Source organism: Astatotilapia calliptera, chromosome 3 (assembly GCF_964374335.1).
Source record: "Astatotilapia calliptera chromosome 3, fAstCal68.1, whole genome shotgun sequence".
Classification (NCBI taxonomy): domain Eukaryota; kingdom Metazoa; phylum Chordata; class Actinopteri; order Cichliformes; family Cichlidae; genus Astatotilapia; species Astatotilapia calliptera.
The window spans coordinates 1,129,170-1,182,538 of NC_137424.1; the positions used below are offsets into that span (position 1 = coordinate 1,129,170).

At 42.8% G+C, this 53,369-nt stretch overlaps 1 protein-coding gene and 2 long non-coding RNA genes across 3 annotated transcripts in view; all 3 read left to right on the forward strand.

Moving 5' to 3' along the window:
• LOC145423595 (uncharacterized) overlaps positions 1-2,523 on the forward strand; it is a 4,183-nt gene extending 1,660 nt beyond the window's left edge. The window contains exons 1-2 of the long non-coding RNA XR_013904645.1: positions 1-1,648; positions 2,383-2,523. The exon at positions 1-1,648 is cut by the window's left edge and continues 1,660 nt beyond it. This is a non-coding gene — a long non-coding RNA (uncharacterized LOC145423595). The remainder of the gene's footprint in view (positions 1,649-2,382) is intronic.
• Positions 2,524-8,364: 5,841 nt separating this feature from the next.
• On the forward strand, positions 8,365-14,227 carry LOC145423596 (uncharacterized). The gene is made up of 2 exons (XR_013904651.1): positions 8,365-9,723; positions 11,720-14,227. It is a non-coding gene; the product is annotated as an uncharacterized LOC145423596 (long non-coding RNA).
• Positions 14,228-18,806: 4,579 nt separating this feature from the next.
• Positions 18,807-44,583, forward strand: LOC145419262 (rab3 GTPase-activating protein catalytic subunit-like). The gene is made up of 15 exons (XM_080294157.1): positions 18,807-18,846; positions 20,891-20,961; positions 21,789-21,856; positions 22,615-22,688; positions 23,534-23,622; positions 23,800-23,972; positions 28,909-28,963; positions 29,264-29,592; positions 30,791-30,821; positions 31,124-31,351; positions 32,096-32,186; positions 34,952-35,055; positions 35,854-35,969; positions 36,267-36,369; positions 43,269-44,583. The coding sequence occupies exons 1-15, from the start codon at positions 18,807-18,809 to the stop codon at positions 43,500-43,502; spliced, it is 1,806 nt and encodes a 601-aa protein (XP_080150283.1). The 3' UTR covers positions 43,503-44,583.
• Positions 44,584-53,369: the final 8,786 nt, after the last annotated feature.

The following is a 53,369-nucleotide window of genomic DNA, read 5'->3' on the forward strand; positions in this document are numbered from 1 at the left end:
GCTTCCTCAATGAAAATATGTTTTCAGTTCTTTTCAGTTTTTGATTTTGGAAATGTGTATTTCAGCAGGGAAGAATCAGAATTGAAATAAAGTGGTGTAAAGCACATGAATTATATTTTGTGTGTGTGTGTGTGTGTGTGTATCCATCCATCCAACTTTTTTGGAACCCTCCAGTCTCTTACAGTATGTTACTGTTAACTGAAATTACGGTAAATTACGACCTTTTAAAAGAGTAAATGACCGCCTGTTGGGACACGGTGTCCTCTAGCAGAGATGAATATTTTTGGTACTGATGATGCGTACCAACGGTAAGTTACTGGTTAATATATTGCAGTTTATTACCTTGCAGCGGGCTTACAGTGACATACCGTGAATAAACGGTAGTATACCAATTTATTAATCACAGTATGATGTTACTTTGTTGACGTAATTTACGACATAACGACATAACGGTATCTCACTGACATAACTGTCGCCAGTGAGATACCGTAAAAAAGGCTACGGTGCGTTACCATAATTTGTCCAAGAGTATTATACCACACCAGCAAAAAACGGTATCATCCTGCAGAAAGGTAAGCTACCGTAACACGGCGTCACGATATGACGCTGGCAGCAGTGACGCCAGTATGTTACCGTAAAGTGGCGATGAAAAGTCTAACGGTGCAGATACACGGAGTAATCAGAAAAGTTTAGCATGAATCTGGACATTAGATTTAAGATTTAAGTTTTAAGCTTATCAGATATCACTTGTTAGAAGCTCCTTACCGTTTGAATAAATCTCTTCTCAATCTGCTGTCCTCTTCTGCTTGCATCTTTTTTTTTTCATCTAACACTGACGTTATTTTTTCTCCGTGAAAAACACAGCAACTCATCTTATCCCGGGGTGCCAGGAAGTCGAGCTGCGGATCTCAGCAGACAACTTTTCAAACTGATTGCAGGTTGATCCAGGTATACATTTGAAACAGGTTCTCCTCGGTGACGTGACAGTCGGAATGCATCTGCGTAACCATGGTTACAGGGGGACGCTTTGGAACTCTGCTGCTCAGCAGCAAAATATTTCAGATCAATATGTAAATACTCCAACTCTAAAACCAAGTAATATAAATATGCTGCATATGTGTATAGTGCGTTCATGTGTGTGTGCGCTGCGTGGTGACGTAGGCGCGTGCATGTGTGCCCCGGTCACAGCTCCTTTCAGCATGGCCGGAGGTAAGTCACTGCCACGTTGCTCTCAGCTAATTAAAGTTTGTTCAGATCCCAAGCTGCAATGTGAATACAGCCAAACCGCCGCGTTTTTGTTTGTCATTAAGAGACTCATTCGGGATAAGTTTTGTGGAGGGCGGAGTTCACTAATATACGCTTATGAGTTTTAGCCGAGAACGCAGCTAAAATGCTAGCATGCTAAGTTAGCCTGATTGCTAGCGGCTACTCGCGGCAGTCTTTTTTTAACAGCATGCACTCTTTTTTCCTTCGTCAGGAGAGGTGTACTGGCAGTCGCGTGACACACACAGATCAGACACATATTTCTGTGTTGCAGATGTGCAGTAAAGAGCCAAAGACCCAGTACTGTCTCCTGCCTCTTACTTTCACGCCAGAACACAACGCAAGAACAACAGGCGTAACACATGAACGAGTTACACATACTGAGGTGAGTTGTTGAGGATATGTCGAGCTGTTGATGGGCACGGCTGTTTTTGTGCTCTTATATACTGTTAGCCTGTTTTGCTGGCGTTAGTGAAGCTGTTTTCAACTGGATGTAACATTGTTGAACTCTGATGATTAATGAATAAACTCTCGATGTGACGATGTGAGCATGTAATTGTAACCCTGTGTTCATTTAGTCGTTTGATACCGTTTAATATCCAGTACATCTATTGGGTGTTTTATAACATGCCCTGGAATCATTTTAAGTTTTACAATGCCGGTGATTTACGACTCTTTCGCGACAGTCAACTGTGGCGTAAACTCTGGCGGGTCTCAGAGCTAGCTTATGTGAGCAAGCAGTGACATCTATACATGCAGTAGCCTTAAAATACTGATTATTTATTCTCCTGCTAGGTAAGAATTTGTGTTTTATACGTTTATTGTCACATTGTGCGCCATGTTATTGTTTCGGTGAAATGAATTTCTACAATGGCGGACTTAGACAAAATAGTGTTACTGTTAATTTGACTCTCTGCAGTGTTTAAATGCTTACATATACACACACAGTTACTGTCCCGCCACACGTATCAGTTCTGCTTCTATGCCCCATCTTTGTTTACTCTTTCCCACCCAACAAGTGCATAAATAAGATGTTAAAAACGTCATCATCATATCAAACATGATCGATTTGGGGGGAGTTTGTTTGGCACATGCTGACTGCATCCTAATTATAACCAGAAGAGGAGGCGAGAGCAGAGAACGAGAGTGCAGCAGTTTGGTGAAAGGAACAGGTGAAGAAGAGGTGAGCATCCAAGAGACGAGCAAGAGGACAGTTTCAAAGCAGACATTATGGCACAATAAAAGCTGTAAGAGCAGAGATTCATTCATATCTTTACTATTTTTCTTTAGCTTCTACTCCCGCTGCTTACAATAAATCCGAGATAAAGAACAAACAAGAACAACTCACATGGCATTGATTGTTTAGTTCAGTGTCACTCTGTGATTGTTTGACATTTCATATAAATGTGACTCTAAAATATAGTCAATAATATTAAAAAGCTGCTGTTACTGAATGAAACTTGAAGGATTATGATAAACTTCAGTTCTTACTGAATCTGTAACATTGCTTTTTTTAAAATTGTTAAATGACTTTTGTGTCACTGTGCACAGTGAAAAGCTCACCTGATGTAGTGGTGAGGCCATGTTCACCACTAGATGGAGACAACCTGGCACAGGTATTTTCTATACACTAAATTTCACACTGAAAAGCCTTGGTGGGAATTGTTGTTTCATAGAAAGTAAAGGAAAACGCTCATACTCTCTCCCGCACTCGATATATGATCCATTGTTGATCTGCACGCAGCTGTTGTCACAAATGTGGCACTCGCTTACGTCACTGTCATGAGACATTCTCGCAAAAAAAAAATCACGGTTTTAGTAACGCAGTAACGCAGCGTTCCTACGGGAAAGTAACAGTAATCTAATTACCGTTTTTGCAATAGTAATCCCTTACTTTACTCGTTATTTGAAAAAAAGTAATCGGATTACAGTAACGCGTTACTGCCCATCTCTGGACGTCATCATCCCGTAAGCCAATTAGGTTGTCACTAGGGATGGGTATCGTTTAGGTTAGGTTAGCAGTGCTTAAACAATGGAAAAAACACAAACTTTGTCCAAAAACCTCTCATGTTTAGCTGTTTTCCACTTTTTCTTTTGTCATTTTAGCTTTTTTGGCCAGGATGAAGGGAGCATCTGCCATCAAACAAGAAGACAGCTGCATGTAACTACGACGGTGTTTGCTACTTCACCTTACATGCATTAATGTAATAACGTGGTTAGCCTACTCAACGTAAATTACACACGAACAACATTAAGCTCCTCGCCCAGAGAAGAACGGCTGCTGCTGTATCATCATCCGTCATCATTTCCGCTACACTGGCAGGGCTATGGGCCAGGACTCTCGTCTTCGGGTTCTTGGGGGATGTTGCTAACTCCGGGTCTGATAACAGGCACCACAGCCGCAGTAGATGTGCTTGGTGTGAGGTCTTGCAGCAAGCTATCAAATATGGTGCATTTCTCGGCTTTTAAAAAAACGCTATGCGTCGCCAGGTTCGTCGTCAGATTCGAGATGTTACCTCCTTTGCACAGTATCACCTTAAAGCACTTGTTGCTGCTGAGTTTGCATCTTTTGCTGTGAAATACAGCCAGACTTTGACCGCTTCGCCTTGGGCATTTTTAATCTGTAGCTCTGCTCTAAAAGAACGTACGTACCTGGGCCCGCCTACTATCCTCGGAAAGGTAAAATGATTGGCTAGAATCCAAAGTGTATGATATCTCAGGGGAAAAAAAGCACCGAAATAAAGCACCGAAATGTGCGCTGCTTTTCGGTCTGTTTACTACAGTTTATGTCAGAACCGGTACCCATCCCTAGTTGTTTTTATTTGTTTGCTTCTTTTTTCTTGCTTTGTTTGTTGGGTTTTTTCCTTCCTGGTCTGAGGGATAGGGGTTCTAAGTGTTGTGGGTAGGGGATAAACTGCTGGAAGCAACTATAAGACATGTGAGTGTGTCATTAATCTGTATTCTGATATTTCAGTTTTAACAGTCACTGTGAAACTTGCTTGTTTGGCGTTTGACAATTCTGCGTGTATTTGCTTTTCTTTGTTGCTTCAACTCAATAAAAATATCTTTGAGAAAAAAAAATCCTCATTCAACTCTATATAAAACGTCAAACAAAGATAAACCACAAACAACAAACATGAGTCTATTAGTCCTTGCTCTGATTGCCCTGTACCGTCTGTCTTAGGGCAACAGTTCGAACAGGGAGTGGCCAGGATGTGAGGTGTCTTTCATGATGTTTTGGGCCTTTCTAAAACAGTGGGCGTTGTTTGACTCTTTACTAACTTTAAACCCCACCATAACAATTTCTCCCTGACAAACTTCTGTGCATCCATTTAATCATGCGAAGCCAGCACAAAATCACACACATACCCCTACAGCAAAGCTTTAACATAACCACAATGCAACTCCTCCCTTAAACGGGAGAAACCACCCTAATTCAACCAACTCTATATAAAACGTCAAACAAAGATAAACCACAAACATTTCTACACTTCTGTGTCTTCCACGCAGCACAATAGGCAGAAAAACACCGATTACTCACAGTCTACAACAAAAGAAAAACCTGCTCTTTTCACAACTCTCACAGCTAAAGTCAAAACTCTTACCCAGTGCCTCTGAAATAATAAAAAATCACCAAACACTCGGTTACTCTTTTCACTCGCGCCCTCTCACTCCCTTCTTCCTCATACAGCATACACGCTCGCTCCCGCGGACCCGCTCGGCCCCGCGGGCTCACTCGGCCCCCACCTTTTTTCTCTCACAGAGACAGAGAGAGGGACCCTTTTCCTTTTTTTTTTATTTCTCCAGCACACATACACACACAGAATCTCAACTGAGAGAAAGAGGGAGAGAAGAGAAAAGAGTTGTAGAGAGGAAGTTTTTTAGCAGGAGTTTCAAATCTAACAGATTTATACAACTTATTTACACACACCGGTAATTTATAATCTATATACACACGGGCCCGCATAGACGTCATACCAGAAGAGGTTACTCCTATCTTTTTTGACTAATTTAAAAGCACCTATAGCCCAGGCCTCGCCTTGCTGGTCAATACACGCCTCGGGAACGCCCTCCCGATAGCGCTCGAATTCCTAAGAAAACACCATATGCCAGAACAACTTTATCTCAGTTCACTATTTCTCTGCTGGTGTTGCCAAATTTTTGACTAATTTAAAAGCATCTTTCAGCCCAGAGCCTCGCTCTTGCTGATCAATTACCCGTCTCAAGTACGCCGCCTCGAAAAACGGTCAAATTACTAAGTTCTAGTACTTTAAAACTGCTTCCCCGCCCGGACACCCGGATCTCCACCAGCGGCGTGAATATCCCAGATCACGCTTTTGGCTTTACTTAAAGTTCACAAGCTCCTGACGTTTAAATAGGAGGCAGCCGGTCCGCGACTCTACCTGCCAATTAATGCAGTAGAAGGCAATCACTCATAGATTACCTGGCCATTAAGGGCGTCCCAAGTGCCCCCGGTAGACCAAACCGAGCTTAACCATAACAACGCGTCCGTTGCATGTGGCGTCTGCCAAAACGCTGAACAACTGCATTCCTAGGGGCCGCGCCCCAGTCCTAAATTAAATTTACTTATTTTAAAAGCCTCACTGTGGGTACCCTGCCCTCCAGTTTAATTACCTGAGACCCAAAACCGCGTTTTTGCTACTCAATCAAAATCTCTCTCTCTTAAGTAGTTGTTGCCTAACCACGTCCTAACCTAGCAGTCATATACAGCTATTAATTAATCCTGCATTTTTTTGTCAAAGACATTTCTCACCATGAAATTACCCGATTACAGTTAGCCTTTGCAGTAATTTCCATATCTTAGTACTGCAAAATCAACAGTAAAAAACTCTAAAGGATGTTAGCAGTTTAGTACTGTAATTTGCATGTAATTGTGGGAAAATTCCATGAGATTACACTATTTTTACGGTAACTCACCGTACTCATGGAAACAGCTGTAAAATACAGCAAATGTAACAATTGGTGATGTTACTGAGATTATACTATTACACCATCCGGATTTCTGTTGTTTTCTACTGTAGATCTAAGAGTAATTACTTAAATCCTCATTCAGTGTGTATTACTATAAAATGTGATTCACTGTGAAAGCAGTATAACATATAAACTACAATATACAGCATAATTTTTAACTTAAGGAGTAAGTTGCAGCCACACTAAAATTTAATTCCTTGAACTGAATGGAACCTCATATATTAATAAATGCATTTGTTTAGTCAAACAATGTGAAACATTAGTAATACTATTAATTAATAGTATACTTGTAAGGTTAGTATTGTGATAGAGTCGAGTATATTTTAATTATACTCTTGTAGACATTATGACATTATGCTAGTACAATTATGGTGAACAAAAAGTACATCTAAAAGTTAATTTCAAGAATACTGTTATGTACTAAAACGGGGGCCAATATAGTCCCAAGAAGCATTATTAGTATACGTACTAGGTAAGGTATACTTGGGAAATATAATTGAAGTATACTTATTTTTGTATGGCCAGCAACAAAAACTAATGGCTACATTTAGAGTAATGTTTAAAAATGACTTCATTTAGCAGGATGTTGCTTTTTTCTCTTCTTATTCTTTCTTATACTGGACCTTCATTTGTTTTGTATAAGGTGGTACTTTTTAAGACACCTCTGCCTAACTACAGTGAACTGATTTAATAATATGCTCTGGTCGTCATTTTACACAAGGTGTCACATCCATGAAACCTACACCACTAACCAGCATCAGTCCTACAACTTCACTCTCAAAATTAATAAATTCTGGGACAAGCAGAAACTGTATTTTTAGCGGTGCATTTTGTTGCAGGCCAGACTGCTATTAAATGCTCTCCTAAAGAAATAATTCCTTTGTAGCACCACTTCGTCTTGGTTCAGAAGAGATGTCCTGATATACGTGATTGTTAGGTATTTTAGTACCATGGGAGCATTTACTGGATATTGTTTTATAGTGACATTATGCAGGAAAACTCTGTCATTCAATAAGGCCCCTTTGTTTTAGTTATTGTTCTCTTTGACCCAAGAATTGATGTGTGAGAATCACAGGCTGGTACAAGGTTGAAATACCACAGAGATCACTCCCTCAGCTACATTAGTTTCTTAATCTTTTAGGACACGCCTGTTGAAGGCCAGATGGTTTGTTTCAGAATTCACTAATGAAAGAACTCTTTATTTCGTGCCTTGAAAATATGTCGCTGAGATAATCACAATTGTAGCTGAACTGATACACTACACAAAGGATGCTTCTTCACCCAAGGGCAGAAAGACGCTCCCTTATCTTGGTCTGTACTGGTTTAAACTGAGAATCTGCTGACTCATGAATTTGTCCCTCTATATAAACTGTTGTACTTGTGAATAAAGTTGAGTCAATTTGGGAAGACAACCTGAAGCAGTCTCTGTTTTCTTGTTCTCCCAAGCTGCTCCCGAGCTCGTACTAACACGCTGAATGGCATGCTTGAATATTACTTGAGAATATATTTGACTGTGTTACAGACTAAGGTACATTCTCTGCTGATAGACGTCCACGCCTCGGAGGAAGCCGATCCACGGATTAGGCCCTGGAAGCCGTTTCTTTCAATTTTGGTGTCAGAAGTGGGATCCTGACGAAGGTAGGCACTCGTCTTTTATTTTATAAGACTGTGTTATGCCTTTCTCAGTGATCCACATAGAAACGGGATACGCTGACGAGGCCTTCTTTAGTGGCCCACATAGAAACACAGGAAGTTGCCTGTTGTTTTGTAAATTAAAGCAGAAAGGACACAGGAAGTTGCCTGTTGTCATAAACTAAGAAGTTGCTCACCAGCAGAAAGGACACAGGAAGTTGCCTGGGGTCATAAAACGAGAAGTTGCTCGTTAAAAAGTGAGAAGTTGCTCACTAAAAAGATAAAATTGCTAGCAAAAAATCAAGTAACCTCAGGTGTGCCACAGCAAAATAAAAACTAACTTAAATCCTTCAAGCGTCTAAACCCCTCTGGAAATCACTGACCATGGGTCAGAATAATTCAAAGACCTTAGACGGGTCCGATAAAAAATCAAAATTAACTGTAAAACCAGATACCACCACTTGGGTGGGCCTGATTATAGATATATATTATGTCAACGAATTCCAGGTGTGACTGAATCTCAGCTTATTGAAGAAGTAGAGGAACTAGACCCTAAAGATGACCAAGCAGCCAACACCACCTCGTTTTTGTGGATAAACGATGACAAAATCACAGCCTTTTTTCAAAATCTAAAGAAATTTCTGCTCACAATGTCTAGAGATAAAATCAAACGTTTCACACACTGCTGGACTAATGAGGCATGCACGCCTGAAGGAGGAAATGATCAGATTTTCATAACAACATTCTTAAACAATATTCATCCAGAATGTTCACAACTATTGAAGCTGACTGCCACTGATAATCTCTATGACATGAAGATAAAGAACTTTATCACACTTGTCAAAACAAAAGCTGGTGCAGATCTTTTCCCCAACAGCACGAAGGCTAAAAGTGTTAAGATGATGTTGAATTTTGATGTTGAAGGCTCAGAGGAAAGTGAAAAAATGATGTATGCAGGGGCCCCGCCCCCTCAACAAGCGCAGCAGGGAGATTTCAGAAGGAGAGATAGGAGTGGAGACGCATGTTTTTATTGTGGAAAAATAGGACACTGGAGGAGGGAATGCAAATCAGCAGCACGTAGGTCTCAACCACAAAACACAGGACCAGCTCCTGCCACTAGGCGTCAGCAGAGCTCTTCCAGACAAGGTAACTGGCAACGCAGACAGGAATCACATCAAAATAATGGCCCTTTTGCACTTAGGCAGCAACCTTATAATCCACATTTTAATCCCCACCCATATGATAACGAAAGACTGGACCGACAATAGGGAGGCCCAGGTGAAGACGAGGGACAGTGTGAAGCACTACACACGATGCTGCATTTGCAATTGTCCCGTAACACAGAAAGCTTGCCCACGTTAGATATAGAAATAGGTGAAAAGATTTATTCCTTTTTAGTTGACAGTGGAGCCACTAAAAGTTCACTGTCTGGAAAATTCTATAGTGGGCCTGTTTCCTCTGTGTGCATCAACACCATGGGAATAAACGGAACTCTAGTGCAATGCCCCAAAACGCATTCTCTAAAAACACGCTGGGGCCCAAAACCAGACGAAATTACATATCATCCATTCATAATTATTCCAAACTCGCCTGTGAATCTATTAGGCAGAGATTTAATGGCAAAAATGAACTTGTGTATTTCATTTAACACAAAGGGTGAAATGTTTGCAGACACTGATAACAGCTATGTTTTCTCTGCCCTATGCACCGACACCATGGAGAAGGAACAGCCTCTGTGTCAGCTGGACGCCTCAGCAGAGAATGAACTCAATATCCATCTGACTGGTACCCCACGTCACACACTGTGCCAAACACGTGTACAGACACCACTACCAGGTAACCCCATGCCTGGAAGCCACATATTTGTTTCTCTCACACTGTTCAACAACATGATAACTGCTCACACCAGTGAAGGCCAAACAGTGGTTTTGTCGCATAACTCAGACATAGGCTATGACATTACTGCACCATGTCGACACATAGATCTAACCTACCCCATACACTGTACTATCTTTGCTGTCACATTGCCAGCTGAATATCAAAACATGACATTATGGTCAAGAGGTGAGAATGATGTAGGATTTATCGACTGTACACCTTATCATGCTCAGCTGAAAAACAACAAGCCGGTATATGTCAAGCAATATCCCATTTCCGCTGAAAAAGCCGCAGCCTTAGACATCATCATAGGAGATTTATTGACAGCTGGAGTAATAAAGCCCACAGTATCTCCATATAACACTCCTGTCAATCCTGTGCCAAAGCCTAACAAACCTGGCGTATGGCGTTTCACACAAGACTTAAGGCAAATTAATGCAGTCATTATGCCTCTGCCACCTCTTGTCCCAGATGTTCCCAGCATACTGACATCTATTCCAGCAACAGCCACACATTTTACTGTGGTGGATTTGTGCTCCGCCTTTTTCTCAGTACCTGTGCATGAGGACACACAGCCGATATTTGCTTTTACACATAGAGATAAGCAGTACACATGGACTCGCTTACCCCAAGGCATGGTAGACAGCCCTGCGGCTTTCTCAATGGTGGTACGTGCTACCCTGGACGGCTTCATTCCTCCAGAGGGCTGTACTCTGATCCAGTATGTAGATGATCTCCTCCTCTGTGCTGAAAGTGAAAAACTATGTCAAACTGCCACACACATGCTACTCCAGCACCTCCAACAGACTGGCCACAAAGCATCAGCAAAGAAAATGCAGTACTGTCAGACTTCTGTTCAATATTTGGGATTTACACTGTCTCACGGACAACGTTCCATGACTACAGACAGGGTCAAAGCTGTGACCTCTGTCCCTAAGCCCACTACACAGAAGGAAATGCTGTCTTTCCTAGGCATGGTGAACTATTGCAGACAGTGGATACCAGACTGTTCTTTTCATGACCACATTCTGCGTGAATGCTGCAAAAAAGACAAGCCTCCTCGAATACTGTGGTCAACAGAAATGACTGCCTCTTTCAATGCATTACAGGGAGCGCTAACCTCTGCCCCTTGTTTGGGTCTGCCTGACTACCACTTACCGTTCCACCTGTACGTCACAGAGAACGGCACAACCTGTGCAGGCGTATTGGCCCAAGAGCATGGCTGTGGCTACTGTCCAGTAGCCTTCTACTCAAAGGTGCTGCCAGCAGTAGTTCAGGGGATGCCGGCCTGCCTGAGAGCAGTAGCAGCTTGCTCTATCATGATAAGGGACTGCGAGAAGCTCACACTCTCACATGACACTATTCTACACACCAATCACCAGGTCACGACCATTCTAGCAAACATAACTACACAACATATGACCGCACAACGTCGCTCAGGTTATGAAGCTACACTGACTTCAACAGCAAATCTCACTATAAAAGCAAACAGCGCACCCAATTCGCCAGCACACTTACTCATTCGTATGCTGTGTTCCTCTGACCGACAGGATGGTTCAGACGACCCTGACGATCATGATTGTATGACACGTATACAGGAATCCACAGCACCACGCCCAGACTTAGAGCAGACACCAATCCCAGACTCAGTCATTGTTTATGTGGACGGGTCCTGTTCAAAACCAAATGACAACTCATTTCTTTGTGGCTATTCGGTGGTGACATTGCCTGACATCATACTAGAGGCTCACTCATTACCATTTCACTCAGCACAAAAAGCAGAGCTCATGGCTTTAATACGCGCCTGTGAGTTACATGTGGATAAGCGGGTAACAATTTACACTGATAGCCGTTATGCATTCGGTGTGGTGCATGACTTTGGCACATTGTGGAGACAAAGAGGCTTCACATCTGCTGATGGAAAATCGATCGCTAATTCTGATTTTGTTCAAAGACTTTTGCAGGCTATACAGCTGCCATCGGCAATTGCAGTTGTTAAAACGAAGGGGCACAGCACGGCTGACACAGACGAAGCAGTGGGAAATGCTCTTGCAGACGTAACCGCGAAAGCAGCTGCTGCCTCACAGCAACCACCCAGAAAGGAAGTATTATCTTTGCCTTTACAGCTGCCACTTGTCGCACTCCCAGACTATTTAGAAACAAATGTTGACCTAAAATTCATACAAGAGCAAGCCTCTGCCTTAGATTACACTTACTGGGAAAGTAATGATTGTACCTTAGATAACAGAGACGGCTTATACAAAAACCTTGAGGGTTTGATTGCCCTCCCATCTTCACTACTGCCAATCCTTGTCCGCCATTTTCACGGTGTGAGTCATGTCGGACAAAGAGGGGTAATAGGAGCAATAAAATCAAGATTTGTAATCGAGAAAACATCACACGCAGTAAAACGCATATTAGCAACCTGTCTAACATGTGCACGAACTAATGTAGGTAGCTCAAAAGCAAAACATCAGCATTTACCACAACCAGATTTCCCATTTCATACATTACAAATTGATTTTACACACATGCCAGCACAAGGAAACATCAAGTACTTACTGGTAATAGTGGACCAATTTAGTAAATGGGTAGAAGCTTATCCAACATCAAAAGAAACTGCAGAAGTAGTCTGTCAAAAGTTGTGCAATGAAATAATACCCAGATTTGGAATACCTCACCAAATTAACAGTGATAGAGGACCTTCATTCACATCAGAAGTAATTCAAAAGTGTGCTAAAACTCTAGGAATAGACTGGAAATATCATGTGCCATACCATCCTCAGAGTTCAGGAGTTGTAGAAAGAATGAATAGGACCATAAAAAATCGCCTGACTAAAGCAATGATAGAAACAGGAATGACCTGGGTCAAATTACTTCCTCAAATCCTCTGCGAGATTAGAATGACTCCATCCGCAGCAACCAAATTATCTCCATTTGAAATAATCATGGGAAGACCGTTTCCAACACCATGGTCAGCCTCCAGAGGGGCACCGCTATTGGAAGGGGACATAGACACTGCATTGTCTGACTATGTTCATAACCTGGTAGAAACACTGAATAATAACTATCAGAAAGTTTGTCTCTCTCAGCCTCTCCCTTCCACAGATCCAACCCATCCGTGGAAACCAGGAGATGCGGTGTTGGTGAAGTCGCTAAAACCAAGGGCACTCAGGGAGGCCGCGTGTTCCAGCCCCCAGACTGTACTTGCAGTGACGAGAACCAGCATCCTAACAGACGGACAACCTCAGTGGATTCATGCCAGCAGGGTTAAGACCAGCCCCACCAAACCACCTAAGGCGTCGGATCAAGTAGATGACGACTCAGGCGAGCCAGCGCCCGGATTCAATACACCTACACACGCACAATCACTGATTAACACACAACGCCTGAAAGAGCCAAGACTCAGAAAGCCCTTTGATCCCCCACCTGAACAACAACAAGGTACTCGAACATCCAGCAGGAACAGAAAGCCTAGAGTACCACACAATGTCTAACCTGATAAAGATAGACTCGTTTCATCCTGATAATGGAAAAAATGAAATGCCCATTGTCATCACACGACGCTTAGGTCTCTCGAACCTGGGACCAGGCCAGGAGACGACTGAAGAACTGTGTTTTTTTATATATTTAGATTATTAATCATATCTACTGCATTAACCTTAGGATTTTTATTTACTATTTTGTATTGTAAACTGCAACCCTGTTCACATTTCTACAAGCCACATTTTGCTGACAATACCTCATGCTCCACTTGGCAAGACACCCACCTAGTACAGCTACTTCAATGTATTTGCAATTAGCACAAATTGATCCTGAGGATGTGCCAGATGTTACCAATGATGATCCTGGTGTGTATATTGAACATTAGGCTGTGAACTATTACATTTTATGATTTGCTTTTTATATTATGTTATTACATTTGTGATTTTTCCTTTCTATTTGAGTTATTATTTTAAAAAAATAATAAAAGAGGGGAACTGTTAGGTATTTTAGTACCATGGGAGCATTTACTGGATATTGTTTTATAGTGACATTATGCAGGAAAACTCTGTCATTCAATAAGGCCCCTTTGTTTTAGTTATTGTTCTCTTTGACCCAAGAATTGATGTGTGAGAATCACAGGCTGGTACAAGGTTGAAATACCACAGAGATCACTCCCTCAGCTACATTAGTTTCTTAATCTTTTAGGAGACGCCTGTTGAAGGCCAGATGGTTTGTTTCAGAATTCACTAATGAAAGAACTCTTTATTTCGTGCCTTGAAAATATGTCGCTGAGATAATCACAATTGTAGCTGAACTGATACACTATACAAAGGATGCTTCTTCACCCAAGGGCAGAAAGACGCTCCCTTATCTTGGTCTGTACTGGTTTAAACTGAGAATCTGCTGACTCATGAATTTGTCCCTCTATATAAACTGTTGTACTTGTGAATAAAGTTGAGTCAATTTGGGAAGACAACCTGAAGCAGTCTCTGTTTTCTTGTTCTCCCAAGCTGCTCCCGAGCTCGTACTAACACGCTGAATGGCATGCTTGAATATTACTTGAGAATATATTTGACTGTGTTACAGACTAAGGTACATTCTCTGCTGATAGACGTCCACGCCTCGGAGGAAGCCGATCCACGGATTAGGCCCTGGAAGCCGTTTCCTTCAGTGATAATGTAACACATTATCACAGTTTAGCGTGTTGTGTTGTGTTGGATTGTTACGTTTTTAAAGCTTTGTAATGCGACAGGTGCGATAGCCGACACCACACCTTCACCTGACGTACAACGTGACGTATGACGCACACGTCGGGTATTCACTTTCAAAACAACACTGGGGATAGAAAATAGTGCTCGAGGTGGTTAATGCTCCTTTCGCTGGTTGCCAACCACCATTAAATAACAACAAGAAGAAAATATTGATCTGCTTCTCTTAGTTTTGCACGTTTAAGCCGCAATTCAGACTCAAAAAAAGCTGCAAAGCAGGAGAACGACATGGCCATCAAATATTCTGTGCCACAGATACAGTTCGCTGCAGCACAGAGTGATGATGAGACCGTTAACATGTGCAACTTAGAAGTAGTCAGAGGTAACTGGATGTTCAATCGGGTTAAATGCAAGGTTGATTGGATTATATCTGAAGATCGTATGCTATTCGTGGTAACTCTGCTAGACTCCAAATTGCTGCTCGTCCATGCGGGAGTATCTCAAAATTAAATGAAACCACTTAACACTTTTTCCCTAAAACGGACTGACATGGGACACATTAAAGTTGGATCGGAACCTGCTAATCAGTCTGAAGGTAAGTGTTTTTTTCACTTATTCGAGAGAAGTCCGAAATGCGTTCTTAGTACTGTTTGTTTTGACTTTTAAGCTACCCTACCAGGATATTTTCATTTAAAGACAAATTGTCAATATCTCTGAATGTGGAGACTCAAAAGACTAGTTAGGTAATTTGCCGATGGATTTATGAGACTTGATAGAAACTTGGACGTTTGCAACAGGTGAATCGGTGAACTACCGAGGTTGCGCCCAAATGCTTAAAGCTGTTAGCTGGTCAGTGTTTTCAGGTGTGCTTGTACTACCTGTACGGTGCGGAGTGCTGACTAAGTCATGTTAAACCCATTAAAGCGTCGAGCTCAAATATCTTTTCATTTTTGTGCACTGTTCTCTTGTTGGCACACATTTTCTGTTTATTGAAGCCTTTTGTGAATAATTTTGATCATGTAAAAACTGGGAATTGGTCCCTATTGACAATACTCTTATTTTTTGCATTGAATATGTCATTCAGGAAAGGTAATTGGTCACTGAAGTTTTTGCAACTGTGTATTTCTAAATTTTGTGGCTTCAGTGCACACAAATTTATATTGTTCAGTTTGCATGTTAAAAGCCTGCCAAGCACCCCAAGGCTGATTATGCTTGGTAAGAAGTCATTTATGACATAGAGCTGATTAGACCATATTAAAATTTCTGTTTGGCACAGGAGCTTTTTGTGGACACAGGTATCCAGTCTCTGTTTTGTTAGCTCAAATTTCTGTAATTTCCTTTATAAACCAAGGTTGTTGGACATGTGTCTCAGTGAATCCAGCAAAGTAACAATATCAAATTTCACATTACATATTACTGATCAACAGTAGTCTAGCTACACCAACAGCAGAAATACTGAAGTCAATACTGTAAAGTTTAACAGCAGCACAAACTATAAACTCCAAAATAACCATACAGTTGATTCACCTCCGGTACTTTAACTGGGCTGACTCTTTGTTAGGTGTGTTTAATGTGCAGAATAATTCCCAATTATGTACAATTATAATATGTTAAAATGGACTTATGTACATAAGGCCATTAATAATTAACTGTACGTAGCTATTTGCTTTATGACTATCTAGACAGTGTGAAGAAGTGAAGTATTGAAATTATTTTATGTTGCATAATGACAACATGTTGCCCCTATACATTTAAGGACAAAGTTCAATGACCGCCACCTGCTGGATGGTGAGTGCAGAGGGGCGTGTAATTGTTGAGCTGGACAAAGAGAACACCTGTGCTGATGCAATGTCAGTCTTCTTTGGTTCATTCTATGTATTGAACCTGGAATACCAGGAGTCAGCGTGTGCAAGGTTTTTTGTAAGGATAAACCCTGAAGAGGGAACAAAATGTACCTCCAAGGTTGGGACAAGCAGGAAGACTGGGACCACTGTGAAGCGAAAGGTTGTTCACATTAACCCTCATGTCACAACTTTCCTCCAGTGGCTTACTGAATTTGAGTGGAGAACTTCAAATTAGGGAAATTAGTAAATTTCTTGTATAATTTAAGTGACCAATGTGTTGTTACCCATGTCTCCACAGATGATCCATGGCCCATGCTTTCTGGACATTTACACAAGACGAGCAACAATGAAGACAAGCTCTCTCGCCATCTTGCAAGACGCTGTCTCTGTCCAATAGGTTTTTTTGAGTGCAACAGTTTTGATTTTTTTCCCTTCTTTTACCCATCCATCCATCCATTCACTTCCGCTTATCCTTTTTCAGGGTCGCGGGGGGCGCTGGAGCCTATCCCAGCTGTCATAGGGCGAAAGGCGGGGTACACCCTGGACAGGTCGCCAGTCTGTCGCAGGGCCAACACACAGGGACAGACAACCATTCACACTCACATTCACTCGCACATTCACACCTAGTGGCAATTTGTATTATCCAATTAACCTATCCCCACAAGCTGCATGTCTTTGGACGGTGGGAGGAAGCTGGAGTACCCGGAGAGAACCCACGCAAACACGGGGAGAACATGCAAACTCCACACAGAAAGACCTGATGGTGGAATTGAACTCAGGACCTTCTTGCTGTGTGGCAACAGTGCTAACCTTCTTTTACCCGTTTGTTAAAAATTATTTCAGCTACTTACACTTTAATTGTCACATGTATTGGCTCACCCTACAAATCAATGAACTCAGTCCACAAAGCAAGATCAGGGTTCAGTGCAGGTCAGTCAAGTTCCTTCACACCACACACGCTCATCCATGTCCTTGTGGACCCTGTTTTGTGCAATGATTTGGTCGTGTGAGCCAGTATTTTGGACAAAGTGTATATAAAGGCAGACGTGTGGGGCTTGATATTATATCCATTACAATTCAGTTTGTTTGTATGGTGCCAACAAAATGAATGCCAAGGCACTTCACATTGTAGGTTTGAGACCCTACAAAATATAAGTAAGGAAACCCAACACTTGAGCATGTGTTGTCTGCCATGATATGGATATGACATAATATCGTTATTGTTTGTACAACCATCTGAGAAAATAATGGATTACATGGTTTAGTAAAAACAAGTGCTTCCTCAATGAAAATATGTTTTCAGTTCTTTTCAGTTTTTGATTTTGGAAATGTGTATTTCAGCAGGGAAGAATCAGAATTGAAATAAAGTGGTGTAAAGCACATGAATTATATTTTGTGTGTGTGTGTGTGTGTGTGTGTGTGTGTGTGTGTGTGTGTGTGTGTGTGTGTGTGTGTGTGTGTGTGTGTGTGTGTGTATCCATCCATCCAACTTTTTTGGAACCCTCCAGTCTCTTACAGTATGTTACTGTTAACTGAAATTACGGTAAATTACGACCTTTTAAAAGAGTAAATGACCGCCTGTTGGGACACGGTGTCCTCTAGCAGAGATGAATATTTTTGGTACTGATGATGCGTACCAACGGTAAGTTACTGGTTAATATATTGCAGTTTATTACCTTGCAGCGGGCTTACAGTGACATACCGTGAATAAACGGTAGTATACCAATTTCTTAATCACAGTATGATGTTACTTTGTTGACGTAATTTACGACATAACGACATAACGGTATCTCACTGACATAACTGTCGCCAGTGAGATACCGTAAAAAAGGCTACGGTGCGTTACCATAATTTGTCCAAGAGTATTATACCACACCAGCAAAAAACGGTATCATCCTGCAGAAAGGTAAGCTACCGTAACACGGCGTCACGATATGACGCTGGCAGCAGTGACGCCAGTATGTTACCGTAAAGTGGCGATGAAAAGTCTAACGGTGCAGATACACGGAGTAATCAGAAAAGTTTAGCATGAATCTGGACATTAGATTTAAGATTTAAGTTTTAAGCTTATCAGATATCACTTGTTAGAAGCTCCTTACCGTTTGAATAAATCTCTTCTCAATCTGCTGTCCTCTTCTGCTTGCATCTTTGTTTTTTCATCTAACACTGACGTTATTTTTTCTCCGTGAAAAACACAGCAACTCATCTTATCCCGGGGTGCCAGGAAGTCGAGCTGCGGATCTCAGCAGAAAACTTTTCAAACTGATTGCAGGTTGATCCAGGTATACATTTGAAACAGGTTCTCCTCGGTGACGTGACAGTCGGAATGCATCTGCGTAACCATGGTTACAGGGGGACGCTTTGGAGCTCTGCTGTTCAGCAGCAAAATATTTCAGATCAATATGTAAATACTCCAACTCTAAAACCAAGTAAAATAAATATGCTGCATATGTGTATAGTGCGTTCATGTGTGTGTGCGCTGCGTGGTGACGTAGGCGCGTGCATGTGTGCCCCGGTCACAGCTCCTTTCAGCATGGCCGGAGGTAAGTCACTGCCACGTTGCTCTCAGCTAATTAAAGTTTGTTCAGATCCCAAGCTGCAATGTGAATACAGCCAAACCGCCGCGTTTTTGTTTGTCATTAAGAGACTCATTCGGGATAAGTTTTGTGGAGGGCGGAGTTCACTAATATACACTTATAATGAGTTTTAGCCGAGAACGCAGCTAAAATGCTAGCATGCTAAGTTAGCCTGATTGCTAGCGGCTACTCGCGGCAGTCTTTTTTTAACAGCATGCACTCTTTTTTCCTTCGTCAGGAGAGGTGTACTGGCAGTCGCGTGACACACACAGATCAGACACATATTTCTGTGTTGCAGGTATGGAGATGTTCTTATGTTTTGGAGATGCAGTCTTTCAGTCATTGTTTTTATAAGTACAGTGTTGTACTGCCTGTTAGATGGCGGTTATTAATATAATTGTACTGAAGTATAATGTTTGAACTATAAGTACCAGAATATTGGGTCCTGGTTATTGAATTGTATTTATCTGACTGTTTATTTGTTTTTGAATTATTTTGTTTATTGTTCTTATAAGTTGTTTTTGATGTTTTTTCAGTGACATATTATTTATTTTGTGCTTTTTGTTTTTGAGAGCTTAAGTTAATGTTTTAAAACAATTTGTTGTATTTGATTCATTATATTATTGTAGTGTTAATGAAGCTGCAGACACAGCTGCTTTCAACATGGCCGGAGGAGAGGTGTACTGGCAGTCGCGTGACACACACAGATCAGACACATGTTTCTGTGTTGCAGATGTGCAGTAAAGAGCCAAAGACCCAGTACTGTCTCCTGCCTCTTACTTTCACGCCAGAACACAACGCAAGAACAACAGGCGTAACACATGAACGGGTTACACATACTGAGGTGAGTTGTTGAGGATATGTCGAGCTGTCGATAAGCACGGCTGTTTTTGTGCTCTTATATACTGTTAGCCTGTTTTGCTGGCGTTAGTGAAGCTGTTTTCAACTGGATGTAACATTGTTGAACTCTGATGATTAATGAATAAACTCTCGATGTGACGACGTGAGCATGTAATTGTAACCCTGTGTTCATTTAGTCGTTTGATACCGTTTAATATCCAGTACATCTATTGGGTGTTTTATAACATGCCCTGGAATCATTTTAAGTTTTACAATGCCGGTGATTTACGACTCTTTCGCGACAGTCAACTGTGGCGTAAACTCTGGCGGGTCTCAGAGCTAGCTTATGTGAGCCAGCAGTGACATCTATACATGCAGTAGCCTTAAAATACTGATTATTTATTCTCCTGCTAGGTAAGAATTTGTGTTTTATACGTTTATTGTCACATTGTGCGCCATGTTATTGTTTCGGTGAAATGAATTTCTACAATGGCGGACTTAGACAAAATAGTGTTACTGTTAATTTGACTCTCTGCAGTGTTTAAATGCTTACATATACACACACAGTTACTGTCCCGCCACACGTAGGACTCAGTTCTGCTTCTATGCCCCATCTTTGTTTACTCTTTCCCACCCAACAAGTGCATAAATAAGATGTTAAAAACGTCATCATCATATCAAACATGATCGATTTGGGGGGAGTTTGTTTGGCACATGCTGACTGCATCTAATTATAATCAGAAGAGGAGGCGAGAGCAGAGAACGAGAGTGCAGCAGTTTGGTGAAAGGAACAGGTGAAGAAGAGGTGAGCATCCAAGAGACGAGCAAGAGGACAGTTTCAAAGCAGACATTATGGCACAATAAAAGCTGTAAGAGCAGAGATTCATTCATATCTTTACTATTTTTCTTTAGCTTCTACTCCCGCTGCTTACAATAAATCCGAGATAAAGAACAAACAAGAACAACTCACATGGCATTGATTGTTTAGTTCAGTGTCACTCTGTGATTGTTTGACATTTCATATAAATGTGACTCTAAAATATAGTCAATAATATTAAAAAGCTGCTGTTACTGAATGAAACTTGAAGGATTATGATAAACTTCAGTTCTTACTGAATCTGTAACATTGCTTTTTTTAAAATTGTTAAATGACTTTTGTGTCACTGCACAGTGAAAAGCTCACCTGATGGTGGTGTAGTGGTGAGGCCATGTTCACCACTAGATGGAGACAACCTGGCACAGGTATTTTCTATACACTAAATTTCACACTGAAAAGCCTTGGTGGGAATTGTTGTTTCATAGAAAGTAAAGGAAAACGTGTCTTGAGGTCTTTTTCCAGTGTTTTCAAAATTGTGTTTTTCACATACACATCAAAACTTCACACAGACAAACACACACACAAAACAACAAAATATGTCAAATTAGGGAGGGCAGAGAGGGCAGCCTTTACATTGTTTTATTGTAGAGTGACAGGAACTGCCTATGAGCTTCTAATCAAGCAGAAGTGTTGACGGAAAATCTATCAAAGGAAATACATTGATGAAAATCAAAGAAGAGAAATATTTATATGATGTTCCATTTTCCTGAGAGCTGATTGGCTTTGATGACCCCTTCAAGTACTACATGCTACTTTGTCCTGCTAGTTAAGCCTGCTGTCTGTTCTCAGGCCTCCTCCTGTTTCACTGCCATATATCCACCACCAGAGGGCTCCACTGACCTGCCTGCCGACATCAGAGCACACCCCTGTGTCATGTGACCTGGCAGGAGTAGCAAAGCTGGACTCAGACCTGGCCAGGCAAGTTCAAAGGCAGCTGTGGTAGAGAGAGTATATGGGCTCAAATTGTGCTCATAAATATTTTGTACTTGTAAATCAATTTGTGTGTGTATGGGATCAGAACGATGCCACCTTGAAATGAAACCGAAAAAAATATTGAAACTGAAAAAAATATTGAAACTGAAATAAATGTACAGCGCGGCTGCAGTCACGGACAAACTTGCATGTGTCTGTTCGGGAATGGCAGATGCTGAGAGGTCCAGCGTTTACATTACCGGCTATTTCAAAGTGACAGCCTGAGGTGTTCTTCAGTAAATTGGACTACCAGACAGGAGGACCTGAGGCCCCAGCGTATTATTTTCGGTAAGTTAAATGTGTGTGTAAGCTAATCCGTAACTTAGGTCCTTAGGTGAGCACTTGGCTGTCGGGGAAACTTGTTTTGTAAAGTTCGTTTAGCTAACCCGTGCAGGTGAATGAATTTACCCTGACTAAAGAAATCAAGAGAAACGCACCGGGCTGCTCAGTGACTAACCACGGTTACTGTACTTTTATTATGAGTATTATACTGTAAGAGCAACAGGCTGGACTCTGCTTCTGCTCCTGTGCAGAGCTGATTATTAATAAGAAGCTCGGTATACAGACAAGGATAACACAGTACCCGGGCTAGAAAGACAACTCCAGTTTGAGGCGCATGTCCTCCTGACATTTGGTGTTTGTGTTAACGATCCAATGGAAAAGCTTTGATGGGAGTGAGCTGTTCACTTGCACTATAGCACACAAAACGCTGCGCTGAGCACTGAGTGTTGCATCCGTGTACACACTGCATTGCTTCATATTTCACTCGTAAAGTAGGAAATGGGTGGAGCAGTTTATTAAAAGGGTAAACGTACATGGGTTTGATTGTAAGGCCCAAACAGAGCTGGCACAGGTCTAACAAGCTTGTGCATGAAGGGACAAACTGAGTGTGACATAAGGAAATGCTTACATGTGTAATTATCTTGATTACTGGTGAAGGACTACGTCACATGTAATCAAACATGACTCATTACTTATAAAAACCCTTTAACTAAAAGTGTATCAGAAACTCTCCTCTACTGTTTACTCTGTTTATCACCCAACAGTGACCTCGACCCTCTTCAAGCTCCTCACTGGTCAGTTCGAGTCAGGACGGCTGAAAATCCTCAGTGTTTACTGGGTAAGTTAAACTGATCAGTGGGACACTCAGGAACGGAGACCATGATGCTTTGGGGCTGACCACAGAGGTTTTACTAGTCAGTACAGATTTCAAACACACCGCTACATACTACATTAAGGTCAGTGCATTAAGTGCACTGACCTTAATGTTGTATTTTTCTGGTTGCTAATACACTTGGATCCATTACAAACATACACATTGTTGTGTGATGTGTGAAGACTTTTTATGGCTTTGTTTTTTGTCCGAACAGCACAGAGGAAACTATTTCTAAGCCAAGAGGCTAAAATTCATGCACCAAATGATACGCAGCAGATAAGATGGATGTAATCAAGCTACCGATAGAAAGAACATAATCAAGGACAAATAAAGTGTCTTTTTTTCCTCATTGTTCTCTGTGTGGGCCTCCTACTTCCTCCGTCTGGTAGTTTGACTCGTACTGATGTGGCTCCTCTGCTTCTTTTCACAAACAGTTTTTCCTTCCTGGTTACTGTTGAGCCCGTCACACTCAGCAGCTCGAGCTCGAGCTAAGACAACCTTGAATCTTAAAACTACAGCCGTAATTGCATTTATGTCTTAGAGTGCTGGCCACAGATATTGATCCCATCTGACAGCAGCTCAGTAAAGCACAAGAGCGTCATCTTAAACAGGATATCAGGCAGCGTTCTTATTTTTATTGTCTACTTCTGGTCACATCCTGCTTTTGCCACTGAGCGATCAGCATCCTGTGTTTTATCATGAAGTGATGACTACGTGAGCTCCACTTGTTTAATTCTTCTAACATCTATAAAACAACAGAGTTTCTAAATGACAGACTTATTTATTTGTGTTTGTGTCTCTGTTTCCAGATGCTGCTGTGGAGAAGTCTGACTTTAAGAATAACACTCAGCTGTCCAACTCCAGTGGGACATCGGAGCAAGGGAAAACCTCTGATTATGTATGTTTGCCTCTTCACCACTCGCACACTCAAGGTTACACTCAGGTCAGGTCCAATATAAGTTTCAGAGTGAAGACAGGCTCAGTGCTGTCAGTACTTTGTCAGGATTTTTATTAGAATGTATTAAATTTAGTGTCCTGCTGTTTGATTTCATGCTGGTCTTTTCCCTCGTTGTAGAACCTTTTCCACCAGCTGAAGTCAGCCCCCAGTGACAGTCTGACCTACCGTCTGGCTCTGTGTGTGTGTCTGGTCAACTATTACTACGGTGGGCTGCGGGCTGTTGGACACCTCTGGCAGGAGTTTGTCCTTGAGTTGCGTTACCGGTGGGAAAATAACCATGTTATTTGTGGGTGGGTACCTCACAGGCTCGTGCTGCTTTGATTTTAAAGATGTCACACATATTAACATTTTCATTTTATAGCAGGTAAAATAAGTATTGAACACGTCAGCAGTTCTCTAAGCAAATATATTTCTAAAGGTGCTTTGATGTGAAATTATCACCAGATGTCGGTAACACAGGGACATTAAACACACAGACATTTATTTATTACTTTATACAAATGTTGGTGATGACAGTTCATGGCAGCTTCTGTATGGAGAAACCAGTCCCATCATTGCTCATGACTTTGACCCACTCACCACACAAACAGTCTATAAATCCCGAATGCTCCGTGGATCCTTCCCACAGATTCAGCTCAGGTGATTGGCTGGGCCGTTCCAGCAGCTTTACTTGATTCCTCTGAAACCAACAGTTTCCATTGGCTGTGTTTGTGATCATGGTCTTGCTGAAACATCCATCCTTGTTTCATCTTCATCATCCTGGTAGATGGCAGCAGATTTTAATCAACAATGTCTCCATTCATCCTTCCTGGAGTTAGATTTAATGGCTCAGTCCCTTTTGCAGCTTGTTATAAAGTTTTTATGCATAACTTTTCTAAGCAATCACACATTTTTTTGGGAACATCAAAATCATAATGCTCCCACCTCCAGACTTCAGTGTTGCTGTGGTGTTTTTGGGATGCAGCCACCCAAACACGGTGTGTTTACAGCATTCAAAGAGTTTTGCTCTTAACAAAGGCAGTCGCACTTTTCTCCTCTCCCTTAGCTTCCCTGCTTAGCCTCTTGTGTCCTTGTTTACTCTCGTGTTTTTTGTATTACTTTTTCCCTGGAACACTCTCTCACAGTCTGTTCTCTAAAACCTAAAAGAGGAATTATGGATTTGATCAACTGGTCCCTGAATGCAATTGACACCCCTTTCTCAACGAGAAGTCTGGGCTCGGGTGAGCCTGAGTGCTGAAGAGATCTACCTGTTCGGAACCATGGTAACAGGGTTCTGGCTGATCGGAGCTGGCTTGGCCCTGACTTATCGAAGAATTAAGAAAGCGGAACCAGCTGTTCAAACCCCCACAAGGCTGCCCGCTGGGATTCAAACGATGGGAAGAGGCGTGAGTTTCTCAAAATGAGCTCATTGAGTGCAGCATGGATAAGATCTAGGAGAGGCTTACGGCTGCTGTGAATACTCAGAATAAGACTTCTGAGTGCAAATTGGATCACATCTTGGAGAAGCTCACTGCGGTCGTTGTTAACTTGTTATTTTCTGTTATACTGCGAGAGTACTGTTGCCCGCGAAGGGTTGTTGTTGGTGTGGAGAAAAATGGCGTAACAAATAAAGCGCTTGGAGTGAGACTACGACGTCGTGTCTTTGAGTTCTCAGAATCGGCTCTCTGAGCACAAGAATGACAACATCACGGAGCGCAAGTTTGATAACATCATGGAGAAGCTCACGGCTCTCCAACGGGAGATTGAGAGACCAGTGTCGGAGTGTTAGAACAGCTTTGAAATTCATATGAGCTGTTCGCACTAAAGTAAAAACCTCCATCACTTATGCGGATACCCCTTCGGCCCCAGCCGTGGGCTCAAGGCTGGAGCCGAACAACAACTCCCTGATAACGACTGTGTTTAGACTGTTCTTCCCACTCCATGCAAGGCCACCTGGGTTGGCTGGAAGACTGTTTACTTAGCCTGGCAGGGAGGAGGACACTGTCTCAGCTGAACTCTGGACACGCACACGCTTACACAGACATATATACACATGCAGATGTACACTCCTCCCCCCTCCAAACGCCTTCGACGCTTATTCCCCTCCGATGCTGACGGTGGATCAAGGAGACCAGCGCACGCAGGCCTGGATGTACTGTCTACACTGGCTGTCTCTCACCCTTTACCCATCCCTGTTGCTTGTCATGTGTTTCTTTCGTGTATTAAGAGTTTTTTCATGTGCAGAGGTGTTTTTTTTCTGTTCTCAAACTGATCTCCCTGTTGGAGCTCAGTCTGGGGGGAGTTATTTTTTTCTCCTTATCTTTCCTCATGTGGTGCATTTTCCATTGTTATGCCTCTCTGACCTGTCTTCCCCATGTGATGTTTGTGTCATGTATGTATGGTCAGAAGGGTAAGATGGCGCTGGCAAAGGTCGGCAGCCTTAACCCAATTTCCATTGGGGTCAGCCTTCAGGATCAATAAAGTTTTATTGAATTGAATTAAGTGACCAAACTATAAAGTTAAAGCGTATTGTTGTACCTATGCATTACACTGGAGCAGAGCTTACATACATTCTTACCTGCTTACACTCATCATTCATTCGTCAAACTGAATAAAATAGCAATAAAATAGGGTGGCTGCAGCTCAGGCGGTAGAGCGGTTCGTCTACTGATCGGAAGGTTGGTGGTTCAATTCCTGGCTTCCCCCAGGCTGCATGCCAAATATCCTTGGGCAAGATACTAACCCCAAATTGCTCTCCGATGCGTTCATCGGAGTGTGCGCGTGTGTGTGTGTGAGAGAGAGAATGTTACTTAGAAAGCACCTAGAAAAATGTGCTTGTGTGAATGGGTGAATGCACAAGTTGTGTAAAGCACTTTGAGTGCTCAGAAGAGTAGAAAAGCGCTATATAAGAACCAGTCCATTTACCATTTAACCAGAGGAGTATTGCACTGGTTGGATGGCAGCAGCCATGGAGGGAGGGTGTAATTGTCCCGTGTTATGCTGGTGTTTTGTATTAGATGTAAGCTTACATTTGGCAGCATTAGTGAACATTATACTGAATGTTACACAGGACTGTCTCAGGTAGGAGGGAGGCTCACTCGGTCCGTTCACTGAGCTTAGTGTTCAGTGATCGATGGTCCAGGGGAAAAGCTGTTTTCTTAGCCTGGCTGTCCTGTTTCTTGAACAGGTGCTGTCCAGGATGAGATGAGATTTGATTGGCTCTCCTGAGACAGCGAGTGCTGACCATGTCCTCCAGGGAAGGAAAGGGACAGGCACTATTCTTCTGTGCTGTCTTAATGACCCACCGAGCAGTTAGCATACCAAGCTGTTAGCAGTAGGTGGGGACACACTATGGTGCTGTGGTAAAAAAGCCACCAAGACTTTCTTCTCCAGATGGTTCCTCCTCCTCCTCAGCATCCTGAGGTGGAGTCTTTGACTTTGGACCATGAGAGGTCCTCAGCTACGTGAGTCCCCAGGAACGAGGACACTCGCTGAACACAGTCTGCTTGATGTGGAGAGGAACGTGTTTCCCTCTGCTGAGGTCACATCTCCTTAGTTTTGATGGCGCTGAGCAGACGCTTGTGTTCATTGCAGCAGCCTGTCAGGTTTTTAACCTCCTGCCTGTTCGCCGTCTTCTCCGCTGATGATTGTCGCATCATCAGCAAATGTAACGATGGTGTTAGAGGGGCAGGTAGGTGTGAACTCATGAGTGTACAGGAGAGCAGGCAAAGACGCCTGTGGATACTTTATGAATGCAGATGATAATATTCTGCCAGCGTTTCACAGACTTGTTCAGCAAACTTTAAACACACTTCACGCTTCTCTTTTTTTCTGTGGCTCTTGCGCACATATTGTTTTCTTTGAAACAGTCGTACCTGCTGATTCCAGGCCTTTCTGTGGCTCTTCATAACTGGGCCTTGACTCTTCTGATAATTCTTTTCACTGGTCTGTGTGAAATCTTGTGGGAAGCACCTGGTCGTGGCCCATTTATGGTGAAATAATATTCTTTCCACTTTACCAAAAGTGCGCTGGAACCTTCAGTAGTTCTACTGTGACCACTGCCACCAGCATGTTTTGCAAAAGTCTTGAGAGAGCTCGTTGTTTTTACCCGTCATGAGACATTTCTTGTGTGAAACCTGAATAATGAGACCATCAGTTGGGACTGAACCAGCTGATATTTGATTTGATATTAATTGACGAGGTCTGTGACGAGTTACATGACTCTTTGGTGGCAGGACTCCTGGGCTGGAGGTGCGAGTCCCACTGAGTCTGTGGATGTTGTTGGACTGTCCTGGTTTCCCACCTCGGGATAAGCAGACTACAGTAGCGGTTTCCCTTTCTAAGAAGTGGGACTAGGGGCTGAGCTTGAACTTGGGAATGATACTCCAAAGCCTCCCTGGAAGTCTGTGACTGGGTCAGTTCGTTAGTTGAACCTGAGGTTGAGGATATATTTTCAGCCCTGGAGCTCCTCTGTCAGATGGTGACGGCATACAAAGTATCTGGTACCACTGTCCTCTGTGTGCTGCTGTTGGTCCATCAGCTGTGGAGAGAGTGAAGAATAACTGATAATGAAAAGTTGTTGTTCTCGTTGAACTCTGTTATTGCTGCTTTATTCGTGGCCAACACTCAGCAGATATTGGCACCAGCCGATTTCAGTCGGGATCTCAAAGGACTTCGTGGAAGAGCAGAACCTATTTGCAGACATTTGTGGGACCTCGTTAGACTGTTGACTTGGACACAGACAGAAGACAGAAACACATTTTGAGACCAGAGGAGATGGATCTGTCAGAGTGGGGGCCCCCAGGCTGTGGAGTGCTTTGCCTCCATCATTATGTTGCTTTGATTGCATTTATTTTTATAAACAGCAGCTTGAGACTCATTTATTTAGCCTGGCTTTGAACTAGATTTGTGCTGTTTCATATTATTGTGAAGCACTCTGTGGTTCTTATCCTGTGCCATATAAATAAAGTCAAATGCTGGATGTCTGTACTTTGTCCAGCTGAGCCGACACTTTAGAATCAGGCTTTGGTCTTGTTGTCAGTCATGTTGGATCTCCGTCCGTCTCTAATAACAGACAAATGACCAAAATGTAAAAATCCAAGTACATAATACCAGGCACAAAAGCCCCTGCAGTGTTTGTGCCGTGCTCTAACTAAAACTTTGCTTGAAATTGTTTAAGCAGTATTTGTTTCTCTGTTAACACACTGGTGTTCACTCATATCCATCTCTGTGCTTCCTAATCTGCAGGCTGGCAGGTGGAGCTCCTGATCTTCGCTGTTGTCTTTTGCATCAGAAGTTCCAGGTAGCCACACAGTGCACAAAGTGCAAGGACTAATCGAACGATTTAAAAGACAAAAAACAACATCATGCACATTTGTAGACTTGCAACTTTAATTCCAGTGGTTTATCAAAAGTGTTGTGTTAACTTTGATAATTGGAATGATGTTTAGGTGATAAAGAGAAAAATGAATTCTGAGAGCTGATGCTCAGTGTGATACAGCATCTTCAAACTCCCAAACACCTGTTTATGTCGTGTTGTCTGTTGAACACAAGTAGCAGTGTTATGTTTCCATGTGTGAAAAGAGTTTTTGTTCCTGGACAGATGCTGAATTGTTGTATCGAAAGGAAGAAGGCCAGAGATGAATCTCACAAGGTACCCGAGGGGAAAGAAAAGGAACACAGGGTCTCAGGTGCCTGCCAGAAGAGCCGCCAAGGACCAGAGTGTGCAACCAGTGCTTCCAGTTCAACAAGAGAGATGTCTCAAGGAAAATCCTGGGACTCGTGGAGTGACAGCGAGGAGGAATTCTTCGAGTGCCTGAGTGACCAGGGCGAGACTGAGGCGACACAAGCTGAGGGCAGAGCTGAGGGCAGGCTGCACCCCCACAACAACATGACTCTGCTCAACTCTGCAGAGCCTCTCTATGTTCACAGGTCAGAGTCACTGCCTCACTGTGCAAACACATCATATGCTGTTATTTATTCCAAATACAGCATGTTGAAAATAATAGTCGGGGTCACACGGGGTGGAGCCTATCCCATACCATAGGGCGAGAGGCGGGGTTCACCCTGGACAGGTCGCCAGTTGCAGGGCGAACACAGAGAGACAGACAAACATTTAACCCAGGGGTGGGCAACTCCAGGCCTCGAGGGCCGGCGTCCTGCAGATCTCACCCTGTGTCAACACACCTGAATCAGATGGTTAGTTCAGCCTCTGGAGAACTTCCACGATAAGGATAAGCTTTATTTGTTGGTTGCCTGCAACTGAGATGACCTAATCGACCATACATACCATGTACAAACTTAACATTGGGGATACAGGTCAGGCTAACTAGCAACAAAGGATAGCCCTAACCCAAGACACTTTGAGGAGGTCATTTAGCCATTTAAATCAGCTGTGTTGGATCAAGGACGCATCTAAAACCTGCAGGACACTGGCCCTCGAGGCCTGGAGTTGGACACCTCTGATTTATGCTCTCATTCACACCTGTGGGCAGTTTAGAGTCAGAGTTAACCCAACCCCACTCGCTCCATGTTCAAAGACCTGCAGTTAATAATTAGAACTAAAAGAAAGCGGTTGTAACAGTACAGAGGTGGCCTTTGTGTGACAAAACCATGAAAGCAGATCTCATATAAGTGGTTCACAGAAATGTCATTAACCTCAGCTGAAGCTGACTGAGTCTGATATCTGTGCATCAGGTTTCATTTTCAGGAACCGTCTTCTCTGTGCAGTTAATGAATGGGATATTAATGAATTAATAATAAATGTCATGTAGGCTTTTACAAGTAAACTAGTGTGGAATAAGAGGACTGTTGATCAGCCTACGCTGTGGAAAGCTGTGACTCTGTCACTGACACGTGTGGCATGATGGATGCAGTCATGCTGGGAGAAGCTACGTGAGTGCAGAAACCTCTGATCACCAGACGATCACGTGGTCGTCAGTTTTCAAACAGCTCATTGCAGTTTTATAAATCATCTTCAGAGGTTATTTGAACCTTGTCTTTGCAGAGACCTGCAGACCTGAGGCAGTAATGCAGTGATAATGACCAGCACACAGTGTAAGTCATGCTGCAGCTGCCCTGAATCTACAGTGTTGGTTATTCCCACCATGTCTCTATGTTTCTGATCCAGTGTGGACGAGCTCTTTATTCAGTCTGAACTGGTTTTAATACTAAAATACAATTGATTTGTTATTCATAGATTTTCAGATTTACTCTTACACAAAAAAGTAAAACATTTTTGTTGCCAGATCACACGTATTTACTTCCAGTCCTGAACAGAAGGAAATCGTTTTGATGCCTAAATGACATTTTATGTTCAGTGACAGCCTGGTGTGCTTGGGTCCATGAATGCAGTGGTGTCGTGAGTGGGCCCTGTTCGAGTCGTCAGTGCCAGTATGAGGTGTCAGTGAATATATTTACACATTACTTCATTTAAAGTACGAGTTTGTGTCTCTGTCCACAGGCAGCCAACCCCGGCTGTGTCCTGGAGGATTTTGTGCGCTGGTATTCACCTCGGGATTACGTAGAAGAGGAAGTGGTTGATGAGAAGGTCAACACAATGGTGATGGGGACACTCAGTCCCAGGATGAAGATCCCAGGCAACATGTGGGTGGAGGCTTGGGAGACTGCCAGGGTCACACCTGCACGACGCCAAAAAAGACTTTTTGATGACACCAAGGAGGCCGAGAAGGTCTGAAGCAGGTCGTTCGTTTTGCCACATGCATGTTTTAAGCCAAACGTGTTTACTAAGTGGATCACAAAGTGTTTTCATGAATGTTTCTGCTGATTTTCAGGATCAGCTTCTGCCATGGGACCGTTTTGGCTCATGTATGTTGAAGAAGTCAGTTTAACACAGATCTGTGCTCACAGACATGTTGAAGCATTTTCACATGTTGATGAAAAAGGATCTGATGCTGTCACACACGATGTTTAACTGACACACAGCAGCTTTCTGTGGTGTGATGGTGTTAAATGAAGAACAACTTTAAACCAGCTTCTATTAATGATCCGGTCGGCTTTATGGGAAAGGGACAAACAGTAACTGGGGTTAGTTGTTTCCTCACCCAAAGAGGGTCCTGGATTTGGACCCGGGCAGGTCCCTGCCAAGCGTTTGCATGTTCTTCCTGCACATATGAAAGCAGAGCTCGGAGCTCCAGTTTGCACCGTCACTGAAAATGTTGCCTGTCTTTTAAAGACATTGTTTATCCAAAAAGAGAAAGTTAAAAATAATGCTCACTGATAGTCTTATGACAGATTTAAAGATCTGGGTATGACTGGTCCCTCTGTGAATAACCATCATAGAGAAAGGTCACCGTTTATCTGGAGTCTTCTTCAGAGGCAGCCTGTTGGCTGTGCAAAAATATTCTGTTGATCTGAAAGAGCAAAAGGAAAACAGAAGCCAGGCAAACTAAACTTTTTGGGGGTTTGTCTTTAGGTTCTGCACTACATGGCGATGCAGAAACCTGCAGACCTGGCCCGTCACCTCCTGCCCTGTATACTTCATGCAACTATTCTGAAGGAAGAAGGTAAGTCCTCACCGTTTGGTTGAAAAACACGTTTATATGAAATAAAATCAGGGAAAATAACTCTAAGCCCACAGCAGGTAAATTACAGTAAGACCGAAATACAAAAAACTAAAGATATTAAAATAAGTACTAAGAAAATGAAATGCAACCTGAGATGTTAATGGAGAAAAAAAAACAGAAGCTGCATGAATAAAAAAGTAGAAATCTTGGACGCTGCCAGCATAATGCACAGCCTTTTGACGGGGCTCGCACACAAACACAAAGCAGAGGATGAAGCATCACCAAATATGTTTCCAAGCCAAAGAAGATAAGATGAAGCATACCTGCGCAGCGGTGGGTGATGAGGAGAGGCCGCAGCGTGTCTGTCTTAAAGTGCAAGTTTGTGACAGTTTAAAGCTTAACAAGCTAAGACGCCAAACATCCAGAGCACAAAGACAAGTCAGAGGGCTTTTTCAGACACACACTTCTAAACCGTCGTGCTCAACAGTGTCTCTGCTAAAACTGCGTCTATGCTCTGCTCCTGTAAAGTTGCCTATCGAGTGCTTAATGATAAGGTGCATGGTAGCTGCTTTCCTCTGCAGGTGGACAAAGGAATGACTTCTCTGCAGACAGGCTCCTGGCAGAGCCACTGCAGAGGAACTCTTTACAATCACTGACTGTGAAACGTGAGGACTGTGTGGGGACGTGCAGACGGGGGCGCGACGGCTGGGAAACGAGGAGGGCTGCAAGTGGATGCACTGTATGATACACGCTGGCGTCTACACAGCTCAGTCCTGAGCTGAGTGATGTAATGACTGATTGCATCGACACAGTCATTACATCAAAATACAACCCCTTTTTTTCGGCACTGAAGCGAAACAGGCTCCGCCCACACAGCCGTTCTGTATCACAGCTGTGATGCAAAAAGATTTGGGCACCACTGGTATAGAGTGAATGGAACCCAGAACCTGGAAGTGTCCAGTGATGTGAGGGTAAAGGACGTCTCACTGTGTACTTTGGTGCACAGATGAGTTTGTGGTCGGTTCAGTGAATGCAGCCCATGAGCTGCAGAAAAAGCCCAAATCCTGAGCCCCCCAAGATTTGGGCTCAAGATGTGTTCTGCACTGCAGGCCCTTGGACTCCATCAGGGTTTGGGCCAGTTTTGAGCTCTTATAAGTATCAGAGATGGACACGTGATGTTTTCAGGGCTGCGTAGGCATGATGGGTAGAACATGACCCTGGTGTTAAAATGCAGGTAAATGTGATTTAGTTTGTTTACTCTAACTAGCTACCCAACCCTCACTGTGAAAGGAGCCTGGAAAGTTTCCCCAGCATGAATTTCTTTCAGTCAAGTTTTCTCCAGTAATGATCAGAAATCAGATAAAACCCACTCTTTATTTTATTCTACACACAATAAATTGATAATTATTCCAGGATACAGAAAAGTCTAGATTTCGTCTTCAGACTGTCACATCTGGAGCAGGGCATAATTTGATTTGGTTTTTAGAAGAAGCTAAAGATCTTTCAGTCGTGTTGCTATTGTTCCCTGACACCTGCAGTGCAACCATTAATTTAGCTAATGAGAGTTCACGTATAATTATAACAGGTCTTAGTTTCTGGATCGTCTCTAAGTTGACGGTATACTGCTAAGACCAGTTCTGAGTCTAGAGACAGCCAATGGTAAGGACTAGTAAGGACATCACTGAGGAGAGTTTTCTAGTACTTTGGAGAAACCTCAATCAGCTAACGTCCTGCTGTGATACTCAGACCTTTTCTCTAATTAAACCAGAAAGCTAGTTTTCATTTATTCTGTAATATCCCAGAATGTTTCAGCAGGTCAGAAATGCTTTGGTGCATATCCAGGTTGTATGCAAATTAATTCTGATTAAGTCTGGACTACAAAATACAAAACATAGCAACAATAATGTCCTCGTTTCACTTCTTTAAAAAATGTATTTTGATCTTATGACACTTACTAAAAGCTTTACTTCCAGAGGTTGACAGAGACGCTCCGTGCTGATAACACGTGAATGTGTGAAGGTTTGGATCATATCTATCTAATAGACTCCAGTTTGTGCATGTAAATGGAGAGTCCTCTTCACACACTGAGGTTAATTATGGAGTTCCACAGGGTTCAGTGCTAGGACCAATTCTGTTTACATTATACATGCTTCCCTTAGGCAGTATCATTAGAAGACATAGCATACATTTTCACTGCTATGCAGATGACACCCAGCTCTATCTGTCCATGAAGCCAGATAACACACACCAATGAGTTAAACTGCAGGAATGTCTTAAAGACATAAAGACCTGGATGGCCGCTAACTTTCTGCTTCTTAATTCAGATCAAACTGAGGTTATTGTACTCGGTTATTGTAGATGGCCCCGCCCCTCCCTGAGCCTGGCTCTGCTGAAGGCTTCTTCCTGTTTAAAGGGAGTTTTTCCTTGTGCCAAAGCACATGTGGGTATATTCCTGGACAAAAGGCTTAGTTTCTATTTGCAGATGTGTTCTGTGATCCTCTGAAATAGCTGGATTAATTAACTCCAATAATAATCCATCAAGACTTTGTGGATATGTTTTAATCTCTGTAAAGATTATTATAAAATGTTGTGAAGGTTTTGTTTATTTCAAAAGGATCTGTATTAGTAAGATAATAGTTTGCAGGTTTACTCGATTTTAGGCTTTTTCTCATGTTAACAGTAATTGAGGTTACAAACGTGGCAGGTCTTTCTTTTAATCACAGCTTTCTGTCACTCTGGAAACACTGTCATTTCTTCTCTTTCAGAGTCTGCTGAAGATATTCCATCAGTGCAAAAAACCATTCAGCAAGCTACAGTTCAAGCGAGCAAGCTCCTGCAGTCCCCCAACCAGGACTACAAGAAGTTAGAGGTCAGTGAAAACTCGACCGGACTTTCCACAAATAATTCAGTTTAAAAGAAAGTATCATTAGATTCACCCAAAAAAGTTTTGTTTTTAATACATTATTGATTGATTGTTAACTGTGTTTGTGTTGTAGTTGAGTATGTGCTGTACATGAGGTGTACGTAGACTGGACAGTGTGCACCATGGCTGAGAACTTGGCTGATAATTATTATGGCCATTGATGGTTGAACCATGAAAACAGGGGTGTGGTGCAGTGGGATTGTAGTGGGAGCTGGAGTAACAAACTCCAGTGCTTCCTCAGTGATGGCTAACTTTTTTCTAAACCTAGGTAATTCCTTCGGCTGTTCCCACCTGGGCTCAAAGCTTTTATACTCTGCTGATATCGGATGTGTTTATCAGTGATCGAAAACAGAGACTGAGATTGTTATTATTGAGTTTGATCACACGTTAGGTGCATTAAACATCTGCTTTAATACTGTCCTAAAGTCTGAGAACAATCATCACTTCTTCACATATAAAAATGTTCTTCTCACTAGCACTCAGTATCCATACAGCCCCTTTTCTTTGAATGTCACTGTACAGCTGCACAGCTAAACCCCACCATGTTAGTTTTGCTTGATTGGACAGTCTTGTTGTGTAAAAGTATTCTTGGCTTTCTCAAAGTACATTTAAGTATGCCATGTATCCACTGTGACTCCAAACACGCCTTTTACACCCCGAGACTCAGCCTATAACGTTGCCACGTAGTCTTGGGGTCTCATGCTGTCAGGATTGAGCAGACAGTTGTTCTTGTCCTGTGTGCAGGATTTCATTAACCAGCTGCTGAGCATGGAGACAGTCATCACTCAAGCTCGCTCGCTCAAGGCCAAGTTCTCCGTTCCTGAGGACGACAGCGGAGAGGCTGCTGATGAACTGAAGAAGTGAGTCGCAGAGTTTGAGCTGCGCTCACTGACAGCTTTGTTTGTGCTGTTGGTAACATGTAACAGTCTTCACCGTCACTATAGATAGTTAGTCAGTAACAGGTTGTCACGATGAATCTGTTAACGTTTCACAAAGACGGCGTCTGAAGGATCACAGTCAGTTCACACGTTTCTTTCTCGCTCATGTTGGTGGTCTTATTTTATAGTTTTGGCGTCTTCAGGTTTTACATGTTCTTATTTAAGTGTTTTGTTTTGTGGGAATATTGTAACATTTTCCACATTGTGTGTTGTCTCTAGGTTTGTGAGCTCCCTGCTGGAGGAACCAGAGGTGGTAGTGACAGGAGCAGGCCAGGGCCTGGCTGGCAGTATAATCCACAGACTCTTCATCAGTGCTCAGAGGGTAACTCTCACTCTGCCTCCGTGTCCTTCCCACGTCTTGCTGTCAGTTTCATGTATACAGTCATGTATTTGTCATCTATAGAGACATCTTTAGAGGTACACACACACACACCAGTCAACCACTTATTCAATATCAGCATCAAGAATAGGTCGGTGTCCCGGTCCTAGAACAAGACATGAAGTCAGCGCTGTTTTATTTATATATACTTCATGTAGATGAAACTGGAAGGACGTGGTCAGCACTGATGTAAAGACGCAGTGTTGTCTGTCAGTGTCAGGAGAGTCTGCTCTATTGTAACGTTGTTTCTTCCTGAAACACACAATTACTGCTGCTGTGCTGTGAAGCACGTTCAGAGCTATAAGAACCAGTCTGTTTAACTATCAATGAAAAATGAAGAATTATCAGTTTGACTGTGTGACAATTCTGCAGGAACAAAGTTGTGCAGCTCTCTCCACAGTGGAGCAGATCTCCTTCCTGTCTTTGACGCTTCTTTTTCTCTTTCTGCAGTAACAACTATTAATGTGCATTTGTATATGTTTACAGTGTTAGCAGAAACAAAGCTTTGGTGGCCGTGACTCCAGAGATGGAGCCGAGTATCTAATCGAATCATCGGTTTGTTCTTTAAGCCTTAAAAGTGTCCATGTGCTCCACACTGGATCCCAGATTGACTCTGATGCATCAACTGGAACATGAATCCAAAATCCTGCTCCTCACATTCAAGGTCTTAAATAATCAGGCCCCATCTTATCTTAATGACCTTGTAGTACCATATCACCCTATTAGAGCACTTCGCTCTCGCTCTGCAGGCCTACTTGTTGTTCCTAGAGTATTTAAAAGTAGAATGGGAGGCAGAGCCTTCAGTTTTCAGGCCCCTCTTCTGTGGAACCAGCTTCCAGTTTGGATTCAGGAGACAGACAAAACTTTCCTCTTTGATAAAGCACATAGTTAGGGTTGGATCAGCAACCTTAATTAGTCTGCAATAGACCCTGTGCACGAGAAAATGCTAACTTCCTGTTTTAATATCGGATGCAGGGTTGTACATTTCCGGTAGCTTTACTTTGCGGTCAATTGCTGCTGCAAAGATGGACTCCAAAATCATGTCCAAAATATGAAAACAGAAAGATGGCGTTAAGTTACAAAGAGCAGAAGGTGGGAACACTCACCACTGCTGTGTCATAAAAAAATCAAATGATCAGTTTTGACGTTTGAAATGTGCAGATCGATTGGTGGTTTACATCACTCAACACAAGCAGAACTGCATTACAGAATCAGAAGCACATCTCTGTATAGTGACAGTTCTTATGATTTAAACAGGCAGATGTTCAGCATTCAAACTACAGGTGAACAATAGTCAAAGGTTTCCCTGCTAGTCAAGTACACACCTACACAGCATGTCAACAAACCGTGGTAAGGGTCTCTATGCATGAGTATTTACGAAGGGTATGTTGTGACGTGCCTTCAAAATTACAGCGGTCCCTCGCTATAACGCGGCCTCGCTGTTTCGCACATTTTTTTTGTGCAAGTTTGCATGCTTTTTTTTTTGCGCACAGCGCTTTGTGTTCTGCGTCCTGATTGGCTGCAGACTATTGTTGATCTCCTCCGTGCCGTCTCTCCTGTACAGTACAGAATCGCTGATTCATTAATGATTCATTGATGTTGAATTATCTCTCAGCTGCTCTGTTCTCATGTGCTGGACCTGAAAACACGGTTTGATCTTTGGTTTCTGTAATACTGGACTTATTTGTCTACGAAGGTTTGAACTTTGAGAGCTTAAACAGGAGAGAAACGTGTGAAAATGTTCATGTCTGTCTGAGTGTATAAAGTGTGTAGTGACGGGTTTTACCTTAAAACATCTATAATAATTGTAAAAAATAAAGTTGGCTACTTCAGATTTCACCAATCGCAGGTTATTTTTAGAACGTAACTCCCGCGATAAACGAGGGAGCGCTGTATACAAATACTGAGAAGTATAAAATTTGAATCCTGTCTCTCTCTGAGGCGCGGGGGGAAAAAATGTCGACAAGTCGATCAACATCATCTACAGATACATTCGACATCTCGAGAAATGTAAATCGCCACTGGATTCGTCCATTTGGTTGAAAAACCCGACCGTGAACAAGGAGCGAATATCACACCGGAAACTAAGCGCTATACGCCGGAAGTAGCATATGCTAAGGCGCACACAGGTCTAAGTTATAGGTCTAAGTTTCCCATGATGCACTGGGTGTTTCTTCTTCACTCAACATGTGTTAGTAGACCTCTCTGCATTCAGTCCGCCTGCCCCTCATCTATCGATGGATGTTAGAGGCTTTGGTTCCCACTGTTGCTCACAGACGGTCACCTAATGTTTCCTGTGTAACTGCAGGGTCTTTGCCTTATAACATAGAAGCAGCTTGAGGTAACTGTTGTTGTGATGCTGTGTGTGTGTAATAAAGCTCCCTTACTGACAGTGGGTCACCACAGCTTGTAGCTCCATGTATTTGATGTGGCCCGTTTGCCCTCGCTGACACAACCCTAAAGGGATTTGTGTGTATGAATAAAGTTTATTGTTCACACAGTTCATTGCTGTATGTCTGTGAAAGGCTGAATGAGGGTTGTAGCTCCCTCAGCAGCTGTGGAGCGATGGCTCGTGGTCACCTGATTCAGCCCTGGAGATGTGGTTGGTTAGACACGCTGCTTTAGTTGGACACTACAAACCACACTCACCTGTTTACACTCCTTTTGTGTTACAACCACCTTGTTACACTCAAACACCAGATGATGCATCTGAGCCAACTAAGGATTCACTGAGACTGAAGAAGCTCGAGATCATAAGAATTTGAGGCTCAGCTGATACAGTATCATAGGAGAATCCAACCATTGTATGTCAAGAGACTATAGACAGTGAAAGCTCCATCTGGAGGAGGAACGACGTGGTTCAGAGCGTTGCCTCCTGCAGCTGGTGACATGTTCAGATTTCAGCTCTGTCGGTTAGAAAGTCTGTTTTTGTTTTTCATCTGTGTGTTGCTCTTTCATCCTTTTCTTCTTTCTGTTTCTTGCATCAGGCTGGCTGACTTCACCACTGATGAGGTAACCATGAGCAGTAAGCCTCGTGTCGCTCACAGTTACATTTAACATAGTGCGATAAACACACTCAGTCATTATAAGGTACATCCTCTCTAAAGGTTCACATAACAGACAAACAGGATAATAAAAATAATCTGGTTCTTTGCAGCGTCCTCAGATGAACAACACACGACATTATTACACGTCTCAGTATTTGTTACACTGAACACAAATATAAACACAACACTTTTGTTTCCATGAGCTGAACCGGATCCTGACTGGTTTGTGTGTCATTGTGCTACACATGTACGGCATATTTCAGAGTGGCCTTTTATTGTGGGCAGTCTCAGACACACCTGTGCAATATTCATGCTGTCTAATCAGCACCTTGACATGCCACACCTGTGAGGTGGGATGGATTATCTCAGCTAACGAGAAGTTCTCACTAACACACATTTAGACAGATTTGTGAACAGTGTTTGCGAGCAATGTTCCCTGTAATGTTTCACGTGTCTGAACACACAAACTCCCTGAGCGTCGCACTGTGAGCAACAGCAGACGTGTGCACTGTGGTCACGCCAGCATCCAAGTTACATGTTTATTAGAATAATCAAATTACAGCATTTACATTTATGTTAGACTACTTTTAATTAACTGCTTTAGCCCACTTACAATGAAAATTAAAACAATCTTCTTCATGACCTGTGCAGCATGTTAACACTAATGGAAGTAAAAATAACTTGAACTTCAATTTTGAAAACACAACTTTCTTTAAATAAAGCTCTGACTTGTATTCTGAGTCTGTGGTCTGGGAGAGAGTCTGTAACTCTGTCTGCAAGTACAGTAAATAATGACCAATGTTGGGCAGTTAATTATATAGTTACTTCTTCAAAAAAGTAACTGAGTTTTGCAAACAGAGTTTTTTGCAGCTGTTTACCTAAAAATGCAGCCGAGGTGTTTTTTAAATAAACATTTCAAACTATTTGCAGAACAATCAGCTGTTCTGCATCAAATCTGATGCCACACAAATTATTTGTGCCGCTCCACAAAATAATTTCTGTCCACTATGAGATGAAGGAGAACAACAGCCTGATACCTGCAGGCCTGACAGCAGCAGATGTGTCACTGCTGTAACACCTGTAAACCATTGTTCTGACACACACAACAAAACTATTGACTACACTACACACTAACTGCACACTAACTACACAAGATTTGTGCTAAACGTGGCAATCTCATCTCAAACACGCCGTCACTCCTAAAACTTCCCCCTTCCTAAACAACTAAATGTCATGTTGCCATATCATTTTTTGATTGGTCGACATGGTGCATTTTTCCACCAATAGGAAAGGCTGGTGGGGGTTTGTTTTGGTGTTGTTTTTGCTCACAGGCTTTCGAGCGTTTTCCTTATAAAACGGCGTTTTTACCGTTTCTTCCCGCAGTAAATATAAACAACGACAGTATTCAGGAAGAAAAACAAACATTGCAGATATTTTTATCATAACTCTGGTTTTACGTGGCCGATCAACACAATTTAAAAACTGGTATAAAGTCCACACTTTGTCCGTCAGTTGTTCCGTCTGTCCTGCTCACATCTCCAATGGTTGTACACGTTGTCATTAACGTGGCTTCACGCCACATCAGCCGCTTTGCTAAAACACCGGTGTGGGCACATAAGGACGCTGTCATAGCCTGTCAACCACGTTGATTAGCTGCGTATATACGAATGTGAATCGCGTGATTGGCTGGACTACGGGATAAGGTGGCCTCGTTCTGATCCCATACGGGAGCAGCCAGTCACTTACTGACTAACACTGCAAAACAGAATTGTTAAAGTTCTAATTTTAACTTCAATTCAGGTGATTTTTTTTTTTTGTGCGCAACGCAGATTTTCTGTGCAGAGCCCGTGCCAGCAGTGCACAATTGTGCCAGCAGTGCGCAATTGTGCATGCGCGCAGCTTAGGGGGAACATTGCTTGCGAGTGTCGGGTCTTTTGTGTTTGTAGAAAATGTTTCATATCTTTGAGTTGAGCTCATGGAAAACAGGAGCAAAAACAAAAGTGTTGCGTTTATATTTTTGTTCAGTGTAAATGATAAAACATCAGGTTTGACCCAGAATACAGTTTGATCCACATGGTGGCGCTGTGAAAAGTGCGCGCTGTACTGGTGGCACCAGTGTCCCCACCCCACAGACCAGTGCTGCCACTAATCGTCATTAGCAGCATCTAAATGCTGTTTAAAGGTGGACTTCATCTGTCACACAGGAGCAGTTTGGCTTCGCTTTGCTTAAATAATGACCTGGTGTATTTCTGTATACACACCTGCTAAGGATCAGGTGACTCTTATAATAAAAGGTTAATACGTAAAACCTTAAAAATAAAAAGGGCTGTTTTTAGCAGTATTTAGGCTGCAGTCTGTGTATTATGTCCATGTCCTCCTGACATCTGACCCACGTTAAACTCATGGACTGAACATACACACACCCACAATGGACAACTGTACCCTCAAACACAATAATAACATGGACTGAACCACCACTCACAACCACTAGCACTTTATATAGCCTCTGTAGAAACTATCTACACCCTCACTTATCTTAACTGCACTACTGTATAGCTCTGTGTAAATAATCATTCTGTACATTCGATAATCTTTAATCCTACAACTGTTTACAACTTGCATAGTTCCCATTTCTGTATAGCTGTATATCCCAGATTCTGTAAAGTTATTTATTTCATTTCATATTCTGTATAGTTTTTCATATTTATATCCTGTTCATATCCTGTACATAGCTTGTACTCACTACAGCCTGTACATACTTAGAGTTATAGAATATTCACAACATACTTCATACCGTGTACATTATAACATACCATAATAGACCCATTTCTGTAATATACTCACATATCTATATTATTGCTAATATATATTGTAATCTATCTATATCACTAAAGCACTTCTGGATGGATGCAAACTGCATTTCGTTGCCCTGTACCTGTGCATGTGCAATGACAATAAAGTTGAATTCTAATTCTAATTCTAATGATATTCTACATTACAGTAAAAACAGTAATTATATAAAGAACAGATGGATCAGGATCCTGTCTGTGTCTTTACTATGATCTCAGCTGATAATGAGGCTTGAAAGAGACATGTTTGAACTTTTGCATTGATCAGACAAAAAAGCCTGCATGTTTGCATGAGCTTTACCTTTAACTGTAAAACATGAAGCCTTTATTATTAAAAAAAACAAAACCCTTTTGGTGTCATACAGGTAAGAAAGCAGCGAAGCGTTTTTCTCTCTAACAGACATTTCATCTGTTTTCTCTGCCGTTGCTCTGATGGGACCTGCAGGGTGTTTTTGGTGACGTGGAGGTTTGCACAGTTGCTGCCTGTGGTGTGTGTAGAAATGTTCATGTTCTAGTCCCACTGTGAAGCACATAGACGTGTCCTGACTTCCTGTCTGTCCCACACTCTGTTGTCTCTGTTTGTTGCTGCCAACAGTACAAGTCATCTTTGCAGATTTTACTGAATTAACAAAAACATATTTACTGAAAGACTTATTCAGTAAACACGTTTGTTACACTGAGACTGAAACAGAGATCCCTGTTTACGCTCATAGAAAACGAGCCTCTGTTTTACTTTATTAAATCATTTCTAATCACAGACAGGATCAGCAGCGTGCAGCTGCAGTGAGGTGTTAGTAGAGGAGCTGTGTTTGTGAGCTGTAGTCTGGATCAGGTCTCTGTGGGAGACTCGGTTACAGTACTTCTGAATATCCACGTGTCCACCTCACACAGCACATTTCTTCAGAATGGGTTGCTGTTTGCTAACATTTGACCTTTGCCGTTTTAGGCTGCCCTTCTGGCGCCCGTCGATGAGGACTTGGGATCTGACAAGAAGCAAACTGGGGGAAGCAGCAGAGTACCAGACTTCCCTCCTCCAGCAGGCCGGGAGATCTTGTTGCGCACCTGTGTGCCGCGACCAGCAGCGTACTCCAAGGCGCTGCCTCAGCGGCTCTTCTGTGTCCTGATGAGGGAGGAGTTTAGGTTGACCGGAGCCTTTTCCACAGACACGTCCTCCTTTTAAGTCCTGTGAACAATTCACACCTGGGATAAAGATAAGTGAAGGACACAGGATGGAGACTTTCACATGTATGAACGTGGCCATGGAGTAAGATCATAGAAATACATTTCTTCATTTGTTTGCTTTATTTGTAAGAACGGTGCAATATTTCAGCATCTATGGCTCGCCCAAGCTTAAAAGCAGGAAGCAGTATATTACTGGCATTGATTAAGAAGCATTTATGGCTTTGTCTGGAAATATGTGAAACTAAATCCTTCTGTGTATTCATAAATCTGCAGCTGTGATAAAACAGTTTCACACTAAAACCTTCATTTTACCTTCAAAGCTTCTCTTGATGCCTTTTTAAGGAAATGAAATTTGTCGTTAGGATGGAGTTCCCCATCCTGCACTCACCACACGCTAACACAACCTTCTCAACTCTGATATTTAGTAGATTATATTTCAGTTGCAGGGATTGGTCCTGATGGTAAACATGAGAGTCGGTGAGGACTTCATGGGTCGTTTCAGCTGAGCTCCATCCTCCAGCATGTCCTGCTGCTGCTGCTGGATTAACACACAGCTGTTTGTTTGCATCCAACCAGAACCAGACCGTGCAGTTCTTATTCCTGTTCATAAGCTGATTGTTCAAACATGAAGCTCTTTGACGTTGTATAAAAACTGAAACGACACTTTACAGCTGACTGTGATGTTTTAAATGGAGCTGGTTCCTCGAGGCGCGTCCGACAGCATGAGGGGAAACTTGGTTTTGTCATATTTTCTTTGTTTTGTTAAGGGTGTATCCATCCCATGATACAGACACTTTTAACGACAGGGCGTTTTCTGATTTGCTTTCAGTGTTCATTTGATTTGTTACTAGAGCAGCAGTCAGTGCTTTACAGTTGGTTCACTGTCGTCTTGTTTCCTCCCTCGTCCCGCTGACCACCCCACACGCCGCCTCCTGTTGAAGGCTAACGTGAGTCCTTCCACCCACAGCTGCAGCGCACACGCAGGATTTTTGATTTGGGGAATGTTCTCTGTAAGATTGTAGAGCTGACTGCTGTTGTTGGCACTGTAAAACAATAAAGCTGAATTGAACTAAAGTGAATAATTTGAAAATGACTCCGTGTTTTATCAGCGACACGTTACCGCAGCCTTTTAAGATCACTGAACCTGTTACTTCAAAAAACAGCATGTAATGTTGAAGGGGACAAAGAGTTAGTTCATGTTTGACACTGATGTTAATCAAAACTTCTAAGATCCAGGTTGAATCAAACAGCATTAGGTGTGTGATTTCACTCTGCTCCACACACCTGCGTGCTCCAATCAGAGACACCAGAGGAACAGGTGATGAATGTGATGGGGAATGATAGGTTTGTAGCATAAACCTATTCGCTGGAACGTTAAGGACAATCTGCTACGCAGCAAACAGCTACCCTGAGGTACCCCTGAGCAAGGTACCGTCCCTACACACTGCTCCCCGGGCGCCCAATGGCTGCCCACTGCTTCACTGAGTGAATGGGTTAAATGCAGAGAGCAATTTCCCCACGGGGCTCAATAAAGTACAATAATGTACAATAATGTAAAAAGCAAGACTCAAGGCACCAAAGTTCTCTGGTTCACTCATGCATGAGGGAGATCTCGCTGGAGCCAAGTGTCGTCCCACCACTTGACCTCTGTCAGACTCTCAGCCAGGCTCCCCAGAGCACTCCTTTTATTGTGGTGACATGAATATGCATAGGGTCATTAACATATAACATCTTACATAGGTATACATGTGAACAAAGAATACTGTGTGTGTGTGTGTGTGTGTGTGTGTGTGTGTGTGTGTGTGTGTGTGTGTGTGTGTGTGTGATGTGTGTGAGGTCAAGATGTGACCCTGTGAAGACTCCCCAAAGCTGGTGCCAGGAGTCTAACAGGTCCATCTAAACAAAAGGCTCTTACACTGCAAACAGATATACATGTGTTTGCTATACCATATATCAAGAAAAGATAAAACCTCTCCTAGGGGGTGTGATCTATGCCAGAACACACTCTGTAGAGGAGTGAACGCACTCCCCTCTTCATGCTACACAGTTGTTACAGACCTCCTAGGATGAGACATTCTTTCAATCTACAATTGATTATACACCTCTAAGCATATATGAGTAAATATTTCTAAGCATAAATGACAATCAACAATGCAAAACCTAACATTCCCCCCTTTATTGACCTTTATGCTAGAAAAGTTTCCAGTTATGAATACCTCATGTCTGACAGTTTCAATGCCAACATTGTTATACTCAGCATACGTCAAATCACCCTAAATCACTGTAAAAGTACAGAGTTTAACAAATGTAGTAGCAGTTATCCCATTCCCCATTGATCTCATCTCATGGCAAACTGCATCCTACAAACAAACAAAGAAATTGTTAATTTAATAGTGAAAATAAGAAGATAACATTTTCAAAAACATCCCATCTTGGTGATGCTTCCTCCGGGTGTGCAAATCACATGTCTCTCTGAAGAGTGGTTTGAGTTCTGCAGGGCGTCATAAATGTCTCTTCCAGTTGTTTCCATCACTGTCCATAGGACCAGAGTCCAAATGTATGTAGAATAGACATTCAAACATACCAGTTAGTTTTGTTGTTTGTCAACATGGGTCTCAGCTATTTCCAAAGCTGCAGACCTCATAGGAAACTGCTGTTATCACCACCATAGCTTCTGGTTCCTGTGCTTTTCACAGAATCATGATGTCATCCTTAGACTCCTTCCAACGCTGCTGAAGATTTAAGGCAGAGCACGTCGTACACCTTAGTTGTCTTCCTCAGCGTCAACATTGAATCTTTCATTTTATTTAAAATCTTGCTGTGGGAAGTCTCCTCTTGATCTCCTGGAAGCTCAGTAGCACAGCTCTCTGTGTGATGTCTGCTGTGCTGAAGATGATCTCTGATCCTCCTTAAGCCTCTCTCCTGGCCTCAGCTCCCATCTTGTGGACGATCCTCTCAGGCACTCCTTCTCGTCATGGATAGTCCTGATTTTGGGCCTGCTGGATCTGTCTCAAAACATTCAGGGCGTCAGTCATGTTTGATGAATGTGCGTCTTCTTTATGTAAATGCAGCATGTGTTGTTGAAGAGGACACAAAGTCCCCTTTCTCTGCTAATATCATAGAGTAGTTCTTCCCTGAGAGTTGGTCCAGGAACATACACTCAACAAAAATATAAACGCAACACCTTTGTTACTGCTCCCATTCCCCATGGGATGGACGTAGAGACCTAAAATTCATTCCAGACACACAATATAACCATCCCTCCCAAACAGTGGTCACAAATCAGTCCAAATGTGTGGTAGTGGGCACATCTGCCATATTGAGATAATCCATCCCACCTCACAGGTGTGCCACATCAGGATGCTGATCTGACATCATGAGTAGTGCACAGGTGTACCTCAGACTGCCCACAACAAAAGGCCACCCTGGAATGTGCAGTTTTGTCTCACAGCAAAATGCCACAGATGCCACAAGCAATGAGGGAGCGTGCAACTGGCATGCTGACAGCAGGAATGTCAACCAGATCTGTCGCCCGTGCATTGAATGTTCATTTCTCAACCATAAGCCGTCTCCACAGGCGTTTCAGAGAATATGGCAGCACATCCAACCGGCCTCACAACCGCAGACCTCGTGTAACCACACCAGCCCAGGACCTCCACATCCAGCAGGTTCACCTCCAAGATCGTCTGAGACCAGCCACCCAGACAGCTGCTGGAACAATTGGTTTGCACAACCAAACAATTTCTGCACAAACTGTCAGAAACCGTCTCAGGGACGCTCAACTGCATGCCCGTCGTCCTCATCGGGGTCTTGACCTGACTCCAGCTCGTCGCCGTAACAGACTTGTGTGGGCAAATGCTCACATTCGATGGCGTCTGGCACGTTGGAGAGGTGTGCGCTTCACGGATGAATCATGGTTCACATTGTTCAGGGCAGATGGCAGCTGAGAATGTCCCAGTTCTTGCATGGCCAGCATACTCACCGGACATGTCACCCATTGAGCATGTTCGGGATGTGCTTGACCGGCGTATACGACAGCGTGTACCAGTTCCCACGAATATCCAACAACCTCGCACAGCCATTGAAGTGGAGTGGACCAACATTCCACAGGCCACAATTGACAATCTGATAGACTCCATGCGACGATGTGTTGCACTGCATGAGGCAAATGGTGGTCACACCAGATACTGACCGGTTCTGGGTCCCCAGACCCCCAATAGCGCAAAAAACTGCACATTCCAGGGTGGCCTTTTGTTGTGGGCAGTCTGAGGTACACCTGTGCACTACTCATGATGTCAGATCAGCATCCTGATGTGGCACACCTGTGAGGTGGGATGGATTATCTCAATATGGCAGATGTGCCCACTACCACACATTTGGACTGATTTGTGACCACTGTTTGGGAGGGATGGTTATATTGTGTATCTGGAATGAATTTTAGGTCTCTACGTCCATCCCATGGGGAATGGGAGCAGTAACAAAGGTGTTGCGTTTATATTTTTGTTGAGTGTATATAGTGTGGGGTATGTTGCCGTGCTGGGTAGATGGGAACAGACATAATAGTCTGTATTTGCCGATTCTGCTTTTGTTCTGTCGTGGATATAACGGTACCAGGCATTGTTCATCCACGGAGGGATGTGGTCTTGCATCATGTCTCTTAGGTGAGAGTTGTCGTGTGTCCATCTTCTCTGCCTTCCTCCTGGTTCAGCTGTTTCCGGCACCAGCTGGGGTCCTGTAAAAGTGAGCGTCGTAGTCAAGGTAACCAAGAGGGTCCACCTTCCCATGGTTGCACACAGGTGCGTCACGCCTCACACTTGGTTGCCCTAGAGTGGATCAGAGGCTGGAGGTTGAAGTGCGAGCTTACCCTACGGGGGCTCAATCAGCACTCCCCCCTCACCACTGAAACAACCAAGTGTGAGATTTCTCTACTGTGCTGTCTTGGGGGTGCCGGGGTTTCCTGGGACCTCGACCTCTTTGCAGTGGCTCTGATAAATCCAGGAGGGTCTCTCGCTATTTTGCAGGCAGTTGAAATGGTCCTTGCTGTGGCTCCAAGGTCTGATCTCATGATGGGCCCCAACCAGCTTGACCTTTGACCTCAACCACTGCCTGGGCTGTCCGCTATGCCTGGAATGTTTCTCGCTTCTCACTGCTGCACCTGTATTTCAGAAAGACTTCTATTTGGAGAGCATGTCAACAATCATCAAACCACATTCTTTAGTTCAGTGAACTTCACTTATAGGCCATCAAAGCCTCATCTGAACATGTAAATAAACGGTTAATCACACAACTCACTGCAACAATAATAGTAAACATTGTTTAGTGTTAATTCTGGACCCCACCTCTTGACGCATGGACACTCTCATGCGTCAACTCATCAAACTCAGATTCCTGTCTGAAAGAAAAAGGGTAGCCAGATCATGTCCCAGGCAACAGCAGGGCATCTCCTCCCCTGGAGCAGCACCACCCTGGACCTATAATCCTGCAATAAAAATGTTAGTGTGTTTTGCATATTAAATTTGCTTAACACCTGACTCTGCCAGGAGCCTGCATACACACCATCATGGCCTGGAAAACAAGATCTGAAAATGAAATCAAACTTCACACTTATAAACAATTATATCATAAGAGTAATAAGCATTCAGCACGGGCAAGACAAGTGTCATGTGCAGGTTTTCACAAATCAGTAAACCACAACTATTACCCTAATTTGCCCCAGACATGGATCATCCCATGTACTCAGTCAACATTAATGTAATCGGTGACTTCTCTTAAGTAAAGTCACTCAACTCATCAATCACTATGAGCTCAATAGCCCATCTCCAACTATTCCATAAACAATCCCTTATTTGTTTTTCTCATGTCACTTGTCCGCTTCTGCTGAATCCTCTACATGCATTCTCAGAAAAACAAACATTAGCAACACACATTGATTATCCTGGTATAAATCATCTAGTCACATGAAGAACTGTAATGCTGTAGAGAAGAAATGCAAATGTTAGTGCTGCGCAGGTGTCTTGTCAGTCTTGTCAGCTTTTGTCAGCTTTTACCAGTCAGTCAGTTTTTTTTCCCCTTTCACTCATCCATTCATGCATTCATTCTTTCTTTCTTTGCTGATAGTGGAACCCATCGTCGCATTTAGTTTCCACTCTCAGCAAAATGACGTCATTTCAAAAAGAAAAAGAAGAACTTTAGTTCGGATTACATCGCTGAATCCTTTTTGGACAGGAACTTACTTTCTAATTGTCCCAAATAAGTGGCTTTCTCCTGAGCCCATTTTAATGTGGAGAAGCTCACTTGTAACAATTTCCTCGACGACGTGTCATACAGCGCTTTCTGTTCTAATCATGCAGATCTGCTCAAACGACAGAGATTATCAAACAAAACTTTCAGTGCACTGTGAAAGTATCAAAATAAAAAGGCCTTGTTAAGTCATGACACAAGCTCCTCATCTCAGGAGGGTAAATCGTACCATTAGCATGGTTCATCATACCATCATACTAACTGGCAGGCTCAACTTCACAACAAAAGAAAAATCATCAGCTAGATTCACTCCAAACCAACCATCAGCTGCACAACACACAACATAATCCTAATGTCTTATTAGCTATGAGTTTAGTCACCAGGTCTGTGCTCTTCACTCATTTAAACCACAGATCTATTTTATTCAATTTTCCTTTTCCCTTCATCATAAAACATGTGACATGCTGTCATGAACTTCACAAAAGACGTTTGTTCTGACGTATTCAGAGTTGTGTATCTAGGTACAGGATTCACTCGTACATCAAAACAGGAAACTCAGTGTTTTAGAGTCTCCACTCAACACACAACAAACTCCAACACATCTCATTCACTCGTGCTAGAATTCAGTCACCTTTCATTAATCTAAGAACGATCAACTAATTTGCATATCAGCTATTAACCCACTAAGATGACAGGACAACAGGAAAGCATGTTCAAAATAGTATCACAAAAATAGAATTTCCCTCATACAGTAAATTACTTGTGCTGCATCAATCAAGCAGGAAGCTTCTCCCAATTTACTATATTAACAACTAAATTTATTGTCTGATCACTGGTTGGTCAAACCAGAATCTTTTTTCCCACAAAAGTTAAACTGTTGTCCTGCAACCTAGAGAGTCAATTTTTTTTGCATTGGATAAATTCAGTATTTGATAACAAGGGTCTGTTAAATTCACACTATTTTAACACTGATGAAAGATAACAAGCTAATTTTCATTGCATGTGTGTTTGTGCTATTAGGCAGATTTAATGCATGTCTGTGGAGCTGCATCTCCAGCAGAGCATGTTCTTAAAGCTGCCTGTCCTACACACTTCTCTGCTATTATTTGATCATTTCTTAACTAATGTGCTATGAGTTCCACTGGTCTTTGCATCACACGAGGTGACTTGGACAAGATGATAAACAGACTCACATGCTTAAGATGTTGTCTAATCTTCATGAGCTCTCTTGTGTTTGTGTTAGTAGGGTTAATGCATGTTCTGCTTGTGTGTGTGATTTTGTATATGTTTCTTTTTTGCAGTGTTTCAGACTCCTTCACAATTTTCCAACTTAAGCAGTCAGTTTTGTTTTTCCCAGGTTTGCTAACCCAAATTTTGATTTCCCACATTTAACACCAGCACTCCTCTGTGTTCTACTTACTCTCACTCTGTTGTCCTCTCCCACTTCAACAGTCCAACAGCCAGCAGTTCTCCTTCAGCTTTGTCCTGTGTTCCACTGTCTCTTCTTGCCATTTTACTCCACAGGTGGCAAATGTCAAACTCCAACTGCTCAGTTCTCCTCAAACGTTTCCTTCACATGCCCAGTGAAGTTGCAGCTTGTTGTAAACACAGTGCCATTCATCCAATCAAATTCAAATTCAAATTCAAATTTTTTATTTGTCACGTACACAGTCATACACAGTACGATATGTAGTGAAATGCTTGGACAACTGCTCGTGACCTAAAGAAAACAAAAAAGGAAAAGGCTATGAATAAGATAGGAAATAAATATGAAAAATTAAAAAGGGTAAATTTAACTAGGAAGGAATAAAATATAAATTAAGGTTAAAAATGAAATAACTGTACAACACAAATTAGAATGAAGGGTAAATTTAACTGGGAAGAATAAGATAAAATATATAAATTAAAGTTGAAAATAAAATAACTGTACAACAAAATACACAATATAGAACTATATAAGAATGTATGAAGAAATCTAAATCTAAATAAATATATACACAATAACAGCAGCTGTACAAGTATTAACCGGAAATGAAGAATATAGTGACCAGTGTTGTGCAAAACCAAAGTCCAGAAAGTCCAGTGTGTGTGTAAGAACTGTATATGTGGGTCAGTACTGTGTGGTGGTGTGATTGAGAGACCGTATCGCCTGCGGGAAGAAGCTCCTCCTCAGTCTCTCTGTGTTGGTCTTCAGGGAGCGGAATCGCTTTCCTGACCTCAGCAGAGAGAACAGTCTGTTGTTGGGATGGCTGAGGTCCTTCACGATCTTCCTGGCCTTGGTCCAGCACCGCCTGCTGTAGATTGAGTGCAGGTCAGGGAGCTCGGAGCGGATGGTGCGCTCAGCTGACCGCACAACCCTCTCTAGAGCTCGTCTGTCCTGCATGGTGCTGTTCCCGAACCAGGTTAAGATGTTTCCCGCCAGGATGCTCTCTATGGTGCACGAGTAAAAGTTCCTGAGCACCTTGGAGGGCAGTTGGAAGTCTCTCAAGCGTCTGAGGTGGTAGAGACGCTGTCGGGCCTTTTTCACCACAGTGTTGATGTGACAGGACCATGACAGGTCCTGCGTGATGTGAACTCCGAGGTATTTGAAGCTGTCCACTCTCTCCACTGGGCACTCGTTGATGACGGGGGTCTGGTAGTTCCTCTCCTGCTTAGTGCTGAAGTCCACTATCAGCTCCTTTGTCTTACTGACGTTTAGAAGGAGGTTGTTCCTCTGGCACCAGTTCTCCAGATTCCTAATCTCCTTCAGGTAGGCCGTCTCGTTGTTATCAGAGATCAGGCCCACCACGACGGTGTCGTCAGCAAACTTGATGATGGTGGTGGAGCTGGTAGTGGCCACACAGTCATATGTGTACAAAGAGTACAGCAGGGGGCTCAGAACACACCCCTGGGGGGCTCCAGTGCTGAGAGTGGTGGAGGCTGAGACATGTCCGCCCATCCTTACTGCCTGTGGTCTGCCAGTTAGGAAGTTGGAGATCCACTGACACATAGATGAGTTGAGTCCCAGATGCTCCAGCTTGGTGGTGAGTGTGGAGGGAATTATGGTGTTAAATGCAGAGCTGTAGTCTATGAAGAGCATTTTAACATAATTCCCCCTTCTAGTGTCCAAGTGAGTGAGTGATGTGTGGAGGAGATGAGAGATGGCATCGTCTGTGGAACGATTTGGACGGTAAGCGAACTGTAGTGGGTCCAGTGTGTCTGGTAGTGAAGAAATGATGAAGTCTCTGACCAGGCGTTCAAAGCACTTCATCACTACTGAGGTGAGGGCTACAGGGCGATAGTCATTGAGAGAAGCAGGGTGGGGTTTCTTCGGGACAGGAACAATGATGGACTCTTTGAAGCATGTGGGGATCACCGACTGAGATAAAGAGATGTTGAATATCTCAGTGAACACAGGAGCTAGCTGGTATGCGCAGTCTCTGAGGATACGACCTGGGATGCCGTCTGGTCCTGCTGCTTTCCTGGTGTTCACTCTCTTGAAGGCTCTCCTTACTTCATGCTCGGAGATGACGAGCACGTTTCCGGTGCTGGCAGTATCTTCCTGTCTGCAGCCGTTAGCGCCGCTAACACTAGCATTGTTGGAGACCTTAGCTGCAGCCTCGACGCGAGCATAGAAAGTGTTCAG

Coding starts and splice junctions, on each gene's coding strand:
- LOC145419262 (XM_080294157.1), top strand. CDS start 18,807: ATGTGTGCCCCGGTCACAGCTCCTTTCAGCATGGCCGGAG. Junction 35,056..35,853: donor AGGACTACAAGAAGTTAGAG/GTCAGTGAAAAC, acceptor TCCTGTGTGCAG/GATTTCATTAACCAGCTGCT. Junction 35,970..36,266: donor GCTGCTGATGAACTGAAGAA/GTGAGTCGCAGA, acceptor TGTTGTCTCTAG/GTTTGTGAGCTCCCTGCTGG.